Below are 65,878 nucleotides of genomic sequence, written 5' to 3' on the forward strand. Positions count from 1 at the left end.
ATTTTTTCCAAATTCTAGTTAAACATCAGTATTTATCTGAATACTCCAGTCCTTGAACATATATATTTACAATCCACAGTGCACCCTGGCCAATCCCCCGCCGTGGGTACGTACAATTTTGTCTGAGATCATCATCATCATCATCATCATCATCTGTGCTGCTTGCTGCCGTTGTGTCTGGGCTCTCCTCCTTGGTATCCCGAATCACCGTGTACGTGTCATTCTGGTGGAGCTGCTGGGTAAAACGATCACCTATGCAAGAGTCTCCATCTGAAACACGTCGCTCCAACCCTGTGCCATTGTACACCCCGGTGCATCGCTCCAGTCGACGGCTCCAGGGACTGTCTCCGGAGCTTCAGCCATTAGCCCCTCGAGTACCGAAGTCTTTCCATGGGGACCTCTTTGAGGATGTGAAGGACTGGTTCCTTCAGTTTGAACTTGTCGCTGCTTTTAACCAGTGGGACGATGCTGCCAAACTAAGGAACGTCTACTTCAGCCTTGAGGATGGTGCCCGTACCTGGTTCGAGATCCGAGAGCAAGTTTTTACATCGTGGCGGGAATTCCGTCGTCGACTGCTCGAGGCTTACACCAGCGCGGATCATCGCGAACATGCAGAACGTGCCCTTCACTCTCGCTTCCAGATGCCGAATGAGAGTGTCCAAGCGTACGTCGAGTACATGACGCGCCTCTTCAGGCGAGTTGATCCCACCATACCTGAGGACAAAAAGGTCAGGCACTTGATGCGGGGTGTGAAAAAGCAGTTGATCGCAGGCCTTGTGCGCATCGCACCGTCGACTGTCAACGGATTCCTTCCTGAGGCTACCACAATGAAAAGGGTGCTACAACAACGTCCTGTGACATATGACCGACCTTTCCTTACTGGCACAATCGCGGAATCATTTGCATCTCCAGAGCGGCATCCTGATGTTTTGCGCGAACTGATTCGCAGCGTCGTGCGCGAAGAACTGAGCAAGTTCTGCAACCCTCTACAGCCATCGCCAGCTTCCGTTTCCGCTATAGTGTGGGAGGAGGTGCGAAAGGCGCTCAAGAGCCCTCTTTCGTCTGTAGTTACAAGCCCGCCATTGCTGTCGGGAGCCGACACCCGACCCACATATGCGGAAGTTCTGCAGAGTCAGGCTCCCCCTTCACCGCCGCCCATTCTAGCGCCGCCTACAGTTCCGCTGCCCCCGGTTCAGCCAGTGCAATATTTTGACGATCGTCCCCTGCCCCTACGCCAAGCCGACATTTGGCGCACGCCTTACCGCCGTCCGCTCTGCTTCCACTGCGGTGAACCAGGCCATCTCTACCGTGGATTGTCCGTATCAACGCCTCGGTCTTCACGGCTTCTCCATCGACTCGCCTCCTCCCCGGTTTGGTCAACGACCCCGAGTTATTGAAGAGTACCTGGCAGAGCAGCGTTCCTCATCTCTTTCGCAGCGTCAATCCCGCTCCCCTTCACCAAGGCGCTCTTTGACCTCCACCCACGGTTCCTCGCGAGAGGAGCAAGGCCAATCGTCTAGCCCTCGTCGGGAAAACTGAAAACAGCGACCTTCTGTGGTGAGACCACTCGTAGTCGCTGCATTGAAGGCCTCCCGTCGTTGCCGCTTCGATCCGACCGAAAGCTGCTGGTACCGTCGCCTAGGGAATCCAAAAGCGTCTCTCTGGACATTCCGGTTATTTTAGACGGTCGTACTACAGTCAATGCATTAGTGAACACTTGTGCTGGTTATTCGATTTTGAGTGGCCGCATGGCGACTGTTTTGAGGAAAGTGCTCACTGCTTAGCCAGGTGTGTACCTTCGAACCGCCGGCGGTAATATAGTTGCTCGAAAGAGGATGTGCACGGCTCGCATTCAGATTAACGGATGTACGTTCGTCGTTAGTTGCGTCGTTCTGAGTGTCTGCTCCCGTGACCTTATCCTCGGTATTGTCTTTCTGCGAGAGTACGGAGCAGCTATCGACCTGCGAAATAGACTCGGCACATTTTTGATGGGACAATCTGCCGAACAAGATAGTAGCAGTCCTCGCAATGCCACACTTCGCGTTTCTGCCGAGAGCGTCTCGCTGCCACCGCGAAGCAGTGTTCTTGTGGAAGTTACCTGTGACGATTTCCGTGCCGCCGATGCTGTAGCGGAGGCTAACCATTCACTGCTGCTTGCTCAAGACATCAGCGCTGCTCGAAGTTTATTGTCGCTTCACAATGGCCGGGCTGCACTCCTTGTCAAAAATTTTTCTAATGAGCATCGGCACTTGTTTCCGGGAAGTGCTATCGCTTTAGCTGACCCTGTTTCTCACGATCCGGTCTGTTTTGCATCGACGGCAGTCGAAACTAATGAACCATCTATTGACAACATCGACATTAACTGCTACTTGCCGAAGGAGAAACGGTGGGCCTTAGAGCAACCGTTGCTGGACTTCAAGCACTGCTTTGCTTCTTCCTCGAGGATTCATCAAACGCCCATCACACAACATCGCATCATTACTTATGACAACGCTTGCCCCATACGACAACAGTCTTATTGTGTGTCTGCCAAAGAACGGGAAGTGATCCAGACGCAAGTTCAGGAGATGCTGAATGATGGTGTTGTGCAGCCTTCACAAAGTCCGTGGTCTTCGCCAGTCGTCCTGGTCAAGAAGGACGGCACTATCCGATTTTGCGTCGACTACTGAAAATTGAATAATGTGACGAAGTATACCCGTTGCCGCGCATCGATGACTCACTGGACATATTGCGACGTGCTAAGTATTTTTCATCTATTGATTTGAAAAGCGGCTATTGGCAAATCGAAGTGGACGAAAGAGACCGAGAAAAAAAACGCATTTGTCACTCCAGATGGCCTATATGAATTCAAAGTACTCCCATTTGGATTGTGCTCTGCCCCAGCTACATTCCAAAGGATGATGGACACCGTCCTCACTGGCCTCAATTGGCAGATCTGTCTTGTGTACTTGGACGACGTAGTTGTTTTTTCTGAAACATTTGACCAACACCTCGAACGCCTTCGAGCTGTCCTGAAAGCCCTCCGTCCTGCTGATCTCACGCTGAAGCCCCGGAAATGCCACTTCGGGTATACAGAACTCAAGTTCATTGGCCATGCTGTGAGCGCTGATGGGGTGCGCCCGGATCCCGATAAGACTGCTACCGTCGCACGGTTTCCCGTTCCAGCTAACAAGAGGGCTGTTCAGCGCTTTCTCGGCCTGTGCGCATATTATCGGCGGTTCATTTAGGACTTTTCTCAGATTGCGGAACCTCTCACGCACCACACAAGGAAGGACACCTCCTTTGTGTGGAACTCTGAGCAGCAGACGGCCTTCTCTTTGCTTCGCGAGCGCCTTCAAACATTCCCTGTTCTGACGCACTTCGATGAAGCGGCTGACACTGAGGTGCACACTGAAGCCAGTAGTATCGGTCTTGGCGTGGTTCTTGTTCAGCATCAAGACGGGATTGAACGAATAATAGCTTATGCTAGCTGCACTGTCTCTCTCTCGTGCCGAAACGAACTACTCTACCTCGGAAAAGGAATGCCTAGAGGTCGTGTGGGCCACTATGAAGTTTCGCCCCTATCTTACTGCGCCAATACTACGCCAGGTCTAACCGCTCGTCGCGTGGCCTGTGGACCACCCTGCTCCTCGACGATGAGAAGACGACTAAGAAGAAAACGAAGAAGAGTACGAAAAAGACGACGACGAAGAAGATAACGACATGAAAGTATTACATTATTTATTACATGAAAGTATACTTCAAAATCTTTCTTTGCTACCCAATTCTTGACTGATCCCTTTTCTGTGCGCATGTGCCATATGGTATTTGAACAACAACAACGACGACGACGAAGGCGACAAAGAAGAAGAAGAAGAAGAAGAAGAAGAAGAAGAAGAAGAAGAAGAAGAAGAAGAAGAAGAAGAAGAAGAAGAAGAAGAAGAAGAAGAAGAAGAAGAAGAAGAAGAAGAAGAAGAAGAAGAAGAAGAAGAAGAAGAAGAAGAAGAAGAAGAAGAAGAAGAAGAAGAAGAAGAAGAAGAATAAGAAGAATAAGAAGAAGAATAAGAAGGAGAATAAGAATAAGAAGGAGAATAAGAATAAGAAGGAGAATAAGAATAAGAAGGAGAATAAGAATAAGAATAAGAATAAGAAGAAGAAGAAGAAGAAGAAGAAGAAGAAGAAGAAGAAGAAGAAGAAGAAGAAGAAGAAGAAGAAGAAGAAGAAGAAGAACGCTCGGTCACTTGCATCTAATGCTTTCGCTCTATATTCGATTCAGCGCAGCAGCATTGAACCCTTCTAATTTTTTGTTTTTGATTTTACCCATTGCTGAGTCTACATCGTGATCTAAGTTTACTACTACCTAGTCGTATAGAGGATGGAGCGTAGGGCTGTACCACTTTCTGTTTATACCTCTTATTAGGTCTAGTTGTGATGCCGGTCACCATCTCGATAATGCTACATGTTACCATCTATATGCTTATTGACCACGAATCACGCACCTAGTTCTCATCTCTCCGCGAAACCAAGATTATGATAGTATGTGCGCGCGCTTTGGCAATGTATATGCTTCATTCACGCTCCCATCTTGACCAAGCCCTTTGGCATCGTAGTTTATGTTTTCTAGCTCATCGAACGAAACTGCGAGTATATCCCTACTGCCACGGCTCCGATTCAGCGCAGCAGCATTGAACCCTTCTAATTTTTTGTTTTTGACTTTACCCATTGCTGACTCTACATCGTGATCTAAGTTTACTACTACCTGGTCGTATAGAGGATGGAGCGTAGGGCTGTACCACTTTCTGTTTTGCCGGTCACCATCTCGATAATGCTACATGTTACCATCTATATGCTTATTGACCACGAATCACGCACCTAGTTCTCATCTCTCCGCTAAACCAAGATTATGATAGTATGTGCGCGCGCTTTGGCAATGTATATGCTTCATTCACGCTCCCATCTTGACCAAGCCCTTTGGCATCGTAGTTTATGTTTTCTAGCTCATCGAACGAAACTGCAAGTCTATCTCTACTGCCAAGGCTCAAACGTTAAGCGCTGTCGTCTTCAGCCCCACACATCGCCTGTATCGAACCAGAGATTCTTAACACTACACTGCGTCACAGGTCTTATACTGTGACGGCGGTCTGACCACCGCCGTGATCATTTGGTCCGCAGCCACTAAGGACAGAGGGTTGAAGTTTATTCAATGTATCCATATAAAATGTGTTGGCCGATTACTACGTAGGATGGCAAAATCCTGTTGCAGTCTCCGGAATCAGACCACACCCCAGGCCTCTCTCTGCATACATTTCCATCGACCCGCGGAGTTTAATCAGGCGGTGCATTGCGCGGCATCGAGATTCGAACCACGGTCCTTTTGTACGCAAAACGAATGTTTTACCGCTAGCCGTCGCTGCTGTTCATTATCAAATTAAACAAAGCTACAGCATATGAAAGCCTACAAGAGCACCTGCATCGCCTTTCGCTTAGCCAGGTAAGTCGATAATTACTTTTGAAGAAAAAGCTTCATTACGTCATGCAAAGCCAAGATCGTTGTGCGCAGCCGCTACTGCGCATGCGCCGAGCAACTGGTGCACCACCCCCGCTGCCGCGCCTCTGACTCCGTAACCTAGCTTTGCCGAACAAACAGTGCGCCGCTCGGCCGCCGCCGACTCCACAGCCTCACTGTGTGCGTTCCACATGCGCAGTAGCAACAAAAGTGACGTGCGTGACCACTGCAGTTTTAGCTACCGCAACAGTTTCTGGGGTAATCGCTGTATACGTCTTATCTAATTGGGTGACAAACAGAATGTAAAAAAGCTACGACAATAAAGAGCTTTACTACGTGTAACCGTGAGTACAAGCTCTCACGATACACGATGTTTAACCGGAAATAAATCACGGCAATTTTTTTCACAGCGTCACCTGTCTGTCAATAGCACGCTCAGGCTTTTATCGTATCTGAATAAAAAATAATTGCATCCAGCCTTTCAAACAGAGTGAAACATACAGGACTCGAGACAATTCTGAAAACACAGAGCTGCTAGTTCTAGTCTCTTTCCTGTTTCGCGCCAGGTTTTTTGTATCTTTTTTTTTTACAAGAGATGTAACACCACGAAGCCCAGTTTTTCAACTTATTGATGTCCCGGGCGTTTAAACACTGTCTTGTCTACATGGTCAGCTTCCTTTCTGGCTTTCGAGTACCATAAGCGCTTCGGCTCATCTGGTTGCGTGTAGAGAAACGGCTTCCGGCTGCTCGCTGTTCTATCAGCTTGGGGCCCTCGCGATGGTTCGACGCTTTCGAATGTCTCAGTGGGGCCCCGGCCCTCAGAGCTTGTTAAAGGTCCCCAGAAAGGGGTCACCAAGAAGGGTAAACAACGCCATAACGCTGATAGTTATTGAACCACCCATCATTCTCCCGCAAAAATTTTCGATCTAGCTTCTGCAACAACAGAGATATCGGCGATTAAAAATGACCCTTCCAATTTTCCCTCTCAACTCGTACGCCGAAGGGAGCCATAAAAAAAAACAAAGAATACAAGCAAGTTCAAAGCTCCGCCCAGACATACGTCACTTCGACGAACTTCCGGTTGCCGCGCGCTCGCTCGCTGGCGTACTCCGCCAACCCGTCCTCGCTTGCACACGCCTGAGGAGTTCGCCAGTTCGCGCAGCGACGGTTAGTGTAACCGCGAACCCGTGGTTATCCTATGTTACACGGCGGACCAAACCATGGTTGCACCACTAACCGCGGTTACCGCAAACCGAGCTTGACGACCTCGGTTTGCGTCGTTAACCGAGGTTATGAAGGCGTCTGTTGACGGAAGCTACTCGTCGGCGCCCGAGTGCGCGAAACGTACGAGCGGGTCTGCTTCACAAAGTTATTCATTTGCCCACTGTATCACGTTTAAAGATCGATGTATAGATTATGGTGCCGCCCGACGTCTTCGATTACGGCCGACAGCGCAGCGACTGCGTACTGAAGCCTTGTCGTGCCTACAGTATCGTTTGAACGGCTTGTTGCTGAGCAGAACGCCAAAAAATACGCGGCCTTAGCTATGAAAGTACACGAGTTTGCAACGCTTGCAGCACGGGATGCCGCGAGCAGGCTGAGGTACGTTACACAATTACCGCGGGGGTGGAACGTGCGAGTGCGGCGAACGCCGGCGCCGTGCGTGACCGTCCCTAGTCGTCGCTAGGCCTATTGTTTCGCTTCGAAGCCGCGGCGGTCGACGCTTTGGAACATGATCAACGCTGTCGTAAATCGTCTACTTATGAAACTGCCTTATAGTGATTCCTATCCTGCCATAGTAAAATAATTATAGGATTAACTCTGCCGACGCATTAATCGCAGAGCTAGTACGAGCAGATCGGATCAGCCGAAATGCACCAGCGGCAGCTGGCTTGAGCAGAAACTAGCTTGTATCACGGCTATCGCTCTTACCAGCAATTTGCTGCTGGTCAGCGATCCTCACGAGGGCTTCATACTTGATATTCGGCTCAGTATTCCAGACGCCAACAAAGTTTAGCACGCTTTATTTCGGACATCGGTGCTAACGAACCGCCGTGTCGTTCGCGAACGGCATGCGGGAGGAGGGGCCACAGCGGCGGTGTTTACGGCGGTCGAGGAGGTGCTGCCATCGTGCGGTGCTTGACCGTGCTATTGACGCCTCGTCGGACGACACTCCGATACTCCTGAAACCACGTTATATAAATAAGATATTTGTAAATGCAGCTTCGTTCTGCCGATCCCTGCGTCGCTTCGGTTGTTGCACTTAATGGGCAATAGCCACCTAACCGATAAGGGCGGCGAGCTGTAAAGCCCGCACAGAGTTCGAGCAGCGTACGAGCAGACGACTTTCGCAGCTACCGGAAGTGTGTTCGTGACGTCATGGTTGCAGTGACCGCAGCGAATGGCAGCTTCTAGCAAGCCTTGCCAGTCAACCGACCCGTGACGTCACGGGATTAGGAAATAGTTCCATGCGACACCGCCAAGCGACATTTCCTCTGCCCGCGAATTTCAAAAAACGCTGTTTTAAAAAATTAATAATAAATCGCTGGCTCTGTTCCAAGGAGTTATACTTTGCGTTAATGCTCAAAAGGATGTGTTCTACACACTGGACACGTTTGTCAGTGGTTTCTTGGGGGCCGTTTCCGTGGACCTTTAAGCATCGGTGCTGCGAGCCTCGCTTTCTTCAGCTGAGAGAAATGCTAGAGAATCAGAACTTTCGATGAGTCTCAGAACATGACGAAAGCATTTAAAAGCATCAGTGTTACCGACCAAATTGCCACATTAGGTCAATAAAGATGCCAGATGTCGCAATTCGCTTCATTTCAAGGTGATAGACGTCACAGTTTCGATAGTTTCAGCGCAAAAAAAAAAACGAATTTCCCTATATAACGAATACCAAAACCACGAGGGAAATTCCCCAAACTTTAACAAATTCAATATATTCATGTTGTGCAAAATGTTTGCTTTTGAGATGGAGCATCCATTTGCATGTGACATAAGCGCGAGTTCCGTGAACTAATTTAACTCAGAGTGCGGGCTATAAATAATCATCATGTATAACAGAATATGTAACAAAAAAGTGGCATTTATATCAGAAATATACTTCCTTCGAAACTATTGCATGTTGCAATTGACAAGGCTTGACACGCTAAAATATCAAAGAAAAGCAAACAATTGCACTGAAAAGCGTCCACGCTAAATATCACAGAATAACATTAAAATATCCCGCAAATAGTTCTCTTGCTTCAGGATGTTCTGGCCGTTGGGAGGTTACCGTGGAATGAAATGAAATGGAAGGAAGAGTGACAGTCCGCAGTCGGGTACATGGAACTCGAACTCTAAATAAATAAAGATATTTTATCCTCCTCCTCCCCAGAATCATCTTTAACGTCGTCGTCGTCCAGATAAACAAAGGGAACAAAGTCAATTGCGTTTCCCGGCAGCTTGAATACCAATATTATCACGGACTAGGAAGACGAAGAAGCGGGCAGATGCACAGGCGGAGGCGCTAGGCCTATGGTAATTAAATAATTGCATTGTCATACGTCATATCGTTGAGTATGCGTCTGCTTGTAGTCACGAAACATCTGATTGGCGCGCTGGTGATCCTCATTGTCCCGGCCTCGGATTTGACGTTCGCTAGGGTATTTGGTTGAATGCTCTTGGTTCGTACCAACCGACACTGTCCCGACCAGCCAAACCATATCCAACCACGATACTCTTCCGCAGCTTCCACGATACTTCCCGCAGCTATCAACCAAAGGACACGACGACACGATAAATGCTATAAACCACTGATCTAGACCATCCCACTGAACCTGAGACCCCACTTACACGCCCTAGTTGAAAAACAGCCCCTTCGCCAATTCCTTTTGATACATCTAATAGCTTCGGCCGTTGACATTTGGCTTTGTAGTCTCGGTGGGCCTACTCGCACGCCCATCTCCCTCATCGTGGCGACAAGCTCGCTTCGTCTGCATTCCACCTGCAACCATTCAGCTACGCCCATCTCGTCTCCTGCATCTCGGTCCGTATCATGCTTTCTTGCTCGCGGTCTGGACGATCACTCGTTGACGCGACTCTTACAAAGAAGACGAAGACAAAGAAGCTGGCAGTGGCGCCGGCGGAGAGCTCTCTTGGTACATCTAGCTAGTCATGAAATCATGCTATCACTATGCTCCATTCTTTTTTGTGTTCGTCGGCTTGCCGTATAGTTCAACGATGTGAGCCCGAGCAGCGCTAATGGTTTCTGCGTGAGCGCTCAGAACTATCCCTCTGACCCTCTTAAATTTCATCAAGATTGTTCGTTTCTTTTAGGAGCATGCCGTTAGCAGCTGCCAGGCCAGGCACTGATTGGTCGGTGATTTGTGTGACGCCACGAGACATTGGACGAATCGTCAGGAGCTTCCAACCTGGGCAGCACGTTTGAGATAGGAATGAACCTCACCGGGACCCTTGGCTCTCGATTTCGACACGGTACTTCTAGGTTATACAAGCACGTCTGCACAGCTTGGTTGAAGCAGCGCTTCGTGTCTATATGACGCGTTCGCCCGCATAACATCGTCAATTACTACTGTATTCTATCCACTGTCTGTAGACTCGAAATTGAAGTGACAGCCGAAGAGCTTATGCAAATAATTCGCATTTCGCCTAACCCCGCTAAATGGGCCGTCATTTCCTAACTTTCGTCTGTGTGCATGCTCCTAACCAAAGAATAATGGACTGAATGACCTGCCTCGTTCGAATTAGAGGGGTTTAACGTATCCAGGCAAGCTACACTGCCAGATATGATTGGCAATTGACAATCTTTCAGTAGGCTGGGCGGACTTTTAAGTGATGCATCGAGAGGCACACTGTCCGCCGCCTTGTCTTCTGTTGGTGGCGTAATCTCCACCATTTCGCTGCTTGTGCGTCCGTTGGCGCAAGTGAGTCAGTGGCCGTTGCGGTGGCCGCCCAGTTTCTTGAGTTGGAGGTCCGCGATGGTGACAGGACAGAAGCAGAGGTCTAGATCCCTCGCAAGCCCCTCGCCGTCACCCAAAGTATGCGGCAAAACTAGGTGCACCGTCTCCGGAAGGAAGAAGGCAATCACCGACGCCGCCAGCGCTGTGGCGCCCATCCCCGTCGCCGGAAGGTACCGGTCACGCTCGGCCTGCGTTTAGGGGGGGTCACAATAAAGTGTGAAGATGAGCACGCGCAGCGCTTCTTGTAGCTCTCGGTCAGCCCTTAGCGAACCATTTCATGTTCGCTGTGTGGCTCTGAGACAGAAGATAGCTAGGCGCGAAATACCCGCCCGTGGCCTTAATACGTGTTCCATAGTAATCTGTGAAAAACTGTGGGAGGAGGAAAATAGTACATTTTGAGACGAATCAGAGGAAAATACAAGTTGGCGGCTTTCAACACTGCATATAATGGGGAACATTTCTCGTTTCCCACTAAAATTTAAGAACTATAACACCAAGGTCCGCAAATAAGTAATATACTTATCTTTCAGAAATCGCAGGGCTGTGTACAATCACAAAGGTTCAACCAAGTGCGCAAGGCGAGTAGCACAACCAAGGTGGCTACCACAATTATGTAACGAGTGAGCGAGCACTTCTTGTTTTGCATTTGTTTTGCATTATGAACCGCAGCAGCATCCTAAGACCACTGAGATTTTTTGCCATCCTGAGAACCACCACAATATAAGGTAGTCATGTCGGAGTTGTGGCGAGGAACAATTCGCTCCGACAGCGTTGCGGTCCGAAATTTTTCTCGCTAGGTAGAGTCGGTCTTTGTGTGGGCTTCAACTTAACCTTCATTTGACCTTGAAGGAGCGGGAAGACAAACTGATGCTATGCAGTTCAGGGGCCCACAGAAACTTTGTGACAGATACTGTGCCTTTTATGTCCTATAAACCAACACACAATATTAGCATGGGCTAGCCATTTACCTTCAAGAGCCACAGGACAGTGTGGCTAAAATATATTGCGCTTTCTTTTTGCCAAAGCATTCAACCGCTTGAAGTACAATCTTTCGGACCACCTTGTTGTCTCACCACATGGTCATGACCTTAACACTTTAAGTTTGGCTGGCCTTTGACCGTTTACCTTTCAAATTTGAAGCTGAGGAGAGGGTGGAAGGAGTGGAGCACGTGATTAATCCCTAGATGACGTCACGTCGCACCAACGGGTGATGCAAAAAACCATGATCTCAATTGATGGGTATGCGAACGAGGAGCAACCGCACCTCGACTCAGATCCAGTCATGGACGCCAATGGCGATGGTGCGGCACTTAGCGCGTCGTACCGATGCCAGGTAAATCGGGCTACGAAAGGATTCTACCAAGAGTAACCATGCTGTGAAATTCTCGCTGAATACCATGTTTAACTATGCTAAACCTTCGTTATTTTTTTATTTTCGCACCTGACGCTGTGGCAACCAGTGCCAACTTCTTCCTGGTTCGGTACCGTACCGTGGCTTGCGACAAGAGCGCTGCACGAGAGACGCTACAGACCCCCCCCCCCTTCCTTGAACGGGCGCCACAGGATCTGCCCAGCAGTTATGTCTTATTGAGACCGCATATGAGAAAGGAAGTGGCAGAGTCGAAGCGGCTGTGACTGGGGAGGGAGCACAGACGAAGCCACAATACAGGCAGTTTGTAGTCTGTTAACAGATACGACGTCTGCACGACCGTCGTATAAATGTATTCGTCGCATGATGGAGCAAGCGTAACGGTACAGCGTAACCTGGTGTTAGGATAGAACAGAGGTGGTCACGGTGGTCGAAAACATGGCTGCAGCAGCTTAGATCCTGGCTGACAAACACGGACTGAGGGTGACGGTCAGCAGGGATGGCCGGACTAATGTGTCGAAATGTGTTGCGCAGGTACCGGAGGTAAGGAAGCATCAAGGATTTGCATGAAATCAGCCTGGGTCAGCCTTCGGCGCTGAGCGGATGTCCAGAAGGACGGGAAGAAGGTTGTCGAACCCACATTTCCTTGGCTGATAAGTGGTAAGGACAGCATTCTATTGAGGATGAAGACTTTCTACCGTGTCACCTGCCGAAGGCTAGTAGGCGGTCTTATGGGTGTGACAGGGGCCCACTATGCAAGCAAAGCAATGAACAGGTCAGACTGAAACTGGCGACAGCGGTCGTTGCTGACGAAAGACTAACAGCAGAAAACGAGACACCCAGCCGGCCACGAAGGCCGTAGCAGCTGTCGCTGCAGTAGTGTCAGCAATGAGCAATGCCTCAGGCCGGTGGGTGAAATTGACTAGACATGTCAGCAGGCAAGAGGCCCCACCTGATGACGGCAGGGGTGCAACAAGGTATATGGCGGACGTGGGAATACCTCACTTCTGGAGGCCGCAAAGGAGAGGCAGGCATGGCTGAACAGCGGTGAACTTTGACGTGCTGACATTGAAGGCAGATCCACGCCTAACGGCAGACATCGGTATTGATGCTTCGCCAAAGAAATTGAGATGTGATCAGCTTCTGTGACGCACGAATACCAGGGTGGCGCATGTTGTGCAGTTCGTCAAAAATGGCACGAGGGAAAGCTAAAGGCACGTAGGGGTGCGGAACACCAGTTGATGTCTCGAACATAATCGATGGGTAGAGAAATGGCAGCAGACATTACGCGAAGGACATAGACGTGGACATCGAGAAAAGGCTGTGGAGCTCTGGATTGAGGCGCTATTCATCTGCTAAAGCTCCCTCATGTCTGCTGGTAGTTCAGACGCCATGGCATCGACATGAGAAAGCGTATCAGGAGCCGCAATTTCGAGCCGATCGACGCTTAGGAGGTCAATTTTAAACTCTGAGATAAAGCGCAGTTGGCAAATCTCGCGTTTAGTGTAGGTGCTGTGATTCCGTTTGAAAGGGCTTATGGTCTTACGGTCACCAGGACGGGACAAAAATGCTTGAAAGTGAGGTAACCACGGGGAGTTCTCAACCGAAGGTGTTGTATTTAGCTCTAGGTGGCTTCAGCTTTTGTGAAAAAAACCGAGAGGCTGCCAGCAAAAGATGTGCTGCCCGGAAACTGCGCCGACTGCAGTGATGGACGCATCAATGACGAGACGCAGTATAACGTCAAAAACAGGATATATGAGCAAGGTGGTTTCCGCGATTGCCCTCTTGGCAACAGCGAATGAAGCTGCAGCGTCGTCAGTTTATTTAAGTGGCACAGCCGGATCTTTTTGGTAGCCAAAGGGTCTGCCAAAAATCAATCAGCACACTTTTTAAGGAACAAGAGGATGGAGGGGGGAGGGGGGGGATGTTGAATTGCCTTCGCTTTTCTGTAGCGATACTGGACATCTCGTGGAGTGACAAAACGGCCTAGAACCTCTGTGCTAGCGACGTTGAAGACGCACTTGTTCGGATGAAGACAAGCTTATATGCATCAGAGCGGTGAAAGCAGGAGAAACAATAAAAGGATTTTGCTTCACCTGGGAAGAGTGCACCATTCCCTTCATTATTTTTTTAACAGAATCTTGCAGCATCCCGCACATGGCTCACAATTAAAACTTTACAAAGCTGAACTTCAAATTATTTCTGCTTTCTTGACGGCCATATTACACAAAGGAGATGGGCATGGGCAGGGCATGTAGTGTGAAGAGAGGATAACCGATAGTCAAAAAGGGTAACAAATTGGCTCCGAAGCGAAGGAAAGCGTAACAGGAGCAGGCAGAAAATCAGGTGGGCGGAGAAGGTTAAGAAGTTCGCAGGTGTCACATGGATGCCGCTAGCACAGGACTGGGTTAATTGGAAGAAAATTGAAGAGGTCTTCGCCGTACAGCGCGTATCGTCCTGATGTTGATGATGATGATGATGATGATGATGATGATGATCATTACTTGCGCTAGAATACCGCCAACTATAGATTGTCCACGCTTCACGCTCCTGTTTTCGCTTTAACATTTCTCTTATCATTTCTCCTTTCATAGATACTTGTACCGTCTTTAGCTGAATTTAATATTAACGAACTGCAAGTACTCTTCAAGCTCATAAATTGTCCAGACACAGGTATTACGATTTAACATTATGTGCCTTTTTTAACCTACACGCCTCCGACATAGCTGGAAGACACATCTGCAACAAACATACAAAAAAAACGTAACATTTGCCTTGGACTCGTACACTGTCAGCTCCTTAGACTCTGTAACAACGAGCCCCTCATTTCCCTTACAATTATCTGTATATATTGTGAAGAGGAAGAAGTGCACAAGGAACATGCCAGTCAGTGGCATCGTGATCGCTGCGCGTGCTGGATCTGACTGTGTTCGCTGCCGCTGTGTTCGCCGCTGATCTGCTCAGTCCTGCTGATCAAGTCCTGTTGATCTGCTGGATAAACCCCCCATTCTTACATTTGGTGGAGCTGCCGGTCAAGATCTATCCTCTCGCCCTGGAACTCCGCAGCCGTACATTACCACCTCCTGCGATGCCTGAGGACGTCAACCACCAAGCTGTACAAGTTGGCTCGGCCATCATCTGTGCCGGCTCCCTCCGCCAGCGAGACCCCGCCATCTTCAGCGGCACTGACGACCACGATGTCGAGGACTGGCTCACATCCTATGAACGAGTGAGCGTTTACAACAAATGGGACGCGGAAACAAAGTTAAGCAACGTCATTTTCTATCTCACCGGCGTAGCAAACCTATGGTTTCGAAACCATGAAGCGGACATTCCATCATGGTCCGCGTTTAAAGCCAGCTTCTCTGAAGTTTTCGGCAGACCAGCTGTGAGGAAACTCCGCGCTGAACAGCGCTTGCGTACGCGGTCTCAGCAAGTTGGCGAAAATTTCACGAGCTATATCGAGGACGTCGTCGACTTGTGCAAGCGCGTTAACCCACACATGTCAGAGGCCGAGAAGATCAAGCACATTCTGCAAGGCATCGATGACGATGCCTTTCAGATGCTGTCAGCTCGAGATATCCGCACCGTCGCGGAAGTGGTCACACTGTGCCAAAGTTATGATGAACTGCGGAAACAAAGGGCCATAACGCGCGCGAACACCATGCACTCTGAGTCCCTTGCTGGCCTGACAGATGCAGGCGAACATTCTGCGCTCCTGTCACAAATTAAGAGCTTCATTCGGGAAGAAGTTGCTCGACAGCTCTCCCTTATATCCTGCCATCAAGAGCCTTCCTCGCACCTAGCTCCCAGTTTACGCCACGTTATTCAAGAACAAGTAGCTGAATCTCTTCCTCCAGCCCCTCAACCCATGCCTGTTACAGCGCCGTTAACATATGCGGCTGTTGCGGCCCGACCGCCACCTACATATGCTCCATCGCCACCTGCCTACGTTCAGCCGCCTCCTGCGCCTGCGCGAGAACCTGCGCAGTTTATGCGACCGGCTCCAAGACCACGTAATCCCTGGCGCACCACGGATAACCGGCCAATTTGTTATACTTGCGGGCTTGCTGGACACATTTCTCGTTATTGCCGCAACTGTCTCCCGGTGTCGGCACCACCTACTCATGGTTCTGCATACTGGTCTCCGACGCCTCAGTATTCTGCGCCTACTGAGCCTCCAGCCCGCCCTCAGTTCTCCCCAGACCGCTCAGCCCCATCCGACCGCCGTTCACCGTCGCCGCGACGCCGCTCTATCTCCCCGATGCGACGTCGACAGAACGCTTCACATGAGGAAAACTAGAGGCCGCAGTTCCTGAGGCGAGAACTGCGACCCAGTCGAACTTCCCAAGTCCTCATCTGTCGCCGACAAACCTAATTGAAGTTTTTCGTCGAGGGTGTTGCTGTCATGGCTCTAATTGACACTGGTGCTGCTATTTCGGTTATGGACGCAAAACTATGTCGCACTTTAAAGAAAGTGAAGACGCCAATTGCGGGACTTTCGTTGCGAACGGCCAGCGCTCAGCATATCAAGCCTTTAGCGGCGTGCACCGCTCGAGTAGTTATCCAGAATTCCCTTTATACGATTGAGTTCGTCGTGCTGCCAAGTTGCTCGCACGCTGTAATTTTAGGCTGGGATTTCCTGTCGCGTCATGCTGCTATTATCGATTGTGCTCGAGCTGAAGTGGGGTTCTCGACTGTGCCCGATGCCTTACCAGACGCTGATCAATCAAATTCCGGTGCTAAAGCCCTCGTCGCCGAAGATATCGACCTTCCTCTCTGCTCTTCAGTGCTTGTTCGTGTCGCTTGTGCATCTATTAGCGATGACACCGTTCTCTTCTCACCAGCCCATACTTTCCTGCGCCGCAAGTGTCTTCCATTGCCCTACGCAGTGCTCGCTATTTCCGCTGGCCTTTCCATGTTATGGGTCTCTAACCCATTTAACTCCCCTACTGCTTTGCGCCATGGTGAATGCCTCGGAAGTATCCAGCCAATCGCATCTCTTCTGATCTCTGAAGAACCTGACGACGCGCCGCACTCTGCCGTGACTGCGCTCAGCCCCCCTTCAGCTGCGCCCGCTCCCCCCTCTACAGACTTGTTCCTCCGTTCCATCGATGCCGATCTTCCTCCAGAGCAGCGCACTCAGCTTTTGAACCTACTACATCACTTTCGCTCTTCCTTCGACTCTCATCAAAGTTCTTTGGGTCAAACTTCTACAGTCACTCATCGCATCGACACCGGCACCCACGCACCACTACGACAGCGCCCCTACCGTGTGTCTGCAACCGAACGCCAGGCTATTGAAGAGCAAGTCGACCTAATGATCCAGAATGGCGTGATTCAGCCCTCAAGCAGCCCTTGGGCCTCACCTGTTGTCCTTGTAAAAAAGAAAGACGGTTCTATCCGCTTCTGTGTCGATTATCGCCGCCTTAATAAGATTACGCGAAAGGACATTTATCCTCTCCCACGCATCGACGACGCTCTCGATTGTTTGCAAGGCGCCGAACTCTTTTCTTCCCTAGATTTACGTTCCGGGTACTGGCAAGTCCCCTTGGAAGCGGCTGATCGCCCCAAAACTGCCTTTGTAACTCCTGACGGCTTGTACGAATTCACAGTTATGCCGTTTGGCCTTTGTAATGCTCCGGCAACATTTGAGCGGATGATGGACACCATTTTGCGTGGCCTAAAGTGGAAGACATGCCTCTGCTACCTCGATGACATTTTCGTGTTTTCTCGTGACTTTGACACACACCTCTACCGTCTGAAGCACGTTTTGACCTGCCTATCTGATGCCGGACTGCAGCTGAATTTGAAAAAATGTCGTTTTGCCGCCCGCCAGCTCACCATTCTCGGCCACGTTGTTTCCAAAGAAGGTGTATCTCCAGACCCTGCCAAACTTCTTGCCGTAACAGCCTTTCCCAAACCGACTTCCATCAAAGATCTACGTAGCTTCCTCGGGCTGTGCTCTTACTTTCGCCGCTTTATTAGGAATTTTGCTTCCATTGCTGCTCCCTTGACAGAACTTCTGTCCGGCAGTTCCGACCTTTCGTCGTGGTCACCAGCGTGCGACGATGCCTTCAATGCTTTACGACACATCCTCACGACACCGCCTGTCCTACGTCACTTCGATCCCACAGCGCCTACTGAGGTCCACACAGACGCCAGTGGTATTGGTCTCGGCGCTGTGCTCGCTCAGCGCAAAGCAGGTTATACTGAATACGTGGTCGCCTATGCTAGCCGTACACTCACGAAGGCTGAATCCAATTACTCTGTTACTGAAAAAGAATGCTTAGCGATTATTTGGGCTCTCACTAAATTCCGCCCTTACCTCTATGGTCGCCCCTTTTGACGTAGTGACGGACCACCATGCGCTTTGCTGGCTTTCCTCACTGAAAGACCCGTCCGGCAGACTGGCAAGATGGGCTCTTCGCCTTCAGGAATATGATGTCCGCGTTGTTTACCGCTCTGGCCGCAAACATCAGGACGCCGATGCACTTTCCCGCTGCCCCCTTACAGCTGAGGTCGCGAGCCTGTCCCCTTCCGACGATTCCCCGCCATCGCTTCACATCAATGACATGCCGTCAGCGCAGCGGCAAGATCCTTGGATAAACTCTATCATCGATTTTATCTCCAATCCTACAGCTGCTTCTCCATCGCGTGCTCTCCGCCGCAATGCTTCCCACTTCGCCATTCGTGATAACCTCCTCTACCGCCGCAACTACTGCGCAGATGGCCGCAAGTGGTTGCTAGTTATTCCCCGGCAGCTACGTTCGCAAATTTGTGACTATTTCCACGCTGACCCACAATCCGGTCACGCGGGCGTCTTCAAGACATACACTCGTCTCCGGCTGCGTTATTACTGGCGGGGTATGTACACCTTTGTACTCAAGTACGTTCGCTCATGCCTCACCTGTCAACGTCGCAAGCCATCTCCTCAACGTTCTGCTGGAGAGTTGCTGCCGTTACCCAGCCCACCACGTCCTTTCGACCGCGTTGGCATTGATTTGTACGGGCCGCTTCCCTACACTGCGGCCGGCAACCGCTGGGCTATCGTAGCCGTTGATCATCTGACGAGGTATGCAGAAACCGCCGCACTTCCATCTGCCACAGCGTCAAAAGTAGCTTCCTTCATTTTGCAGCGATTTGTTCTTCGCCACGGCGCACCTCGAGAGCTGCTCAGCGACAGAGAACGCGTTTTCCTGAGTGACGTTGTGAAAGCCTTGCTCACCAAGTGCAACGTTATTCATAGAACCACCTCCGCCTATCATCCCCAGACTAATGGACTCACTGAGCGTTTCAATCGTACCCTTGGCGACATGCTCTCTATGTACGTCTCCTCCAACCACTCAAACTGGGACCTCGTCCTTCCGTATGTCACGTACGCATACAATACCGCAACGCAGTCTACTACTGGCTTCTCTCCTTTTTTTCTCCTCTACGGCCGTCACCCCTCTGCAACAATCGACACCATACTCCCGTATCAGCCAGACATATCAGAGTATACACCTGCGTCTCAAGCAGCCCAGCATGCGGAAGACTGTCGACAAATCGCCCGCGCATTCACGGCTAACACCCAGTACCGCCATAAATCCAACCATGACAGCCAACACTCGACACCGCACTTCTCGTCCGGCGCTCTTGTGTGGCTATGGATACCTTCCAATGCCCCTGGACTGTCTTCAAAATTTCTTGCTAAGTACCATGGCCCATACCGTGTTCTGGAGCGCACCTCTCCGGTTAATTATGTGGTGGAACCTGTTACGCCGTCCCATGATCTACGCCGGCGCGGACGCGAGATTGTTCACGTCCAGCGCCTCAAACCCTATTACGACTCTGCCGTCTTGGTCACGCCGTAAGTCGCCAGGATGTCTCCTCTTCGTCCCGCGGGTAATTGTGAAGAGGAAGAAGTGCGCAAGGAACATGCCAGTCAGTGGCATCGTGATCGCTGCGCGTGCTGGATCTGACTGTGTTCGCTGCCGCTGTGTTCGCCGCTGATCTGCTCAGTCCTGCTGATCAAGTCCTGTTGATCTGCTGAATAAACCCCCCATTCTTACAATATATATATATATATATATATATATATATATATATATATATATATATATATATATATATAGTGCTTGAAGCTGTGCCCTGCGGCTGACAATTCGACCCTGCTGTGCCCGAATTACTGGCAGCGCTAGACGTTCAAACGAACTTATATATAATATATATATATAAGACGATATATATAAGACGATATATATACGACGATATATATAAGACGATATATATCAAACGAAATAATATATATATATATATATATATATATATATATATATATATATATATATATATATATATATATATATATATATTATTTTTTTTTTCACCCCGCCGGGGTGGCGCAGTGGTTACGGCGCGCGACTACTGTTCCCAAGGACGCGGGATCGAATCCCGGCCTCGGCGGCCGCTTTTCGGTGGAGGCGAAAAGCAAGGCGCCCGTGTGCTGTGCGTTGTCCGTGCACGTTAAAGAACCCCAGGTGATCGAAATCTCCGGAGTCCTCCACTACGGCGTCTCTCATAGCCTGAGTCGCTTTGGGACGTTAAACCCCACAAACCAACCAACCATATATATATTCATGTATATATTTATTTCATCAGTTTATTACTTACAATGATTTCAGTTACGCAGCCCCCGATTATTTGCGACACGCAGCGCCGACTACTACTGCTGTACTACGCCGACGGCTTTTGGGCCGAACGAGCTGTATAAGCTGTCGCTTAATGGTGCAATTAGAAACGTAATCCAATAGGGTAGAACCAAATCTAAATATATTACTACCATTTCATGCGTGTAGGAAAGTTGCCATTTGCTAGTCATGACGGCCGTAAATAAACCAAAAGGCAGCGAAAGCTACTCTGAGCCATACACAGCGTCCGACCAAGGTCGGGCATAAAGATACAGTGCGCAAAACTTCCCTCAACTGCGCCATGGTGTCCAGTCTGGGAAGTCGTGTATGAGTTTTATTAAAGATGGCACTCGAATGGACCGGGTAAAGGTGCTGAACATTTCACAATGCTCAGATCGATCTATACAGAATATTGGGAAACGTAGGATTGGACTCATTTTTTCTAAACAATCGTCGAGGGAAACTGCGGCGCTCTTTATTTAAATAAGGCGTTTTTCAAAAACCGTCAGCTTGTTAGAATATTCGATTTTAGACAACAATTTTTAACGTCCGATATTCGATTTCTTTAGTAACCCGCCTAGAAAAATATTCAGTTTACGATACAAAACTTTTGAATATTTCAACATTCAGATTTTCAATGTTCCCTGACTCCTGGAAAAACAGTGCCCAAATACGCAATTAGGCGTACACAAAGAACTACCGTCAAATACGCTCCCAGTGTCTGTTTACAGCACCATCATGTAAACTTTTTTAAGTTAGTGCGTGATGACAAAAGAACTTCACTCGTCATTGTGCTGTCAATCCCCAGCAGTCCATCGAGACTAAAGAAGCATTTACATGCAGCTTACCTTAGTCCAGCCCCCTAGCCGATCACGGTGACGCCGGATGTTTACAACCGATTCCGGTCATGGATGGAGGCGACAGATGGCGAGCGAAATCCCACCTGTGCCGAAGGCTTAAGGATTACGCTCGTGACACTGTGTTACTTCAAAATCTCTGCTTGTGGAGCGATTTTTGTGCGGGCTGCAGTGCTTCCGGCAAAACCTCGCAAGCGCACAGCTCCTCCCAGCTGGTAGTGCACAATAAAGTCTGTGGTATTTTAGGCAGATTTTAGGTATCCCGAGGGGTCGTGTTGAGCGCTTGCCAAGCAGTCGCGTCGCGCAGAAACTGCGGCGAGAAGCAGGTCACTTTCGTCAGCAGGTGACTCTGACGTGCTGGGGAACAGCCGGAACGCTGAATAGTACCCGGAGTACATGTAGGCCAGGAATATGTTACAACTGAATTAACGAGTACCCTCCAACCAGAAATGGATGCGCATGGAGAAGCGGAGAATTCTTGTACTTTGTCGCTAAGTTTTGTCTGGACGATGGTGGTCTGAATTGATTGGATTAATCCTATTCCAATAAAGATACATGAAAGTTATTTCTAAACATTGTCATTATTAAGGGCTCCCACTTGGTGTACTTAGTTGCCATTTTCTTTTCTTTATACAAGCAAACACGCAACATGCACTCTGATGGCGGGGCATACATCGTCATTGGGATAAAATCTTTTACCATATTCGTTCGTGCAATTTTGTAAAGAAGGCTTTGTTGATAGTTCTGAATTTTATACTACACGCCTTTTCATTTTCTTCCACTGAAAGTAGCCGATAGACATGCCATGAATTTTAGGCGCTTGAAAAAGCAGTTGGCATTACTTTTCAAACCAAGAAATTATTATGTTAAGAGCATTTCAAGCTGCTGCTCCGGCTGGGGCGTTGTGATAAATCCCTTCTTTAATACCTGTTCATAAATCCACGCAGAAAATCGAACAGGTTTTGACTGAAGCTCCATCCGCTCTCTGTTTGGTCGGCAGTAAACATTCGCAGTATCCATAACGCACAAAATTTTTCCGTGCTGAATTTTCCCCGGAATGTTTCGGGGAATAAGGATTATGCGCTCACTGGTTGGGGAGGCGTACAGCATCAGTGCACTAACGCGCATTTATTTGGTGGTCTTAACTAAAAGCACCGTTTATTTACTCTCGCAGTGTCCAGACTGGTGACCTCGGCTTTTAGCCCAGGGTGTGCTTCATTATGTATGAATGTCCAGCCAATAGCAAACCGGCTTCGTGACCTGTGCACCGTCCCTGTAAACTTCCTCGCTCCAAATTTACACGGCCGTCAGCATCGTAAAATAGCACAGCTTTAACATTGCACAAATTTAGTCTTTTTCTGTTTTCTGGCTCAGGACGGCATACTTGCTTCAAAGCCATCGAACGTTAACAAGCACAGCTTTTTGCTGACGTCTGAATTGCGCCATTTGCGAAATCGGCAGCAGTCGTCGGTCGTTCTGAAACTAAAAGCGCGGCGAATTTTGACATTTCTAAACAGGCTAAAGTGTTAAATATATATTATTTCACCATTTTCAATAGGCTTTGATGAATCGCCATTTTGCGCACTAAACAATACAAATATATGAAAAAAAAAACGCATCGTCAGTTCGCGTCGCGTGACACCCGTTTTGACAAAATCGGGTATTCGGAAGAAGAAAAACATGTGGAACTTACCCGTTCACGGCCTTCGAAAAAATGATCATCCCTTTTTGCGTTTGCTGTTTATCCTGTTCGCTTCAAAGTCTGCTCGGGGCAGTTCATAATATTCCCCCCCCCCCCCCCCCCCGCTCTTTCCCGCCACCTTCTCCCCAGCACCATGAGAAATGTGGGAAGCTTATAGACAGAATAAGTAGTTCCTCTCCGGGAAAGTGCCGGATGCCAATGCTTCAATGTCGCGATATTGACAGCTACGGGAACAACCCCGCACTATACGTTGTTCTGTCAGCAGCCAGGAATCACAGAAAGAAAGCGCAAAATAAGGAAAATCAGAATATATATATATATATATATATATATATATATATATATATATATATATATATATATATATATATATATATATATATATATATATATATATATATATATATATATATATATATTTATATATATTCCAAGTACGTAGTACAAGCATTTCGATGGTTTCTTCCAAAATTTTTAGCTTTTGCTAGAAAGGTAACCTATATGAGCCATTCAGTTCAACGCGCCGAAAAACACGTTTCAGTTAGACTATCCCGACAACTTCGCGAAATGTTAAACTGGCAGAGAAAATTATTCACTTTTGTCTCAACGTTTTAATCGCCCTCATTCTTAATAGTGTTGCTAAGCTAGTCAGATCCCCGACTAAGATACTCACCCCTAGTTCCGTCTGGACAGTTTGACTGTAAGTTTTAAAACGCATGACTGCATATTGTCGACGAGCGAAGCATGCAGACTGGAATCATCAAGCGTTGATGAAAATGGATCACCCTACTTGAGTGCGAAATTGACTTGTGCCCCAGTAACAAGTAACTTAGTGGAAACAAGAAAACACGCAAAGCTCAGACAGTAAATTGTCCTTCTGCAACGCCTCACAGATGTGAAATGAACTTGAAATATACGGTAGTACTTCAAATGCATTCATCTTAAACCTTAGTATGCGATTGTGTCTCAGGCTGAAAGCTCCGGAAAATGCCGCGAAAATGTTCAAGGTAGCTGAATAACGACATTTCACCGATCTGCATCAACATGAAAGGGTCGGCACCTCCGGCACTTTTGTCTGAAACTACAGAACTAACGACATCTGTGCAGCGTTAAGCCTACTTTGTCACGATAACTATGTTCAGTGACTGTTGTGCACTGTTTTCAACGCTCGAACTGAAAGACGAAGTGCATGTCTGAAGAAGAGACCTATCAACACCGTCGCGAAGTGTTTTCCTTGTGATCCCCAGGCTTATTTAAACATGATCGTTTACTGCATTATGATGATCGCATATTTACCACGAGTTCGAGATATTTCCTTTAATCTGTGAAAGCGCTATAAACTGACTGGTGCTTCTAACGCGACTAATTTGTGCCCGCTTATTGTACTAATAGCGATAATCACAATCGTACTAAAATGCATTTCTTAACGATGTATACTGCATATTTTTTTTTTCGTTAATGGTAATGTGCCCTGATATTTAAGACACAGCTCAAATTGCTTCCTTTTTATCCACTTGCCTTGTGACAGGTACAAACTGTGGGATGAGTTGGAATGGGCAGATTATGTTGTGCGCGAGATAACGAATCTGCACCATTACTGTGGCACCACAAATATCGGAGCGACGGGCGGGGTGGTGAACGATGCGCACGGTGGCCATAGAGAATTCAATGGTGGGATTAGGATACGGAGTTACCTTGTATAGGTGTGGACAGGATTAAGCACAAGGAGAGTGATTTGTCTTTCTGTGAATATCACCCGGATCGTGAAGACGGGGATTCCGGCTGTCGAAGTTATAAATAAACCTTATAAAGATTACTACACTGATTCTAGCTTTACGGCGCCTTCGAAGACTGCATGAATTTCGAGAAATTGTAGCCAATCTGATGCACTGTCCGGAGCAGGCTTCACTTCCTTTTCCTGGTACTGGTTAGAAAATACCCTGAATATTAAAACCGTGTGTGTATCGCATTTTGGGTGCCTGGTCAATTTTTTCGATGGGTACTTCTCCAACAGTGACCAGCCTATATATGCACTTCGACGCGTACGAAGGATGCTACTATCGAAATATTGTTTTTCCGACTTAGCAGTTCATAATAGCCCTATTCGTCCAGGACGTGCTCAGCGTGTTCCGATGACATCTTTGCATCGTGAACCCCGCTTCACGTAAAAGACCCTAACGCTCCGGCTCGTAGGTGTCAACGGTATCACTCATTTCTTCGTTGGGATTGAAACAAACTGGGAAGCAGCAGGTGGCTGTCACTCCTGCTGCGCATGAAGTAGAACATATGGGCGCGCCCAGAATAATGCTAGAAACAATCGAGAGATTCAGCCTTGATATAAGCGTGACTAAGGTTTCATAACTAGGTTTTGAAATTCATACCTCCATGTTCTCCTCTATCAACGCGGCTGTACACTGGTTAGAGTTTCTTGCCTTCTTACAGGTCGATACCGACATGAACTAACCGTACCGTCCAAATTTTAATCGGCAACATCTTTTAAAAAAAAAAAGACGGGCTTTAGCTCCTGACTTCCACCTCCTTTAAGTAATACGGAAAAAAAGTAGTATTTATTCAAAACAACCGTGGAACTATACTTTATAAATGACTCCAGCTGCTCTACGACCTTTATTCGAAGTATGCAGTGCAATAATATGAAAAACATCGAGCAGGACTTCAAAAACACAGCTGTCACTTATCTCAGGCATTTATAATTTAGTTAAGGCAGAAAAATAAAAAGACCCGGAACTCCTGGGCACCTCGAAAGGTGATGTAAAAATATGACTCCTGTCATTCCAGTCCTAATGACAATCATGAAGGTGGTGCCAGCGGCGACATTAACTTAGTGAATGTGACTACGCCGACTAATGCTGTCATAACAGCTAGCAATTGATGCTTTAATAACAACTTACGCAAGACTTCAGATATCGCGCTGAAACACCAGAGACGACAATGGTGCTTTTCTCGCTAAAAAGGAGAAAATAAGGCGCTTTATCGCGCACGAAAAGCCATGAACGTGCCCTCGAGACCTTGAATGTCACTTTTTAGGCGAGCACAGACAACGCAGAAAAATAGTTTGAGTGTCCTTTGTACGCTTCGAATCGCGTGCTATTGTTGTATCAAGCACACAAGGCTGTAAATTAGAAAAAAAAAACCCCTAAATTTTTTCACCATATTCCCAACGTATGCAGCAGAACCATCATGTCGGTCGTATTCATCGCAATTATGCAATCAAGCGAAAAATGTGCCATTCAGTCGATAACATAATACGGAGTAGGTAGACAGAGCTACACGGGGTAGATTGACAGTGGTGCTGGAAGCATGCAACTAGATACAGGCATTATCATTTGTCGGTAGCGATGAGAGGACCATATGCACTAAGAAAATAGCAATAAGCAGAGATCTATGTCAGGGTGCACTGCGAGCAGCACAAATTACCGTTGTCGCAATAGAAATGTAATCTTATTTCATCTCAATAACATTACTCGAGCAATGAAATGTAGTTTTTCTGGTCAACTCGAGGATATCATAAAAGCGCCATCTATAATTAATTTGGCGGTAATGAAAACAATGCCACGTGAAAAAAAAATCACTAGGCATTAGAGTTAGTTTTCTACAGCATGACATAACGTTACGTTATCATCAATGTAAATAAAAGACACAGTTGGTTTCGAAATCATTTACTGTGCTGTGACAAATTCTTTTTAATAAACCTCCGATCTGTAGTTCTCAATCATGTCATCTGTCAGCGAATAAATGCTAGAGGCATGCTTTCTATTGTTAGGAGAAGCGAGGCATCAAATGGGGCTTCAAAGGTCCCGTTGTGTTCGATTCCAATTCCCCCCTTTCATAGAAAGGAGCCACCCGAGCTGGCAACTCATTTCAAATCGACCATGCCATCTCGTCACGTGACGTCATACAAACCGCCGACCAATCGGTTCCCGGTATGTCGCCTCCCAGCTACCAGCTGCCAGGAATGCAGAAGCCGCGGACGTTTAACTAGGTAAGCAAGGCTCCCTGTGTTTGTCACCTGCCAACTACAACATGACAGATGCATACCAACGATTTTTCCACGATGCAGTGCTTAAAACATTCGGCGTCGCCACCAGCGAGCCATTTTTCCTGACAGGGCGGTACGAATTATTTCGTGTTAAAAGCCTGCCAGAGGCATGCTGGTGATTTTTCAAGGATGCGATGTTTCAAACGCCATCGGACAATTTTTAAGCATGAAATGCTTTTAGCTCCCGTTGACGGTGAACTTGAAGGGATGTCGAGCCACCGCCGAAAGCAAACGTCCGGGCACTGATTCTTCTTCATCCGGGCACCAAAACGTGCACATCTGGGCCTTAAGCGAGATTTAACGAGACGAGTTCTCCGTCCTCTAATGCTTCCGCACACTCCTTAAGAATAGCGCCACGATACCATATAATCGCGCATAGAACACCGTCCACCAACGCCGTCGGTAGGTTCAATGCGCGTTCGGTCATTCGGAATCACTTTGTTGCGACGTAAGCTCGTGGCGTTCCTCTCTTTAACAGGCTGCAATATACACAATCGGAGATCACTCGAACGCGCTTCTTTTTCTTCATTCTTGTAAGGCCTGCGTCGCATCCTGACAGCGTACGCTTCTCCGTCGTTCTGAATTTCAATGCCATCACCGTCACAGCTGCTTAAGACAAGCATTGCAGCCTGATGAAACGTGAGGTAGGAAGCAGCTTGCGGAAAGCTATTGCTTTGGAGTTATACGTCCCCGTTAAAGACTTCTCGCTCCTTCCGACAACCATTCCATGCTTTATCTACTCTCGGTTACGGGAGAAGCAGTCATTTTTTTAGACACGGGGATACTAACGCTCTTGCGTTACAAAACTCACTATGTAGATCACGATAGCCTGTTTTCAGAACTTTCAGAGCAGCTTAATTTGACTTTATATACGTTTGGTAACTTGTCTTTTTTTATTAAGTCATTATTTAAGCAAGCCCCAAGTATTAAACACAAACCATTAAACAGCAGAGCCCTGTCCTCGGGATTATGAAATGTTTCTACAGCTTCTGCGGCTTTTTCGGCGGCGTACGTTAAGCGAGAGCGCAGGGTCCTTCTTGAGGAACATGAAATGTCAGCGGAGAACCCGAAGGCTTTCCAGTGATTCACTTACTTGCTGAGGTCGATGGATGAGTGAGATGAGCAACGTGAGCTCGGGGAATGAAAGCGCGAACGTCCTTAGACATGAGCCACAATAATGCAGGGTTCTTGAGCTTTCATAGAACGAGTGGGGAATCTCACTCGGATCTGAGTGGCGAAACGATGTGTTTGGCCGATTGAAAGGAGGTACGGGAAAAAAGTACATTTCATCATTTATGTTTGGCTACTTGCTAGTTTCGAATGTCTCTATCGTGCTGAACTCGAAGGCCTCGCCAGTTATCTAATCTCTGAAGTGTGGGATGTCCTATTTCCTAGCAGCTGCTTCGGCCTTGGCAGAGCTATGACCTACTACAAGGCTTACGGCGATGCCGTCATGTTGCTGTCCAGGAAGCGCGCTTCGCGGTTTATCAGATGCCTATACATTGGGTGGGGAGGCGCGTAGATCACATTTGGTTCACAATAAGGTCAGATCCTCATCAAGCCGATTCGTGTGGCACGAAGAGGGCCCAGGTCTTTGGGCAGGGGCCGGGGTGGCTAACTGACACTGCAGTTATTCTTCGTCTTTCTATAATTCTCTTCCACCAAGAATCAATCCGACACATAAGCGTTGCACTTTGAGTGACAACGTCGTCATTCTGAAAATTAATCGGATACGCGGTAGTGGTCCCTTGATTAATAGCTTCCTGATTCTGAAAACCAATGGAAGGCTGATTCTAGTTATCCCTGACATCCCCGTGGCATCCCCATGGCGAGCGGCGTGACATTCTGCTCATCATTAATCCGCAGGGTGGCAAGGTATGCACCTTCCTTTGCTTAATTAATGAGCATGGCAACTAGCTTTCATATTCCGCTTTACCAATTATTCAATTCCCATTCAGTATTTTGCTTGCCGCCTATGGCAGATCGGGAAGATTCACTGAAGAAAAATAAACCTATGCACCGAAGACCCAGCGTAACAGTATACTGTAGGCAGTATATTATGCGGAAAGAATAGTACTGCAAATGAGACCAAGTGTCAAACCAGCTATCGGAATCGTTTAGTATCCGACAGAGGATACTCAATAAACCCTGCGCACTGTGCGCGCTGTCTGAGTCTTCACATAATGAAACCGCTTGCCGAGAGTTGTGCAAGTGTCCACTTGTTGAGATGATGGGACAGGGGGGGAGGGGGGATGGGGCGTGCTGAAGAGAGTTTTTTATTCGCAAAGAAAAACCAGCAATCTAGAAGTTAAGCCAAGGTTTGGGGTCTCGTATATTTTGCAATTCCAAACTATAGTGTAACCATGCAAGCTAACAAGGCGGATCTCTCTCACACACTTCCAGCAAGCACTGCGGGTTTTCAGGCGATGCACCCCAAGACACAGCCTTCTCCGCGCTGTCCTCCTTTCGAGCCGAGCTCTCCCCGAGTCGGCTGCTGACGCGTCCGTTGCTGCGGGTGCTGCAGTGGCTGCTCTGGTGCCCACCCCATCTGTTCAATCGGAGGTCTCTTGCAGAGACGGGGCAGTAGAAGAGTCCCCTATCCCTCGCCAGCCCCTCGCCGTCTTCCGGAGTCTGCGGTAGGGCCTGGTGCACTGTGTCCGGAAGGAAGAAGGCGAACGCCGACGCCGCCAGCGCCATAGCGCCCATCGCCGTCACCGGCGAGTACCGGTCCCGCTCAGCCTGCGCCCAGAGTGACGACACGGGGAAAGCGAGACGATGGGCACATGTGGTGCATCTTAGAGAATGAGAAGGAACATCTTTATGAATAATCTAAAAGCGTGATTGCTGTCTGACTCGTGTAGACACTTCAACCGCGCTGTGACAGATGGCAAAACGGGGCTAAAAGAGGGAAGAAGATATATGCGATGCGCGATCTAGGCTGACCATGGCTGAGCGAGTCTAGCCTTTTATGCCACGAGTCAGCGCCTAGCCAGGGCACGAAGCTAGGGGTAGTGTAGTGTGAAATCATCACCTTTTTCCTAGCTACTTCCCGAAAGTACGTTTTCTGTGCGATTGTGTGCAGAACACACTGGCTACAACAATTTCCACCAGAATTTACGCTCAGAGAAAATCTCATTAGATTTTCATTAGAAAATCTCGCGTGAAGGTGCATGAGTGTAATGGAAAAATGTAAAGTTGTCAAAACGTCCACAACGTGCGCCGAAACTACGCCGATGCTGAATGCAAGCTGTCACACTCGAGCCCCTCAAACCAGAAATGTTTTATGGCATCTGGGCTTTAGTGTAGAAAGCGCATTGACGAGCTTGTTTCTATATATAGCAGCTTCGCATTTTCTTCGTATCACTGATACACTCTATCGCTGACGTCTTTTTCACCAACCGACTTAGTCTAACTGTTTACAATGACGATGATTTCAAGCGATGAGTCTGCGAAGGCAAATAAATAAAGCATCACGAAGATGCCTGTTATGCTATACCGAACACTAAGTGGAAACACACATACCCCTTTCAATCCAGCAGCCTGGATAAGGGTAAAGCTGTACACCGAAAAAAGAAATCCGCTTTGCCTCCAGGCAAATGAAGCGGGTGTACACGTAGTAGTGAATATCTCTAAACAAAGACGCAGTTCACACGTTTTTCCTTTGTTGCCACACCGAAATAATCTCACACACCGCACAGCTCTGCAAATGTGCAATTATCTGCCTGTGTAAGAAATGCGAGACACGTAACACAGCGATCAGACGTTTAAAACCACGACAACTCATTTTCGGAAGTTTACTTGGCAAATTTAATAACGATGAATAAACTAAACTTGTTCGAGAACTTTGCGAATCACTTGAAAGAGAAACTTGAAGATGATGAAAGGGCCTACGAACATAAAATATTAAGGCAGCTCCAAAGTCCCGAAAATGTAATCTTTCGGAGGTCCCAGGCCCTGTACCTTTTTGCAGCGAGCTTACAGTCGCCTAGCAATCATGCGAGGCCGCGTGAACTTGAAAAATATACGCAGTTATTACGCCTGTAGCACACTACTGAAATCAGTGCGTCAGCCACAACCTCGAGGTGGATCAGTTCATTTGTGGACCGGCTGCTGATGTAAAAGTCGCGGCATAGAATTCCTGCCGCATTTTAGAAGAGGTGAAACGCAAAATCGTCCATGACCTGCGTGATGCTTGCGCCCCCTAGAGAATAAGTGGCCTGAATTTACGCGGAACATTCTCATAGCTCGTACGTCACTAAATGAAGTTAAATCTCACTACATACATACATACATACATACATACATACATACATACATACATACATACATACATACATACATACATACATACATACATACATACATACATACATACATACATACATACATACATACATACATACATACATACATACATACATACATACATACATACATACATACATACATACATCATCATCATCATCCTCAGCCTAACTATACCCACTGAAGGGCAAAGACCTCTCCCATATATTCCTCCAATTATCCTGGTCCTGTGCGAACTGCATCCACTTGACCCCTGCGAATTTCTTAACCTCATCCGCCCACCTAATTTTCTGCCGCCCCCTGCTACTCTTTCCTTCCCTTGGAATCCAGTTTGTTGCCCTAATCGAACATACATACATACATACATACATACATACATACATACATACATACATACATACATACATACATACATACATACATACATACATACATACATACATACATACATACATACATACATACATACATACATACATACATACATACATACATACATACATACATACATACATACATACATACATACATACATACATACATACATACATACATACATACATACATACATACATACATACATACATACATACACACATACATCATCATCATCATCCTCAGCCTAACTATACCCACTGAAGGGCAAAGACCTCTCCCATATATTCCTCCAATTATCCTGGTCCTGTGCGAACTGCATCCACTTGACCCCTGCGAATTTCTTAACCTCATCCGCCCACCTAATTTTCTGCCGCCCCCTGCTACTCTTTCCTTCCCTTGGAATCCAGTTTGTTGCCCTAATCGAACATACATACATACATACATACATACATACATACATACATACATACATACATACATACATACATACATACATACATACATACATACATACATACATACATACATACATACATACATACATACATACATACATACATACATACATACATACATACATACATACATACATACATACATACATACATACATACATACATACATACATACATACATACATACATACATACATACATACATACATACATACATACATACATACATACATACATACATACATACATACATACATACATACATACATACATACATACATACATACATAAGTATACACTCACGCCTTCTTTTAAATTCCTTCAAGGCTCAAATCTGCACTCGAGATGAGACTTGGAGTTGACTACTTATTATTGCGAACGACTGCGTGTATGGCGATATCGATCAGCCAGGTCACAGTTATGTGCCTGATTTATAGGCCTTATTTACCACTGTTGCTCTACACTTCAGCGATTTCCAGCAGAATCCGCAAGGCCAATCGCACACGCAGCTTCCAACAACATCAACCTCTTTACCGCCCACTAAGCCACTGTGCTGAAGTAATATTTAATATGAAAAATAGTGGCTTTGGAAAGTTTCACTCACCAACGCCGCCACATGCATGCCAGCGAGGCCACCAAGATCCCCGACAAGGCGCTGAAGCTGCACAGCTCGTCCACGAATCACGGTGGGGAAAATCTCGGAAGCCAGCTGGTAGGTGACCGTGTATCCTCCGGCAAACATCGAAATGCTCAAAGCTGCCATTACCAAAGTCCACTGACCTGAATCTGAAAAACAATAAAACACGCAGGAGAGACAGCAAAAGCTTGGAAGATTAAAGAGTGGTGGTTCTGGTAAAGGTGAATACATAAAGTGACGGACTGCTGGCCTGCGGACCAGGCTTCAAGCGAAGCCCGAATTCCAATCAGTGAGATTCTCCCATTTCCCGTGGACCTCTGGCCGTCACTTCTTCTTTTAAGAATTCTTCGAGCGAAAATGTTCAGTCTACGCCCTTCAACGCAAACCTAATGATTACTGTTTAGTAATCTTGCGACGGTTCTATTAGCAACTTCAGAATGAGTACAGTTCTTCAATTGATAACAAAATTTTATTTGACGAGAACACTGCTTTCTACTTTTCGCAACACGCAGTATTTGGTTTAATTGTTGTTGTTTTTATCAATCTACAGTCCAATAAGCCCTCCTCCCAAAGATATGAATACAGTGCTATATCTATGCTCTCACATCCATTTAGCGAGTACCTACACTAGTTATCATAATTTCGGCTACCCAACTAACGATGCACTAGGAGTGTGGAGTGTCGTGTCTGTGTATAACTTCCTTCATGCCTAACATGCTTTTTACGCTCTTTTCAATGTTGTACTTTACTACTTTTATTGCGAAAGCAATACTACTCTAGGTTTCGAGCCTTCCGTGTATCGCAGTGGTAGCCACATATTACCCACGTGACGCTGTGACGTCACACCCCACGTGACACTAGGGTGAGAGCTGGGCCACCAACTCAAGCGGTCGGCATAGCGCGGCGGTAGCCACGTCTTACCCACGTGACGCTGTGACGTCACACCCCACGTGACACAAAAGAGAGATGAGCTCCCAAATCAGGCGGTCGGAGCCGCGGCTCAGTTAACTTGGGTCTCTCGTTTCACATGGGACGGTTATGACAGAATCAGCCTGCTAGGACCCTGGCATTCCCGTTACCCCTATAGGCCACTAAGGCACGTTCATATGGGTTGGTTAAAGCGGGGCTTTATATGAGGGCTGAGGAAGAAGAAGAACGCTCGGCCACCAGCAGCTAATGCTTTGGTTAAGCAGCGTTGAACTCTTGTAATTTTTTTCCACAGCTAAGAAGGTGGCATAACATTCGGCAGTAAATATTGTTGCAAATAAAGGTAACCTAACTGGTTTTTTTTTTCGAGTTCGTCTTCTACTACCCCAGTACTAACAAAGAAAGCTGTTTTAGAACCGTCTGTATAGAATACTGTGTGGTTTTTGTACTTTTTGTGTGAAGCTAGAAATGCTTGTGTTACATGATCAGGTAAGGCCTGCTTTTTACAAAATTATGTTGATGTAAGGTCGCCAACAGAAGGGAAGCTGTACCAAGGAGGAATTGGTTGGGGACTATGGGCAATGTTTGGAAGGTTGTCAAGTATGTTTAATCCGTGACATTTTTGTTCAAAAGAGAATATTAGTAGTCTTGTTGCTTGGGGTCTATTGTTAAAAATTGTTCTAGATGGGCGCTTTGCGACCATAGGGTAACAGAGGTGTTTTGCGGCAGACCTTATTTTTAGTAGGTAAGCACGCATAAGCATCATTCTTCTGTCATCGAGGGGTGGTTTGTTTGTTTCTACATGGAGGCTATTTATGGGGGATGTTCGGTATGCGCCAGTTGAAAGCTTAAGGCCAAGATTTTGCACAGGATCTAGACATTTTATATAAAAGGGTATTGCTGACCCGTACACAACACACCCTTACTCTAGGGCAACTTTGAAAAGGTACAATCTACACCGACTCCATCAGTGTAATCACAGCGCTACACCTAATAAATGCAGCACAACCCTTATTAGGAAATATAATACATTATATAAGAACAGCTGAAATGCAAGGACACAAAGTTAAATTCTGCTGGGTACCAATTCATGTAGGGATAAGCGCCATGAACGAGTTGGTCTATGCGCTGCAGCTTCCCGGAACACAAAAATAGAAAGAGTAAATGTACCTCATAAAGATATAATAAAATATGTACAAAGAAAACTGAAAGAGAAATGAAAGGATTCATGGGACAAGAAAATAAGCAATACATTACACCTGCTGAAATCAGTGATAGAAGAACGAAAAACATGTAGGCACCAAGAGCGTTTCATTTAAGTGGTTCTATGGCGCCTTCGTATCCGGCACTCTCATTGAAAGCAACTTCATTCTTGCCAACCAAGATGTATCCCTCATGCGAATTCTTTGGAGAGCATGTCACCATAAACCACACTTCCAACAGAAGCACTTCCCACAAATTTATAATGACTATATCCTATTACACCAAAGCTCACTTTTGGGATAAAGGTCACTCATTGACATTTTCTGCATATTTCCGTTCCTAAAGGAAGCAAAGCTTTTAAATAAGCTATAGGACTTATAATATCTTTTTCAAGCCTTTTAACCAAGTGGAATTTTAAACCATGCTTTTGGCGCATGATGGCTTTTAGTCGCCTATATGCATAAAACACAACAGACACCCAATAAACATGATTTTGTCATGGCAGCAATGTTTCATGTATGTTATCAAACTAGCCATGCCAAACAGAATGCGTGGGACGTGCGCGATAGACGTTCACACACGTCTAGGGTGTTCGATTGGCTTGCACCATAGTGCACCAGCGACGCGTACTGGTAGCTTCTTTGTTCAGGATAGACTACCTCAGCCCAGAGCATGCAGTCGTACCGTTTCCCATTTGAGTTACCGCTTTTATGCTTAACGGGTGGCGTATATTGTGAATGACGCAACATGTGCAGCGCATCACCATCATGGAAAGATAGCTCTCTACGTGCTCACATATAAACCGACGAACTTTAACAAAAAGTCTGTATCTTTGACACTCTGCTGAGCGCGATATTCGACGCTCTAGACTCTATCTGTATGCTCTTCCATCTGCTAATGAGGGATAAAGATGTGTGCAGTCGAACCCGGATATGATGGCTATAACCCGGATATGCAACTTTGCGTTGATGGCCCCCAGGGAGCTGCCATATTGTTCACACTCCTATTCGCTAGCCCAGTGGTAACTGTAGCAAAATCGGCTTCCGACAGTACAGGGAGGAGGAATTTCGACTGAGAATTCGACTTCGACTAATTCGACTTCGAATAAACAATGCTGTGATGTACTGCATGATAACTTCACTGAGTCCTTTTCAGAAGCCATTACTGCTTTAATACCCGTACTATGTCCTGGCACATTCTTCCAAATGATTGTCTATTTTGTTTGTCTGTCATAGATTCAGTTGATGTCATGAAGTTGATCCAAGGTTTGAAAATTTTTGTCAAACTGTGGAGTTGATGAGATTAATTCGAAATTTCTGAAGAACACTAAAGTACATTCATTAATCATTTTGGCAAGCCTTTTTACACAGTCCTTAGAGCGCAGCACACAACCGCAGGAATGGAAAGGGGGTAAGGTGACCCCGCTTTTCAAGTAAGGTAACGCTCATTCTCCCGTTAATTATAGACCAATCGCATTAACGAGTATCCCGTGTAAATTATTAGAGTCCATAATATATTCCAGCCTCATATCCTTCCGTGAATCAAATTCATTTTTAGTCCCACCCCCCAGCATGTCTTTCGAAAACACTTTTCATGTGAAACACAGTCAACTCTCAATAAGAGCATAGCTTCTTCCTTTAACCATAGTTTAGCCATGGTAAGCCTACGATAAAGTCCCCAATAAGTCATTCCTTCTAAAATTACGCACCTTGAACATTGAACTCTGCATCACACTAAGGATTGAGTGTTTCCTCATTAACCCATTCTCAGTTACAACGGATACTAACTTTATACCCTACTACACCTGCTGGTGTTCCACTTGGTTTCGTTCTGGCCCCTTTACTGTTCCTAATATATATTAATGACCTTCCTGGCTGTGTTTCCTCATCAATCAGGCTTTACGCCGATGACTCTGTCCTTCATCGTGTAATAACAAACCCTCATAATAACTTGCTCCTGCAGTCTGATCTTAACGTTACCTCTAATTGGCTCATGACCCTAAATGCAAGCAAATGTAGAAGTATGACAATCTCCCGTAGTACTAACACGCCTCTACTGTTCGGCTACACAGTTAACAATGAATCCCTTGAAAATGTCACTTGCTAGAAATATCTTGGATTCTATCTAACAAATAACGTCTCATGGCATGTTCATGTGAAATATATTACTAACAACGCCAATCCTAATCCGTAGTTGCCTCCTCCTCGTAGGTCACCTCCATAGAAACTTCTCGCAAGCCCCAAAACATCTCACACTAACCTTGCATCAAACCGACTCAAACTAGAATATGCCTAAGCAATATGGGATCCAGCTCTTTTTACCTTAATTGATGATATCGAAACAGTTAAAAATCGGTCAACGCGTTTCATTCTTTTTCATTATTCCCGTACCACGAGTATTTCATTAATGAAACTAGGCCTTACAAATTTAATTGTTCGAAGAAAACTGTCCCGTCTGTGCCTATTTCACAAAATTTATTTCGCTAACCCATTCCTAAAACGTGAACTTATTTCTTAACCTACTTGCTTGTATCGCATCACGCTTATAAACTTCGTGCACAAATATGGCTTTTATTCTTTCTTGCCAAGAACTTCAAGAGAATCGAAACGCCTGCCTCCTTCCATTGTCTACGCCGAAGATCCCACGGCATTCGAAGATGCGATAAGAAATTTCATTTCTGTATAACCCGGCCACTTTCTTTTCTTGACGTGGTTTTTTTGTTGGTTTCGCTTCATTTCTGCAAGACCAGCACTTTTTGTTCGTGTCCCGCAAGTGCTTTGTTGATGATTTTGTTTATCGATCCCATGTACCCACCCCCTCTCGAACGCCAAAAGTCATTGAGGGTGAATAAATAACTAAATAAATAAATAAATAATAAATAACCTCCCGTTCTCCTCGTCATGCGACATCACTGCTAGGGAGTAGCCAGCATGCATCCAGACCTCGAAGTCTGCCAATCGCAGCGCTCGATGAATGATCGAAGAGCGCCGTTAGGAGAAGCGCCACTTGCGGATGTTCGGAGCATTTCGGTACATTGAACGTCCCGATCAGCGAAAGTTCTTTGTGTTTAACCAAAGGAAAAAAACAGCGCTAAATATTAGACAGAACACACAGAAAGACGAACGGGACAGTTCTACAAATGCAAATATAGTAGTGCTTCCAATGGGTGTTCTTTGTAACATAAATAATAATTCCATATATCCGGGTTCGTTATAGCCGGGCTAAGGTGTGTATGAAGATATAAGAATTTGCCTGACTGGAGCGTGCCACGCCCATGGCGAGGGAGCTGACGCCTCCGACAAGCAGGAAGATCACGTTCGGCCAGCGACGACCAAGCACGTCGACGGATACAATGCAGATGATGTAGACCGGCAGCTCGAAAGCCATGGCCACCGAGTAAGTGGTGTAAATGTTAAGGCCTAGCCGACCAAGCTCCAGCGTGCAGCAGTTGTAGCAGAGGCTGATGAAGAACCTGAAATGGGAAACGATCGAGAATTAACGGCGCGCTCCAAATTCGGGCCTCTCGCTAAGAGTACCGAATTTCACCTAGAGCGCTTGATGTTATCACGAGAGCCAACGCTTTTCGATAAGACGGAGAGGGGTTATTTGTAGTAAGTGATTGACAATTAAGATTTTTAAAATTTTCCTTCGTACATTTGTTTTTAACTTCACAGGTTGAATTTTTAATAAAAGTGACAATTGACAAAAGTGATTGACAATTAAGATTTTTAAAATTTTCCTTCGTACATTTGTTCGTTTGTTTATCTGCCTGCCTGCCTGCCTGCCTGCCTGCTGCCTGCCTGCCTGCCTGCCTGCCTGCCTGCCTGCCTGCCTGCCTGCCTGCCTGCCTGCCTGCCTGCCTGCCTGCCTGCCTGCCTGCCTGCCTGCCTGCCTGCCTGCCTGCCTGCCTGCCTGCCTGCCTGCCTGCCTGCCTGCCTGCCTGCCTGCCTGCCTGCCTGCCTGCCTGCCTGCCTGCCTGCCTGCCTGCCTGCCTGCCTGCCTGCCTGCCTGCCTGCCTGCCTGCCTGCCTGCCTGCCTGCCTGCCTGCCTGCCTGCCTGCCTGCCTGCCTGCCTGCCTGCCTGCCTGCCTGCCTGCCTGCCTGCCTGCCTGCCTGCCTGCCTGCCTGCCTGCCTGCCTGCCTGCCTGCCTGCCTGCCTGCCTGCCTGCCTGCCTGCCTGCCTGCCTGCCTGCCTGCCTGCCTGCCTGCCTGCCTGCCTGCCTGCCTGCCTGCCTGCCTGCCTGCCTGCCTGCCTGCCTGCCTGCCTGCCTGCCTGCCTGCCTGCCTGCCTGCCTGCCTGCCTGCCTGCCTGCCTGCCTGCCTGCCTGCCTGCCTGCCTGCCTGCCTGCCTGCCTGCCTGCCTGCCTGCCTGCCTGCCTGCCTGCCTGCCTGCCTGCCTGCCTGCCTGCCTGCCTGCCTGCCTGCCTGCCTGCCTGCCTGCCTGCCTGCCTGCCTGCCTGCCTGCCTGCCTGCCTGCCTGCCTGCCTGCCTGCCTGCCTGCCTGCCTGCCTGCCTGCCTGCCTGCCTGCCTGCCTGCCTGCCTGCCTGCCTGCCTGCCTGCCTGCCTGCCTGCCTGCCTGCCTGCCTGCCTGCCTGCCTGCCTGCCTGCCTGCCTGCCTGCCTGCCTGCCTGCCTGCCTGCCTGCCTGCCTGCCTGCCTGCCTGCCTGCCTGCCTGCCTGCCTGCCTGCCTGCCTGCCTGCCTGCCTGCCTGCCTGCCTGCCTGCCTGCCTGCCTGCCTGCCTGCCTGCCTGCCTGCCTGCCTGCCTGCCTGCCTGCCTGCCTGCCTGCCTGCCTGCCTGCCTGCCTGCCTGCCTGCCTGCCTGCCTGCCTGCCTGCCTGCCTGCCTGCCTGCCTGCCTGCCTGCCTGCCTGCCTGCCTGCCTGCCTGCCTGCCTGCCTGCCTGCCTGCCTGCCTGCCTGCCTGCCTGCCTGCCTGCCTGCCTGCCTGCCTGCCTGCCTGCCTGCCTGCCTGCCTGCCTGCCTGCCTGCCTGCCTGCCTGCCTGCCTGCCTGCCTGCCTGCCTGCCTGCCTGCCTGCCTGCCTGCCTGCCTGCCTGCCTGCCTGCCTGCCTGCCTGCCTGCCTGCCTGCCTGCCTGCCTGCCTGCCTGCCTGCCTGCCTGCCTGCCTGCCTGCCTGCCTGCCTGCCTGCCTGCCTGCCTGCCTGCCTGCCTGCCTGCCTGCCTGCCTGCCTGCCTGCCTGCCTGCCTGCCTGCCTGCCTGCCTGCCTGCCTGCCTGCCTGCCTGCCTGCCTGCCTGCCTGCCTGCCTGCCTGCCTGCCTGCCTGCCTGCCTGCCTGCCTGCCTGCCTGCCTGCCTGCCTGCCTGCCTGCCTGCCTGCCTGCCTGCCTGCCTGCCTGCCTGCCTGCCTGCCTGCCTGCCTGCCTGCCTGCCTGCCTGCCTGCCTGCCTGCCTGCCTGCCTGCCTGCCTGCCTGCCTGCCTGCCTGCCTGCCTGCCTGCCTGCCTGCCTGCCTGCCTGCCTGCCTGCCTGCCTGCCTGCCTGCCTGCCTGCCTGCCTGCCTGCCTGCCTGCCTGCCTGCCTGCCTGCCTGCCTGCCTGCCTGCCTGCCTGCCTGCCTGCCTGCCTGCCTGCCTGCCTGCCTGCCTGCCTGCCTGCCTGCCTGCCTGCCTGCCTGCCTGCCTGCCTGCCTGCCTGCCTGCCTGCCTGCCTGCCTGCCTGCCTGCCTGCCTGCCTGCCTGCCTGCCTGCCTGCCTGCCTGCCTGCCTGCCTGCCTGCCTGCCTGCCTGCCTGCCTGCCTGCCTGCCTGCCTGCCTGCCTGCCTGCCTGCCTGCCTGCCTGCCTGCCTGCCTGCCTGCCTGCCTGCCTGCCTGCCTGCCTGCCTGCCTGCCTGCCTGCCTGCCTGCCTGCCTGCCTGCCTGCCTGCCTGCCTGCCTGCCTGCCTGCCTGCCTGCCTGCCTGCCTGCCTGCCTGCCTGCCTGCCTGCCTGCCTGCCTGCCTGCCTGCCTGCCTGCCTGCCTGCCTGCCTGCCTGCCTGCCTGCCTGCCTGCCTGCCTGCCTGCCTGCCTGCCTGCCTGCCTGCCTGCCTGCCTGCCTGCCTGCCTGCCTGCCTGCCTGCCTGCCTGCCTGCCTGCCTGCCTGCCTGCCTGCCTGCCTGCCTGCCTGCCTGCCTGCCTGCCTGCCTGCCTGCCTGCCTGCCTGCCTGCCTGCCTGCCTGCCTGCCTGCCTGCCTGCCTGCCTGCCTGCCTGCCTGCCTGCCTGCCTGCCTGCCTGCCTGCCTGCCTGCCTGCCTGCCTGCCTGCCTGCCTGCCTGCCTGCCTGCCTGCCTGCCTGCCTGCCTGCCTGCCTGCCTGCCTGCCTGCCTGCCTGCCTGCCTGCCTGCCTGCCTGCCTGCCTGCCTGCCTGCCTGCCTGCCTGCCTGCCTGCCTGCCTGCCTGCCTGCCTGCCTGCCTGCCTGCCTGCCTGCCTGCCTGCCTGCCTGCCTGCCTGCCTGCCTGCCTGCCTGCCTGCCTGCCTGCCTGCCTGCCTGCCTGCCTGCCTGCCTGCCTGCCTGCCTGCCTGCCTGCCTGCCTGCCTGCCTGCCTGCCTGCCTGCCTGCCTGCCTGCCTGCCTGCCTGCCTGCCTGCCTGCCTGCCTGCCTGCCTGCCTGCCTGCCTGCCTGCCTGCCTGCCTGCCTGCCTGCCTGCCTGCCTGCCTGCCTGCCTGCCTGCCTGCCTGCCTGCCTGCCTGCCTGCCTGCCTGCCTGCCTGCCTGCCTGTCTGCCTGTCTGCCTGTCTGCCTGTCTGTCTGTCTGTCTGTCTGTCTGTCTGTCTGTCTGTCTGTCTGTCTGTCTGTCTGTCTGTCTGTCTGTCTGTCTGTCTGTCTGTCTGTCTGTCTGTCTGTCTGTCTGTCTGTCTGTCTGTCTGTCTGTCTGTCTGTCTGTCTGTCTGTCTGTCTGTCTGTCTGTCTGTCTGTCTGTCTGTCTGTCTGTCTGTCTGTCTGTCTCATTGTTTGTGTGTTTGTTTCTTTGTTTCTTTGTTCGTTCGTTCGTTTGTTTGTTTGTTTGTCTGTTTGTTTGTTTGTTTGTTTGTTTGTTTGTTTGTTTGTTTGTTTGTTTGTTTGTTTGTTTGTTTGTTATCTGTGTGAACAAGTAAAGAATGAAGTAACTGTCTTATAACAAAAAGAGTGAACAAGAGTACCCAGCATGCATTATATAACAATGGCTTCATTGGCCTTGCCGGACTCTTAGTGGAAGGCAGCATTGCCTTTTTTTGTGATTGATACAAAGCGTGGCTTCCTTCCGAAAAGCAGAGGAAGAGGTGACCATTTGGTGAGCGCGGATGCAGGCACTGAAATCGATCTGTGAAAGCTTGCATAGGCGTAATGATGTTTAAACGACAACATTTTGGCTCCCCCTCAACTCTTGTTTGGTGCCCTTCTACTCTGTGATAGCCATCCTCCCTTTGCTCTACCATCCATGCTAAAGATGTGCCACTTATCTGACCCTGAATTAACTCCATCATCTTCAAGCTGGCTTTGCTTTCGTTTCATCCTAAGTTAGTATTTAAGGTAACCTAGAATTTCACAATGGGTCATAGTAAACTTCTTCAATGAAGAAGCAGCACAAAGCGGGCAATGATATAAGCAGAGTTCGAATAGAGATTCATACCAGGCAGCGTAAATCAGTAGCGTAATCCTCAGGATCCGGGGCCGCTTAAGCATGGCTTTGGTGCTCTCGCAGAAGGTCAGAATCTTCGGACTCGACTGCTTCTCCTTCCCCTGTGAAGGTAAAAACACGTCACCTTAACAGAATGTGAACTTCAAATTTTTACGGTGCTGGTAAGCTGAACTACGTCTCCTTCAGATGACCGTATTGAATATGTAAGAGCGACACAACTAAATAGAAAAGAAGGTACTTTGGGTCGATGTATTATACCAGAAAAGAAATTGGTGATATTTACGTGGAGCTCACTGCGCTCAGTTACTGCCGGCTAAGGTGCGAGCAATGGGCTCGGAGCACTCACAAGCAAGAGTTCCAAGACCGCTTCTCCGGTTATGCTTTTGCCGTTTCGGGACGCCAGACGCTGCAAGGAACGGACCGCATCGGGAGTGCGGCCGACCGAAAGGAGCCAGCTAGAAGATTCAGGAATCCATCTGCGACCAATAATATCCGATAATGCGTTGACCTCACTTATTCGAGTGGGATTCGCCACATTTTGCACTGTGTAGCTAGATTTCTAGACATCTAGACACTCGCTTCCTTAACGCTTTCTAACAAATTTTATCCCACGCTACGATGTAATGCATAAGATTAAATACTGAGTACTTTTTTCATTGGCAACAGAAGCCAGGGTTAATATTCCTCTTTGTATAAGATGATTACTAAGTTTGCACATTAGCCTGTGCAGTTGAAGAAACCAGAGAAAGTCAACCGTTTGAAAGCTCTGGAACGTACTTATTATAATTTTGATTTTAATGCGCAACCTCAGAATTACAAAAGTCTGCTAGATAGGCCATATTTTCAAACATAGAGTTCCCAGGAAGAAGTATATATCATTATAAGAAACAGATTTTGATTGAAATCAACCCGCAAGTGCATTTCATTTTGCTGCCAGCTTAGTAATAATCGTTTGCATTCAATTCCACGGTCGTAAATTTTGTTCCTGTGAACTAAGAAAGTAAGAAAGGGGGTACCACAAATATTTCGTCTCTTTTTAGCCGGTATCTTATCAGCATGAATCTGTGTTTGCATATGGCATCACGCATGCTGACAAAACGCCAGTTAACTATATGGGCTTGCTTAAGGATTGTGATCTTGCTCTTTTTCCTCATTTTCAGGCAAAATCTACAGTCCCACTAACCCTCTTTTTTTTTTCTTTTTTTCACTGCCCGAGTCACAAGCAGTTCATATTTTTGAATCGGTCGTGTCTCTTCTCTTCGCCTTTTGCTCTTTTTGTCTCTACTGTATAGCTGATAAAAATTGCACCATTACGCTTCATTCTTTCGTTTGTATTGCGTACAAGAAGTAATAATGGGGTCGTAAACTGTGAGTGAAATTCTGCCATTTTTGGAGCTATTTAACGAACATCGAATCCTTCATAAAATATAGTATTTCCATTTCGCGGTTACTTACATAATTTTGCAGCGTATGAGGGGGGGGGGGGGTCGAAACAGCGGCGTCATAAGCGGTGCAGCTACGTCGCGACAAAGTAGTTGATCTAGTACCACGTTAAAAAAAATAATAATAAAATGATATAATGACCTTAAGCGCGATTTTTGCCAAAGCAATTTATTTTATCTCGATTTCATACCACCTCCCCGAAATTCGACTCCCCATAATCTCACTAGCTTAAACGTGCCGTTCAGAACTTCTAAGGAAACTAGTCTCCAAGCCGCAACTTCTGCTTCATTACTTATCGCTATTTGCACCTGTTGAACCGAAAACGTGATATTGCTCATCCTGAAGATAACCTTACGATGAGCTTTGTACCAGGCATGATAGCAACAGCCAATTGTCATTTATTTTTTTTTTCACTGCGCTGATAGTTGGGACTGCATAAGGTAATACGTGAATTGCATTCCTCAATGTCTTTCTCACTGCTCGGCCATAGTATAGCCTAAAGCCACTCAGTTCACAGTCATTCGTAATTGGATACTTTTATAATATATATATATATATATATATATATATATATATATATATATATATATATTATTATATATTATGTATATATACACACACACACACACACACATCTGTGTGTGTGTGTGCGTGTGTGCGTGTGCGTGTGCGTGTGTGTGTGTGTGTGTGTGTGTGTGTGTGTGTGTGTGTGTGTGTGTGTGTGTGTGTGTGTGTGTGTGTGTGTGTGTGTGTGTGTGTGTGTGTGTGTGTGTGTGTGTGTGTGTGTGTGTGTGTGTGTGTGTGTGTGTGTGTGTGTGTGTGTGTGTGTGTGTGTGTGTGTGTGTGTGTGTGTGTGTGTGTGTGTGTGTGTGTGTGTGTGTGTGTGTGTGTGTGTGTGTGTGTGTGTGTGTGTGTGTGTGTGTGTGTGTGTGTGTGTGAAGGAAAGAAGCCAACAGTCGGCGAGGCCAAGGAAAGCGTTGGGGATGGTACATGGTACTTTTATGTCTTTTTTTAATGTTTACTTAGATAATCACAGAAATTAGTATTGTAATCTGATTTGGGGAAAGACAATTAAACACAAAGTAGAAGAAAAAACAACGTGCCGAATGGTGGGAACTGAACCCACGACCTCCGAATATCGCGTCCGATGCTCTTCCAACTGAGCTACATCGGCCGCTGTCCCCCCTGCTACTTTCTTGGGTATTTATGTTGTCTGTATACGAACCTTGAGAGTGTTCACCAGCGCCACCCTATGTATATATATATATATATATATATATATATATATATATATATATATATATATATATATATATATATATATATATATATATATATATATATATATATGTGTGTGTGTGTGTGTGTGTGTGTGTGTGTGTGTGTGTGTGTGTGTGTGTGTGTGTGTGTGTGTGCGTGCGTGCGTGCGTGCGTGCGTGCGTGCGTGCGTGCGTGCGTGCGTGCGTGCGTGCGTGCGTGCGTGTGTGTGTGTGTGTGTGTGTGTGTGTGTGTGTGTGTGTGTGTGTGTGTGTGTGTGTGTGTGTGTGTGTGTGTGTGTATGTGTGTGTGTGTGTGTGTGTGTGTGTGTGTGTGTGTGTGTGTGTGTGTGTGTGTGTGTGTGTGTGTGTGTGTGTGTGTGTGTGTGTGTGTGTGTGTGTGTGTGTGTGTGTGTGTGTGTGTGTGTGTGTGTGTGTGTGTGTGTGTGTGTGTGTGTGTGTGTGTGTGTGTGTGTGTGTGTGTGTGTGTGTGTGTGTGTGTGTGTGTGTGTGTGTGTGTGTGTGTGTGTGTGTGTGTGTGTGTGTGTGAAGGAAAGAAGCCAACAATCGACGAGGCCGAGGAACGCATTGGGGATTGTACTTTATGTAAAAAAAAATAAAAAATAGACATAAAGTACAATCCCCAATGCTTTCCTTGGCCTCGTCGACTGTTGGCTTCTTTCCTTCATGTAGGATAACGAACACCCTCATTCCCCTTCATTTATCTGCATATATAATATATATATATATATATATATATATATATATATATATATATATATATATATATATATATAAATGCGGGAAGGATTCAACGTTGAGTTAGTGACACCATTACACCGAGAGTAAAACAGACTCGGTACGGTGCAGAAGAGAGCGACCGGTCAGAATAGCGTTAACTACTTAGAGATCTGGCTGATGATTAGGATAATGACGGTGAAAGAGCACTCACGCCACGCAGAGCAGTAGGAGAGCGTCCGCAACAACGGCGGCATACAGGAAAGCTCGCCAGTTCTGCGTTAGATAGCCGAACCACGGCGCCGCACAACCCACCACACATCCCGTGGTGGCCCAGAGGAATGCAATCAGCGTTCTCCTCTGCGACACTGTGTACTCGATCACTGCGCACACAAGATTGTCTCGCTGGATAAACGCTCTGAAACAACGCCAAGTAAAAACGAACAATCAGATGACCAGGGCACATCAAAGTCCCTCTGGGCCACCACCACACAAACTCACCCTCCCCCACATGGATCTCACTCTCCCTCAGTACAAAGCAATGACAATGATGCAGCTATGTGTCATTAACCTCCTCCCTCGCTCACCAATGTGCAGAGTCTTCCTTCATCATCCGCTATTTTGATAACAGTCTGATTTCTCGAGATGACAGGCACCTAGAAGTTCATACAAACTACTTGCCCAGCACGAATACTGCGCTGTTCACGGTCAAAGCACCCATCCCTGTGAAAAACCGCAGAACAGAGAATCCGACGAGGTCGCTGAAGTAGGTCCCAGCCAGGCTGGCACTCGCTCCTATTACAATCAGTATGACGATTGTCTTCTTCCGTCCAATTCTGCACAGGAACAAAGGAACGGCACTTTATTTTGACTCTGATCGTCTTACAAAATGAATTCCTCGAGAAGTGCAAACGTATGATTGACGAACGTACTAGATGTATCTAATTATTTCTCATTGCTGGTTTCCGCTAACAAATGACATAAAATAGCGTTTATGAACCAGAGAATTCGCTTGCAAGGCGCATAGCAAAACCAGAGCTGCATATAGCACAAAAGCAGTGATTTGAAATGCTTTAAACTAAACACGCTCAGTAAAAAGGCTAACTACGAAAACCACACATAGAAATTCTGTGTTCGAGGAAAATTTAAATGACTAGCTTCTGCATTGCTGTATAGAGAAAACTTCCTGTGCGCAATGGTGCGAAACACAGTACATATGTGTCCGCCATGATATTGTCACGCTAATGACGACGATGAAGGATGGTGATGGTGTGACAGAAGAGGAAGAAGAAGCGTTGGCTTCTGGGCGCTAGTAGGCTTCATCTTGGTCCGCTACATCAGCACTGTAAATAAACACCCCTTCTTATTTCATCGTAACAACTTGGTGTAAGGTGCTGGGTACGATCCCTCGATCCCTACCTACAGCGTTGCAAGACCAACTGGAGCTTCGACGTAGTCGCCGCATCGCTGGACTGCCACCGCTCACGACCATTATGGACCACACCGACTCAAACCATGCAAGCCGCGACGCTGCAAGCCAGGCTGGCGGCATGCCTGCCCACTCCAGCCCAATTCCGTCCCAGCCTTACCGAGAACCACGACCTTTTGCCGGAGAAGCTGAGGACGTTGAGAAGTGGTTACTTGATTATCAACGAGTTAGTCGGTACAACCGGTGGGACCCTCTTACTATGCTAACAAACGTCGTTTTCTTTCTCACTCACACGGCTATGACCTGGTTTGAGAATAACGAAGATAACTTAACGACTTGGGAACGGTTCGCCACCGAGTTAAAACTGCGTTTTGGCGACTCTGTTCCCAGCAAAAAGCGGGCTGAGCAGGCCGTTGCTCAAAGAGCTCAATTGCCCGATGAAACTTGTACAACTTACACAGAAGAGATCCTCAAGTTATGCAAATGTGTCAATTCCAACATGCCCGAGGAAGACAGAGTCGATCACATTTTGAAGGGTATCGCGGCGGACGTGTACAACTTTTTAATCGCCAAAGACAGCCTTGACACTGTCTCCGATGTCATTAGACACATCCGCGCGTTTCAAGCTTTTAAAACTCGTCGTATTGCGCCGAAATTTGGGCGGCTGGCCAACGTGCCTACCGTGGCCAGTCTTGATGACCATGCCCAACTAGATCTTCCGTCAACTATCCGGCAAATCGTGCGCGAAGAACTTCAACGGATCAACACGCTTCCCCTGCATGAATCTGCTGAGGTTTCTGTCCAGAGGGCCTCTAGACGGCCGGCTTCACCACCACAAGCGATTCAAGTGCAGCCTTTCTGCCAAGCTCCTGAAATTGCAGCTTCTATTGACTACCCGCCAATGCATTTTGCCAACCCGACTGCGTCGATGCTTGAAGCCCCAAGGTATGACGTCACCTCAAGTGCACCTAGATCTTCTATTCGATCTACAAGGATTCCTGTGCCGTGTGAGCATTCAGCCAGACCTACGATGCGCCCTGCTGTGCCTGGCTCGTATCCACAACAGCATTTTATACCTTCCCCACCGATATGCTACCGCTGCGGCGTCGAAGGTCACATCGCCAGGTACTGCCGCAGTAGGTTCCCACCACGCTATAACCGTCCGGTGCCTCCAGCAGTACCCAACAATCGGCAATACAGCCCCGTTTTCCAGCAATCCAATACTCCCCGTGGGTACTTCAACAACATCCAAAACGGGAATCTCCGCGACCATTCCCCAGCATCAGAGCGAAGTGTTACTCCTCCACCCGCCTTCCGTGCACGTCGTTCTCCATCACCGCGGCGGCGCTCCGTTACGCCCCAGCAGGAAAACTGACCAGCGTGACCGATGGGGGTAAGGCCGCTGGAAATGTGCTGTGTGCCAATGTCCCTCCAACTGCAATGCTCAAAAACAAAATTCGTGTGTTCATTGATGGTGTGTGTACATTAGCTTTGGTAAATACGGGTGCGACTGTGTCTGTGATGAGTAATCAGTTTAGGCGCTTGTTGGGACGCAAAGTGATGTTTGAATATGCCCGTGCTTCAACGTTTTGTGGTGTGAGTGGAGAGGCGTTGCGACCACTGGGTGTGTCTAGTGCGAAATTGTCTGTGGGTGGTGCAATTTTTCAAGCCGAATTCGTCGTCTTACCCCACTCTACGCATGACATCATTTTAGGAATGGACTTCTTGATGTTTTGTGGCGCTACCGTGGACTGCCGAAGTCAAGAGGTTCATTTTGATGGCTCGCATCTGCCGACACTTTTTGAAAGTGGCCGTGATGAAGAAACAGTTTTTAGTATTACCGAAGACACAGTAGTTCCACCCTTGTCTGCCATGTTCGTCCCCGTGTCCGTTCCACTTCTTGAGAAGGTTTCATTCCAGGCCATGGTGCACCCAGTTCACTCAGCATGCCTGAAGAAAAATGTAATTATCCCTCACTGTATGATATCCGTGCATCACGGTAGTGCCTCGTTATGGACCATCAATTCATCGTCCGAGCCCGCAGTTTTACCAACGGGATTGAAGCTTGCCTCCTGTGGACCCGATGCGCCCCACGTCGTTGCTTTGGTCACAGATGCTACGAGTGCCACCGTACCTCTGCCTGCTGATGAAACTTCGATCTTCCGCATGATCAGCGCCGATCTCAGCTCACCTCAACGCCGTACTCTTGTGGATATTCTTCTACCTTTTTCGCCTATGTTTGACTTTTCTCAAACAGATGGACCAACCTCTCGCCCTGCACATCGGACCCATCATAGCATCGACACTGGTTCGGCTCGTCCCATTCGTCAAAAGCCATATCGCGTGTCCCCACCTGAGCGCAAAGTCATTCATGAGCAAGTGGAGGACATGCTACGGAAGAAGGTGATACAGGAGTCATCTAGCCCCTGGGCTGCCCCTGTTATTCTTGTACGCAAGAAAGACGGTTCGTGGCGATTCTGCGTCGATTGTCGGCGTCTAAATTCTGTTACGAAAAAGGACGTCTATCCTCTTCCTCGCATAGACGATGCCCTCGACTGCCTCTCTGGTGCGTCCTATTTTTCTTGTCTTGATCTCAGATCTGGCTACTGGCAAATTCCAATAGACCCTGCGGATAAGAAAAAAACAGCCTTCGTAACGTCAGATGGCCTTTATGAGTTTAATGTTATGCCATTCGGGCTGTGCAATGCGCCAGCCACATTTGAACGCTTTATGGACACAGTTTTGCGCGGCTTACAATGGGACATTTGTCTTTGCTATCTGGACGATGTCGTCATATTTGGGAAATCCTTCCAAGAACACAATGACCGTCTAGTACGTGTCTTGAATTGTCTGCACAACGCCGCCCTAATTCTGAACTCCAAAAAGTGCCGCTTTGGAGAGCGCCAAGCGCTGGTGCTAGGACACCTTGTCAATGGTGATGGTGTAATGCCGGATCCCCGGAAGACTGCCGCTGTTGAGTCTTTTAAACCCCCGCAGACAGTGAAGGAGTTGCGCAGTTTTCTAGGGTTGTGTTCGTATTTTAGACGCTTTATACATCGCTTTTCTGACGTTGCTTACCCATTGACGTGCCTTCTCCACAAAAACTCTACTTTTGACTGGACACCACACTGCGACGCGTCATTCCGTCAACTGAAGTTTCTTTTAATATCGGAACCCATCCTACGTCACTTCGATCCTACTGCAATGACAGAAGTACACACGGACGCTAGTGGAATCGGTCTTGGTGCAGTCCTTGTCCAACGGCACGATGAACGAGAGCATGTTATCGCGTACGCAAGTCGTACCCTGAGCAAGCCGGAGCGAAACTACACAGTCACCGAACAGGAATGCCTAGCTGTAGTTTTCGCTGTGCAGCGTTTCCGTTCATATTTGTACGGACGTTCGTTTACTATCGTAACTGACCATCATTCACTCTGTTGGTTGCGGAACCTTCGAGACCCATGTGGTCGCCTCGCACGCTGGGCCCTCCGGTTACAGGAATATGACTTTGCCGTGGTGTACAAAAGCGGGAGGCGTCATGCAGACGCAGATTGTCTTTCTAGGATGCCAATGGCCACGGCTGGACCTGAAAGCGACGATTTCGACAATTATATATCGACCCTCGAGCCAGCGTTCCCCGACACGAATGTTTTCAAAACGGAACAGCAAAATGATACCAGTCTGCAGCCTCTCTTTGCCCAAGCCAACGTACCTACAAGCCGTTTTTGTGTGCATGATGGCCTCCTATGGAAAAAGAGTTATTCGCCTGTCGGCCAGCGATACCTACTCGTAGTTCCCAAGACGTTGTGCACGGGCGTATTGCGTGTTATGCATGATGATCCAACTTCTGGGCATTTGGGATCGGTTCGAACACTCCACCGTGCTCAAGAAAGATTTTACTGGCCCAGAATGCGCTCGACGGTTGAACAATACGTTGCCAGTTGCAAGCAATGTCAACGCCACAAACGTCCAACTGCAACTCCGTCTGGCTTGCTGCACCCTGTGAAGACCCCGACAGCACCGTTTGATCAAGTAGGCATTGACCTCGTAGGTCCGTTTCCGAAGTCCGTGGATGGAAATCGCTGGATTGTAATCTGCGTGGACTATCTCACACGTTACTGTGAAACCGCCGCTCTTCCATCTGCTACGGCGCATCATGTGTCGCTTTTCTTGCTGCACTCAGTCATCTTACGACACGGGCCGCCACGAATTGTCATCACTGACCGGGGCCGACAATTCACTGCTGATGTTGTTGAAGAGCTCATGCGTTTATGCGCCGTAACTTTCCGACACTCGACGCCAAACCATTCCCAGACAAATGGCTTGACTGAGCGCGTCAACAGAACGCTTATCAACATGCTAGCCATGTATGTGGACGCAGGGCATAAGAACTGGGACACCATACTGCCCTTCATCACGTATGCGTTTAATACCGCCACGCATGAGACGACTGGGTACAGTCCATTTTTTGTGCTTTATGCCAGACCGCCACGCTACTCTCTGGATACTATCCTGCCCTTCACAAGCCGTGAAGACCCCTGCCTGGTTGAGACCCTCTGTCTCGCCGAATAAGCTCGGAGAATCGCCCGATTACGGTCTGGTGCTTCACAAGAACGTTCTAACGTGCGATACGATCCAGTCACCGGCGGGTCACGTACTCTGTAGGTGATTTAGTCTGGCTATGGCGTCCAATTTGGCGCCGTGGCCTACATCAAAACCTCTTGGCCCATTATGACGGCCCATATGTGGTTATCAAACGCATTAGTGATTTAACTTATGGAATAGCCCGCCTGACAGCATCGGGTCACCGGTCTGCCAAAACCGAACTATGTCATGTTGCCCGCTTGAAGCCGTGTCAGCCTCGCACGACTCACGAACACGCCCAGAGGGCTTCGTATGAGTAGGGGGGAAATGTCACGCTAATGACGACGATGAAGGATGGTGATGGTGTGACAGAAGAGGAAGAAGAAGCGTTGGCTTCTGGGCGCTAGTCGGCTTCATCTTGGTCCGCTACATCAGCACTGTAAATAAACACCCCTTCTTATTTCATCGTAACAATATATATGTTCCCTCAGCACTTTCCCCGCAAAATTACCATGATGTGTTTATTGAAGAGTGAAGTGAACGAAATCAACTCAATATCTATGTCAATGCGCAAATTCTAGTGAGGCGAGTCCTCGATATAATTTATTCTTTTATCTCAATTTTTAATAAATGATTTGCGTGTGGTTTACACAAGAAAAGTACATACGTACAAGGACGTGTTCATTCCAGAGGAAAATTATGCTTACAGTAAAGTACACGTCTCGTTCAGTCTCATGTGCGAGGCATTTTTCGTTACCTTTGTTTATTTAAAAACTTCGCGCACGCTTTAGCCAGAGGTTGGGGATAACAAACAAAATAAGGGGGGGGGGGCAGAAACTTCCACACATGGTTTTGTGTGCCGGCATTTGTATCTGCAGAATTACAGTGCGAAAAGTTCCTATTTTCAGTATTTGTTGGATTAAATGCCTACCTGTCCGAGAGGATTCTGCAAACAAGATATCCAGCCATGGATCCAAGCCAGAAGGTCGTGTGGACCGTGTACAACTTCCAGCTGTCTCCACAAACCCATTGGTTCTAATCGGGGGAAAGACCTAGCATTCAGTAAAACAAGCTTTTGGGCGAGTTGGTAGCTTACATTCAACATAGCCGCAGCGAAAAAACACAATCACAGAAGGAAGACACGTACACAAGGACCAACGCTGCTTGGTTTGGTCCTTGGTCCTTGTGGTCCTTGGTCCTCAGCTCAAATCAACGCCGTACTCTTGTGGATATTCTTCTACCTTTTTCGCCTATGTTTGACTTTTCTCAAACAGATGGACCAACCTCTCGCCCTGCACATCGGACCCATCATAGCATCGACACTGGTTCGGCTCGTCCCATTCGTCAAAAGCCATATCGCGTGTCCCCACCTGAGCGCAAAGTCATTCATGAGCAAGTGGAGGACATGCTACGGAAGAAGGTGATACAGGAGTCATCTAGCCCCTGGGCTGCCCCTGTTATTCTTGTACGCAAGAAAGACGGTTCGTGGCGATTCTGCGTCGATTATCGGCGTCTAAATTCTGTTATGAAAAAGGACGCCTATCCTCTTCCTCGCATAGACGATGCCCTCGACTGCCTCTCTGGTGCGTCCTATTTTTCTTGTCTTGATCTCAAATCTGGCTACTGGCAAATTCCAATGGACCCTGCGGATAAGAAAAAAACAGCCTTCGTAACGCCAGATGGCCTTTATGAGTTTAATGTTATGCCATTCGGGCTGTGTAATGCGCCAGCCACATTTGAACGCTTTATGGACACAGTTTTGCGTGGCTTAAAATGGGACATTTGTCTTTACTATCTGGACGATGTCGTCATATTTGGGAAATCCTTCCAAGAACACAATGACTGTCTAGTACGTGTCTTGAATTGTCTGCACAACGCCGCCCTAATTCTGAACTCCAAAAAGTGCCGCTTTGGAGAGCGTCAAGCGCTGGTGCTAGGACACCTTGTCAATGGTGATGGTGTAATGCCGGATCCCCAGAAAACTGCCGCTGTTGAGTCTTTTAAACCCCCGCAGACAGTGAAGGAGTTGCGCAGTTTTCTAGGGTTGTGTTCGTATTTTAGACGCTTTATACATCGCTTTTCTGACGTTGCTTACCCATTGACGTGCGTTGGTCCTTGTGTACGTGTCTTCCTTCTGTGATTGTGTTTTTTCGCTGCGGCTATGTCGAAAAGACCTAGCATTATAAGTCAGCTCAAAGTAGACTCACGTCCTGCTAGTACAACTGACACTAATTCAGACAAGTGATTGATTTCCATGGGTTGGACGCTTACTAGAAAACTAATGCTTCGAATAATTGAACAGAGCGAAACGGAAGGACAATGCCTGACAATATTTTTATATTTGTTTTGTCTCAAAACAAGAAAAATTACCGGGAACGCATTTTCATATCCTGCTATTACGACAGCAGCCCTTTGTGAATATATCATTGAGGAAGAAAGGAAAGGGAAGAAATATGATTTGCAAAGATATTTTGTTAGATGGCGTTTTTAGATACCATTCCACACTGCATGCAACAGTTCAAAAAGCATTGTAGAAAGCTTGAACACACTTTTTTCTGCAGGGACTGCATTATTTAGGCTGCAGCAATTTCCATCAGTAAAGAACAAACTGATAGCTACAAGGTTATCTTTCACTGAACACGGAGGAAGGAAATATAAATATCGCCAACACCACTCGTATTAGCAGGAAAACTGTCAACCTAGTGTGTGTGTGTGTGTGTGTGTGTGTGTGTGTGTGTGTGTGTGTGTGTGTGTGTGTGTGTGTGTGTGTGTGTGTGTGTGTGTGTGTGTGTGTGTGTGCGTGTGCGTGTGCGTGTGCGTGTGCGTGTGCGTGTGTGTGTGTGTGTGTGTGTGTGTGTGTGTGTGTGTGTGTGTGTGTGTGTGTGTGTGTGTGTGTGTGTGTGTGTGTGTGTGTGTGTGTGTGTGTGTGTGTGTGTGTGTGTGTGTGTGCGTGCGTGCGTGAAGAGAGGTCACACCGGCATTCATAACCAAAGCCTGGTTAACGCGGCTGATTTGAATCAGGCACTGGAAGAAATTTCTTCCCCTGTGAAATTTAAATTTCTCGCCAATCAATGTACCTTTCGTCGCCTAACGAGCGACGATGTAACCACGAAAGTCTGCAAATCTGAAGCGAACCGAGGTACAAAACTTCACAGCGTCTCATTCACAGAGACGCTGTGAAGACAGAGACCCTTACAAAAATGGTCGTCAACAGTCTTTAGAATCTGTATTAACACCTCATTGACTCTATCAATATTGTACGTGCTTTTAATCTGTATGAACATGTGGAAATACGAAGTTCATACACGATTACTTTTGTGTATTTAGATCAGTTCGTATAAAGTTAGTACACAGCAAGTTGTTAGGTGAATATACTTCTCTGTATATACTCCTGTCAATATTACAGCAGGGGCGTAGCCAGGGCTCTATTTCGATGTCAGAGCACCTTCCGAAAGTTTTTGAACTCCTTCCTTCCGCCTTTATTGCAATTTTTTCGATCGATGCCATATAACGCTCCCGAAAATTATGTCTCGTTATACCACTCAAACACAGCTATTATAATATATTGAAGCAATTTGGCATGTCAGAAAAAATATTCAGATCGAAAGTATATAGTCCCAATTAACTGACCGAGTGCATGCTGTTCATTGAAACTCATATTTGAATTACGTTTTTTTATTTTGAATAACATCTGTTTAAAAAAGAAATGGAAAAGGACAACTGATACGATCAATTTGCACGAAAGCACTTTATCTGGTTTACCTTGCCACGGCTTCGTGATTGGCTTGTAGTTCTATCCACAACCAAAAATATTGACTGGCATTGCTTATTAGTTTTACGGAGCAAGCCGACGAAGGCCATCCATTCATTACTTTTCTTCAAGGATACGATGTGTTAACAGTCACAAGAAACGCACTAATGCGTCTAAGAAGTTAAATGTCGTTGCCACTCCCAAAGATGTCTCTGCAAAAATAAATAGTGCATGAAAATTCAAAGACCTGTTCGTGCAGTTTATGAATCAGCGAGGTTGGCATGAATCTAAACTGGTTGGTACATCGCGTGGCGTCAGCTCGGGAATAAACGGAAATATGGGAGCGTTGTCCGTAGCCTCCTATGTTTCCATTTATTCCCCAGCTGATGCCCCTCAAACAGTTTATGAGTTTGGCAATGATGGCTCGAAAAGTATAGCAGAAATTCGCTGAACCATACCGAAACTGCCTGGTGAAACGTACATACATGTAGTTGCTGTAAAATGAATGCATATAACAACGTTATGCCTACTTAAAATTTTAAGTGCAGGCATGTTCATCTCATTATAGCAAACTCTCATTCCCTTCCTGCCTTTTAAGTTTCCTTCATTGCTTTTCTACTGCACATGTTCAAGGCGCCGCTTACATAACGTCGTTGTTACCTACCTGCGTTGTTGCCGTCGGAAAAAACTCTCTGTGGTCATATTGCCACCCAGACGGACACGTTTGCAGTCCTTGTTGGAAGATTGTTTCATTTTGGTAGCCTTCCTCTGTGGAAGCCAGCCCGATACTTTGGCACTTCCCTCTTGGCAAAGCACTCAATTCAATCGTTGAATTGAATGTGTCCTTGAGAAAGCACCACTGGCTGAATGGTGTCACCAGGATCAGAAAGTGGCCGAAAGAGTACAGAGTTGTGTGGAGGCCGCTGAGTATCAACGTCAGCACCATGACTGTCGTTTGAAACAGGCCAAACCCGCCGGTTTTAACCAGCACTTGCTCGAACTCCATGTTCTCATGTGCCGTAATACCTTCACAACTTATCGCCTAGAATTCTTCACTGTTCTCCCGGTTAGTGCTCGGAGTGGCTGGAAAAAAGGAAACGGCCTGTTTAGTCTGGTAAAAAAAAAGAAAATTCCTGACTAAGTTATGCACCACTGGCAGTCCATTTCACAAACCAACACCCATGTCCCGAATTGGTCGACTTTGATTGGGCGGAAAAGCAATGTATTAATAGGGTAACTGCAACATGAAATCAGCATCTACTTTCATATGGAAACAATGCACAAATTATTTTCCTTCCTGTGCTTCTCTTTCGCCATAATACCGGACGTCGTCTCATAACGGACACCCTTTGCCACTCACCATGCACACACCGTCAGGACTTTAGAGCCAGCGTTCGGTTTCTGTATCACGAAACCAAGCTGCCACGAGCCAACAATGAGAGACGCGATGTTAACACTAGTCGTCGTCTTTGAGAAACTTCAATAGATCGCTCTGAACGCGGTAACGTTCGTTTCCAACAGAAAGGAAAGGCGATACAAATCCAAGCTTGACGCAACTCGACGGCGATGCACCCAAACGTAATTATAAGTGAAGCAAAAACGCAACGTCGCCGTCAAGACTTTCGAACTTGCACAGACTGATGTCTCAATAGAAGCACATCAATCACTGTCAGTCACGGCTTGGCACACCTGCACAGTTTCCGTATACCAAGAAACGCCCCCGTTGTGCCTCAGAATCGTCTTAGCCTCCCCGTCCTCCGCAGGATGTCCCACGATGCGATGTTCTGTAGCTGATGGCCTAACAGGCCAGCAAGGTGACGCTATCAAGTGGCGCTTTCACCTGCACTTCATAGTATGCTTCGACAGAGAGCGAGTCCCTGTGCCCTAGAGAACGAAAGCACTTTTTGTCCTGCAAGAGAACTGCCGAGTTTTCGCACTTCGTAGCTGCTTTTGTAGGCCTACCGATGCCACTGCCAAGGGCGTTTCTCGCATAGGATCTGAGACTGTAGGTCGGAAATAGGCGACGAGCCCAACGTGTATATGTGGGAGCACCGAACGACGCGGGTAGGCTGGAGCGCTGACCCCCCCCCCCCCCCCCCCCCCCCCCCCACTGGGCTGGAAGAAAATAGAAACTGATTGGCAAGGGCAAGCGCACAGTCGCAGGAAAGGGAACGTAAACATTACCTTCCGGGTGCTGTTTTGTTTCTACTGTAATTTCTTTAATGTTATTTATTTGGTATTTTCGCCTAAAAAGTAGCTTCAAAGGGGCACAACTTCTCTTTCGACTGGAGCAAAAGCGGAGAAAAGCAGTGATGCTGCCGCTGATATTTACTTTATTATCAACATAACCCTCATGTACTGAATGGCCATCAGCGCATGATATGGTAGCGGGGAAATACGTTTGCTTGTTAAGCTCGAATATGAAGTTGCTTGTCTATGCTCTCAGTTTATAAATTCTGCGAGTAGCTGTTGGAACCTGTCAGAATTGTGCGCAGGCACAGGTTATGTCATGCAGTGAAAAATTAGGACGGCGCTTAAGCTTCGTCGTAAGACTAACCACGATAGCGCTTCGGGTACACCGCCTTTTCACTTCGCGATTTTTCAACATTGAACGACTACCACAAAGTTCAGCAATGTATTAAACGTTTTCAGTTGATCTATAGTTCTGTAGGAAAGGAAGGCGTTGTATCTGTCTCATTCCTTTTATGGACACCTGCACTTGCAATAAACGACATACAATTGGAGGGAGATATGTCGTCGGTTCGAATCCCTATCGCCAACTAGCCACCAACTTGACTAGCAGATGGATGCCAAAGTGGAAGTCAATGGTATGACACTACCCTGAAAGCTTCCCAAAGAAGGGTTGCGTCACAATTTTGATAAGAAATCATGCGTCCATTTTCTTAGAAATGTTTTTCTCAAAACTAGGGTACGGCGATTGCGACGCATTTTCGACCGAACGATCTGTATGTTGTCGCGTAATCACCTTAAAGTATATATACATTTTACGAAAATCCAACAGAGAGAACATTTTGAATGCGAATAAAGGTCGAAAACTCAATCTGCGGTGACGTGATCCCAGCCGGCTCTTATATACGGAAGAAAGGGTGAGCGATGGAAAGGGAGAGGTAGAGTGCGAATGCAGTATGATAATGACATCATAAAACAACGCACTACAAGGGATGTCAGTGCACACAATGGTTGGTACTCGTCTCTCACGCAGATTCGATGCGTAGCACAGGCGGGCGATGTCTAACACGTACACCGACGCATATCGCGTACGAGCATACAGTGATCACGAAGACTCACGGTGGGAGCCCTTTACAGCAATCCTTTGTTTGGCTACTGTCTTTCGGGCTAATAAACTGACATTGTTTGCATGGAGATATATATATTTTTTGCTAACTGACACGCAAGTAGACCAGCTGAGCTTCATATCACGTCTCTAAATGACGTAAACATTAAAGGGACATTTAGTAAACGGTATTAGAAGTACGTCTAGTTAAAATGTTCACACAGCGTTTACTGCACAACATGCTAGGTTATTTGTTAGCTCATATATTTATAATAACATTATATACCTATAATATAATTTATAATTTTCTTATTTTATGCATTTATATTATAACATCTAAAACGCAGCTTATTAGCATGGTGTCTGTTATGAACGTCGAAACAATATTCACGATACCACGCATAACATTATTTGCTTATTTTTAGCGTTAGCTAGCATTTCAATTAATCATTTAGTCTTATTGAATTTGCATAATTTCACAACATTACTGCAGTATCCCGTGCTGTAATATTACTACCTAGCTTGTGACTATCTACGTATACTCAGTGAGTGAGCCAAACTGTATAGCGAGCATACATAGCTCCAGTTTCTATCTGTTATTGGGTTTATGTTTCAAAAAATAAAATAGAGTCCAATCAAAGTAATCATCAGCCGCTCTCAGCCCCCCTAATCACGGGATCGCTTCGGCAACGAAAGCCTTGGGCGAGCCCCACACCTCCGCATCTTCTATTCAGGGAGATGCGAAAATGCAGTGCCACTGCAAAATATCGGAACTAAACAATGCAGACAACTAATGCGCATCCCACCACTGCGCCACTGCTGCAGCTGTCCCCATCTGTCGACGCTTGCACCCGTCTGTGACGTACTATCACGTGAGAGCGGCTGGAAACCGCCAATATCTTGGGACGCTGGAACGCGGCACTCATCCTCACTCTTGAATATCGAACAGGTACTATGAAGGAGGAAAGAAATACCGGAGAGGAGGTCATAGCTGCACGTTCGACCGAATGTGCACATGCATGCACTTCAGATTTTAAGTTAATGGTTTATCAAGCTATATGAACACTCTTGTGCACACTTGAAAAATAAGTTTCAACATGCGACCGGCAAAGAATCCAGCAACACGTGGTAATATGCTTACTTTTTCATGCCGGCCTGCATGGCTTGCGAGGCATGGATACAGAATCGCTGGTCTGTGATGCTGTGACAGCGGGGAGTCGTTCGGAAAAATTATTTTTCGTGTTCCATAGCTTGAGCCTATTACACACGTGTTCGCACTCCTCGATCGGCTTACCACCACACTATAAAACATACATACTGCACAAATCTAGGCACTGGAAGTTCGTATAACGCCGGTTGGCTCAACGCTAACAGAAAAGAAAACGGATAGCAAAATTACGAATACGCTATGCTACGCCGCAGCTCGCTTTTGCGTCTCAGTCCATAAATAGCAACTACGACGCCGTTGCTACGACATCTTGACAAGATTGACTTTTCTGGCCAGAAAAAGAAAAAAAAAAAACAGACAGGAAGCCACGTGCATGAATTTACGGGTAGGGAAAGTAGAGCTTCACTAATTTATATATAAAGAGAGTAAGGGGTACGGTCGGGTTAGGGAGCCTAATGTCCCGCCGCGGTGCTCGGGGCCGGGCGCAGCAGCGCAACATGTAGGCTCCCTAGGTCGGGTACGGTGGTGGCAGTGGCACGCTCTGGTGAGGGCAGCACGAAACTCAAGCAGCATGTAGGGACCTCTCTGGTCGCTGCTAAGAACCACGCTAGTCATTCGTCGAAAAGGCGCGAATTTCGATGGTATAGAGAGGAACAGAATACGGCGATATTTACCATCCGGTATCTGAGAAAGCTCATCATCATCCTCATCCTCAGTCTACACCAGCTGCTGGGCAAAGGTCTCTCCCATATCCCTCCAATTAACCCTGTACTGTGCAACAAAATCCATTTGACTCCGGCAAATTTCCCAACCTCATCCGCCCACCTAACTTTCTGCCATCCCCTGCTCCAATTGCCTTCTCTTGGTATTCAATCAGTCACTCCTAGCGACCGCCCGTTACCTTGTCTTCGCGTTACATGCCCTAACCGCGCCCATTTATTCTGGGTTTCGACTAGAGTCGTTAACTCGAGTTTGATCTCTGGCCCATTGTGTTCGTTTCCTGTCTCTTAAGGTCACACATATCATATTCATTTCCATTCCCCTAAACTTACGTTTAACTTTCTTTTCATATGAGCCTCGCTTTTCTGCCCCAGGAAGCTAAGGTTACCGAAACATTTAATTATATGAAGCGCGACATCACGAGTTCGAATCTTGTTAAATTGACGCTGCAACAAGGCAAGCAAAACGTTAATTTAGACCTGTAGATTGCATCCTTCCAAAACACCAACGTCGCTTTTTGCTGCAAAAAATAATGAATTTATTCAGGAGAATATCGAAAATCAGATCCCCGAACTTTACCCTGCCGCACAACGGAGAGTGACATCACCTCTTAGGATCTTATACACTCCGTTCACCATCGTTGGGCGCAAAATGTGCTGAAAGAATCAAGCCTATATATATATATATATATATATATATATATATACCGGGTGTCCCAGCTAACTTGAACCAAGGGTTACAAAATAATATATTTGAGGTAGGTCAGTGAAACCAGTTCCATACAACTACCAGCCTGCTAGCGCACTACAGGCAATTTTTTGTTTTGCAATCAGTTAATTGGCTAATTATGTTAATTTTTCTAATTTTATAAATATTCACCTTAGACCAAAAATGTGAATTGTAAAGTTGTAGAGCACCTTCAGAAACCCCCATTCCATTAATTGCGATAAAGAAAATCTCACGTGTATCTTTTTTTCCGGGCTCAAAAGAAAGCCCGCGAAATACAAATAATACCACGTGACTAGCGCATTTGAGCGCAGCGATCGTGGTGCTCTCAGTCGTGGTTTAATATATATATATATATATATATATATATATATATATATAAATATATATATATATATATATATATATATATATATATATATATATATATATATATATATATATATATATATATATATAGCCACTTGTATACTGCTGCCAGACAACTAACGCACCGCAAGCATTTTTTTTTTTTTTGCACTTCAATGGCTAGTTTATAAGATCATTGTTCTCATTTACTAAGTATTGCCTTTAGACAATTAATGTGAGTTGTACAGTTGGAGAGCACCTTCTTAAACCAATTCCATTTATTTCCGATTAAGAAATACTAATGTGCATCGTTTTTCCAAGCTCTAAAGAAAGCCCACGAATTACAAAGGCAACCCCTAATCAGCCTCGCCTTCTGTGTGTGTGTGTGTGTGTGTGTGTGTGTGTGTGTGTGTGTGTGTGTGTGTGTGTGTGTGTGTGTGTGTGTGTGTGTGTGTGTGTGTGTGTGTGTGTGTGTGTGTGTGTGTGTGTGTGTGTGTGTGTGTGTGTGTGTGTGTGTGTGTGTGTGTGTGTGTGTGTGTGTGTGTGTGTGTGTGTGTGTGTGTGTGTGTGTGTGTGTGTGTGTGTGTGTGTGTGTGTGTGTGTGTGTGTGTGTGTGTGTGTGTGTGTGTGTGTGTGTGTGTGTGTGTGTGTGTGTGTGTGTGTGTGTGTGTGTGTGTGTGTGTGTGTGTGTGTGTGTGTGTGTGTGTGTGTGTGTGTGTGTGTGTGTGTGTGTGTGTGTGTGTGTGTGTGTGTGTGTGTGTGTGTGTGTGTGTGTGTGTGTGTGTGTGTGTGTGTGTGTGTGTGTGTGTGTGTGTGTGTGTGTGTGTGTGTGTGTGTGTGTGTGTGTGTGTGTGTGTGTGTGTGTGTGTGTGTGTGTGTGTGTGTGTGTGTGTGTGTGTGTGTGTGTGTGTGTGTGTGTGTGTGTGTGTGTGTGTGTGTGTGTGTGTGTGTGTGTGTGTGTGTGTGTGTGTGTGTGTGTGTGTGTGTGTGTGTGTGTGTGTGTGTGTGTGTGTGTGTGTGTGTGTGTGTGTGTGTGTGTGTGTGTGTGTGTGTGTGTGTGTGTGTGTGTGTGTGTGTGTGTGTGTGTGTGTGTGTGTGTGTGTGTGTGTGTGTGTGTGTGTGTGTGTGTGTGTGTGTGTGTGTGTGTGTGTGTGTGTGTGTGTGTGTGTGTGTGTGTGTGTGTGTGTGTGTGTGTGTGTGTGTGTGTGTGTGTGTGTGTGTGTGTGTGTGTGTGTGTGTGTGTGTGTGTGTGTGTGTGTGTGTGTGTGTGTGTGTGTGTGTGTGTGTGTGTGTGTGTGTGTGTGTGTGTGTGTGTGTGTGTGTGTGTGTGTGTGTGTGTGTGTGTGTGTGTGTGTGTGTGTGTGTGTGTGTGTGTGTGTGTGTGTGTGTGTGTGTGTGTGTGTGTGTGTGTGTGTGTGTGTGTGTGTGTGTGTGTGTGTGTGTGTGTGTGTGTGTGTGTGTGTGTGTGTGTGTGTGTGTGTGTGTGTGTGTGTGTGTGTGTGTGTGTGTGTGTGTGTGTGTGTGTGTGTGTGTGTGTGTGTGTGTGTGTGTGTGTGTGTGTGTGTGTGTGTGTGTGTGTGTGTGTGTGTGTGTGTGTGTGTGTGTGTGTGTGTGTGTGTGTGTGTGTGTGTGTGTGTGTGTGTGTGTGTGTGTGTGTGTGTGTGTGTGTGTGTGTGTGTGTGTGTGTGTGTGTGTGTGTGTGTGTGTGTGTGTGTGTGTGTGTGTGTGTGTGTGTGTGTGTGTGTGTGTGTGTGTGTGTGTGTGTGTGTGTGTGTGTGTGTGTGTGTGTGTGTGTGTGTGTGTGTGTGTAGAAGCTGTACCAAACAGTTGGATACCCTATACATCTTAAGCTTTTAATGTCTTGAGAGCTTGGATTTTCAGTTTAGAATATCCAGACTTTATGGAGTTAGAATACACTTAAACGTACATACCATCACGTGTATTATAAATGGGAGAAGAGCGCTGAAGTGCGTAAGAGACTCACCGAAGTGCTCGCCTTTGCGTGGCACACAAAGCCTACGCGCACAGCCTCTGCAGGAAGGGTGGACGTGGAGAAAGATCAGCGCACAGTTTGGCCGCGCGGCAAGCAAATAAAAGTCTGAAAGCACGAGCGAAGTGGGCTAAGCGGTGTTTATCTGTTTAGGGCCTCGACAGCCGCCCACGGTCAGACGGCGTGACGTGCCCAGGGCTGTAAAATAGTTGAAGCCTCAACACAGGCAGGTGGCAGTTCGAGCTATGTTTTCCGTACAGGGTGTAAATAAGACCGCTAGAGACGTGTTCACAAGGCTGCATATCTGTCACTGACATCAATTTGAATCTTTACCCATAATCATCAGCGCGCTAGAAAACCCTTTGAAGCCTTCCTCGTTTTCTTTATTGTTCTAAATGTTGTTTTCTGAAGTACCGATGCTCGTATAAAGTTACTTAGTATGACTCTCATAGTCGACTTCCTTGAACGACCAACTTTATCCATGCTGTTGTATAAGCATGTTTTCCGTGCTTTTCTTAAGCTTGTTGGTCTTGTCGCGTAAAAGATAGCTTTAACTCGGCTGGCTTTTGTTTGTTTTTTTTTTTGTTTGTTTTTTCTTTTTTTAATACGCTACAGTGACACAACTTGGTTCGACTGACCATTTAAATTAAATCACGAACTCTATATTCAATTCTAAATTGTTATCTAGGTAGGCATTGTTTAGGCTAAATTTCAGGAATTCCAAAGTTTGCTAAGAAATGTTGGAAAAATAGGAATATGAGAAATTCCTTTTTATTTTTTTATTTTTTTGCAGAAATGGTAGAGGACGAAAAAAGTTTACCAGCTTTTGTGGCTAGTATTTTATCTAATTAGGTTTGCAAAAATCCTTGAACCCTTATGTCTTAAAGCCTTTTTCTTTTCATTTGCATTTCTTCAGCTAGTGTGTCTTGCTTTTTGTTTTTTAGTTCATTTTTATCAATACGTTATCCGTTCGAGGTTGTCCTGCGCTTACAAATATTCCCATCGAAAACTTCAGAGGTGTAAATGCGTAATGCTGCATTCACTTTTTCGTTATTGTAAATCTGCAATTAATTAATGCCTGATGGCTGATATCTAAGCTGATAACCTGTAATCGCTCGATGCATGCATTAAGTTTTCTGCCATTGCTAATTGCATGTAATAGATATTATTTGAGGAGGAAATATTAATCGGCCTATAAGGTCGCACTGCGTACATTTTCAGCAGTGAAAATCTACACCAGGGCTTGGAGGGAATGCCATGCCCCTACAAGAGAATTTCCTAGATAGGCTACTCCCTTTTACTTCCCTATAGGGTAATTTCTGTTTAGAATGATGCATGGGTGCTAGTGTTAGGTGGTGCCGAGTATTTTGAAGAGTTTAACAAAGCTACGCCACTTGGAAGGCATCTTTTCAAAACGGTACAATAATTATGTGTTGTCAATATCCCCAAAGAAGCGCTCTATCAGCTGGATGTTTCGTACAATATAGTAAGCTCCTCATCTAGTTGGACATGCTATCGCGCCTGCCGCATTTGCTGGCGAATTCAACGTCTGAACTAGACAGCCTAAACAGCATTACATGAAAACAGCAGTTTTCAGACGCCATAGCAAGTTATCGAAAGAAAATTGCACACTGTAACAGAGGACCGCGCAAACTACACCGCTGGCGGTCTTCGTCTTCTGCGTCCGTATGCATCATGATGTCGGTCTAGAGACGCCGTCCCACTCTTACGATTGGTTTATCGTCAAGTTTGAGAAATCTCATCAACGTAAACCTCCCTACGGCGTTAGTTATAACGGCAATATTCGACGG

General features: G+C 47.5%; 1 protein-coding gene across 1 annotated transcript; it reads right to left on the reverse strand.

Moving 5' to 3' along the window:
• Positions 1 to 29,366: 29,366 nt before the first annotated feature.
• LOC146199458 (solute carrier family 22 member 7-like) lies at positions 29,367 to 60,568 on the reverse strand. Its single transcript, XM_084594942.1, has 10 exons — positions 60,257 to 60,568; positions 56,485 to 56,903; positions 53,001 to 53,104; positions 46,738 to 46,892; positions 46,271 to 46,439; positions 42,966 to 43,095; positions 42,611 to 42,720; positions 38,266 to 38,480; positions 32,846 to 33,027; positions 29,367 to 29,842 (listed from the first exon to the last, which is right to left on the reverse strand). The coding sequence occupies exons 2-10, from the start codon at positions 56,824 to 56,826 to the stop codon at positions 29,474 to 29,476; spliced, it is 1,776 nt and encodes a 591-aa protein (XP_084451068.1). The 5' UTR covers positions 56,827 to 56,903; positions 60,257 to 60,568; the 3' UTR covers positions 29,367 to 29,473.
• Between the last annotated feature and the right edge of the window lie 5,310 nt (positions 60,569 to 65,878).

The sequence above is a fragment of the Amblyomma maculatum genome, chromosome 2 (genome assembly GCF_055883805.1).
Source record: "Amblyomma maculatum isolate TAMU_Amacu chromosome 2, ASM5588380v1, whole genome shotgun sequence".
Lineage (NCBI taxonomy): Eukaryota > Metazoa > Arthropoda > Arachnida > Ixodida > Ixodidae > Amblyomma > Amblyomma maculatum.

What these genes read in the sequence shown, in the direction of transcription:
- LOC146199458 (XM_084594942.1), bottom strand. Translation starts at nt 56,826, where the DNA reads ATGGAGTTCGAGCAAGTGCTGGTTAAAACCGGCGGGTTTGGCCTGTTT. An exon ending in TTCCGACGGCAACAACGCAG is followed by an intron (nt 53,105 to 56,484) that starts GTAGGTAACAAC and finishes TCCCCCGATTAG; the next exon opens with AACCAATGGGTTTGTGGAGA. An exon ending in CTCCTACTGCTCTGCGTGGC is followed by an intron (nt 43,096 to 46,270) that starts GTGAGTGCTCTT and finishes TATTGGTCGCAG; the next exon opens with ATGGATTCCTGAATCTTCTA.